The sequence below is a fragment of the Agelaius phoeniceus genome, chromosome W, assembly GCF_051311805.1.
Source record: "Agelaius phoeniceus isolate bAgePho1 chromosome W, bAgePho1.hap1, whole genome shotgun sequence".
In the NCBI taxonomy this organism is placed as follows: domain Eukaryota; kingdom Metazoa; phylum Chordata; class Aves; order Passeriformes; family Icteridae; genus Agelaius; species Agelaius phoeniceus.
In genome coordinates, this window is record NC_135301.1 from 11,312,317 (window position 1) to 11,384,405 (window position 72,089).

Genomic DNA, 72,089 nt, shown 5'->3' on the forward strand with positions numbered 1-72,089 from the left:
ATATTATTTTTATCACACTACTATTTATATACACTATATGGTGCATACATAAATGAACAGATTATACTATATCCAAAAGCAGTTAAAAAGTAAGTATAAATTGTACCATATCAAATATACTTGTGATTAATAACAACATGCAAAAGCTAGCACACGTGTGCGAAAGACAATATTATATTGTCATTTATAACACCTACACCTTGGTCTCAATATGTGGTTTTATTAGGTGTGTTTAAAGCAATTTTTCACTTTTTGGAAGTGTTGGAAATCATATCGTCTGAAGTAAAAATAATTCTATGAAATTACACTGAACGGTACCCATTGAACTAAAGGTTAAATTTTCCATATGCTCCAGTAGCATCAAGATTTCATTCGTGACTTTATAGACAACTTCCTAACAGTTCCATTTGCCTTAATACTGTTTCTAGACTTCTCAATCTGAATTTCATCAATTAAAATATTTTTGTGACTGCTTTTAATGTCATAAAAAGTGAATACCAAAGTATTTTTAGAAGGCACTTTTATTTATTTTCTTAAGCACTGTATCATTCATGTAATGACCAAATTACCCTATTTCTCATTTTCCTCCAACCATTACATTCTGCCATTAAGAACTGACATGCTCAATGATGAGTTGGTGAATAAGGACTTTACAATTAAAATGGTAAAGCGGGTATGTTTTATTCCAGCTGGGATGCATGGGGGATATTTCCACCTGTGGTGATTTCAGTTCGAAACCATGCAGAAACACCAATTTTGTGTAGTGGTTTTGGTTTGCCAATATGAGATTTTGCCAATTCTGAGATTTCCTGGGTGGCGCACCAATGAGTGTGGTGGGTTTCAGTGCTGGCCAATCACCAGTGCATTTACTTCCTGCTGTGAGGTAGTATTAGGAGAAAGGCAAAGCAGGCTCAAAACTTTAAAAGGGTATAACGAAAAATTTATTATCAATAACTAAAAGAAAGAGTAATAAGAATCAGAACAAAACCTTCATAACACTTCTCCCCCTACAACTTTTTTTTTCCCACTGACAATGTAAAGAAACAAAACCTAAAATTTCAGTCAGTTTACCACCTCTAGAATAGTCTTTCTTCAGTTCACTTAGGGAGAGAAGTCCCTGTTGTTAATGTTATGGAGACTTCTCCACAATAAAACAGTTCTCTCATAGCTCTCATGAATAGCAGCTGCCCAGGGAAATCTGTAATCGTGAAGTCCCTCCCATTTTCCACATGCTTTTCCCACAGCTGTGTTTATGGGCCATGTCAACTTATGGGGTATTATTTTAAGTATGAGCTGTTCAAAGACAAAGGTTCTCTTCATCTATCTCTGGAATCATCTTCATCTCTGAGAACAGAGATCACTCTCTGGGGGCATAGGACCACTCCTCTCTCTGTTCAAACTTCTCATAGGATCACAACTACCTTAACATCTGCTTACTTTGGCATAGAGGTCTTTGCTCGATATCAATTTGAACACATCATCTCCCCATGCTCTCATGTGTTACAGGGAAACAGAGTCTGATGTATCAATTACACCTTTCTCCATAGCTTTACAAGAAGATTTCAGCCCTAAGATTAAGGCATCTCCTTATCCCTCCCATCTGGGACTTGACTTCTTCTTCACTGACCTCGATGTCTTCATGTTGCTCCTTTACATGTTTGCATCTTGTTCCTTTCTCTCACTTGAGGGAGGATTGAAGCACTGAAAAGAGTTAACATCTCGCCCCAGACCTGCATATAGTCACCTGACCCTGGCCGGTAGCTGTGGTTTCGACAGCCTGGTCAGAGAGAGAAACAGATAGTTTCCCAGGCATCTTTCTGGGAAAAGCTGTGAGAAGCTCAAAGAAAAGAATTAAAACAATTCTTATCTTAAGGCTTTGCACCTGGTGTTTTGAACAGTTGTTTCTCATAAGGTGTTTACCCAAGGGCACTTTCTTAATTAGCCAGTGGTGACGGTGTGTTGATTAAAGGACCAATCAGGTTCACCTGTATCAGAATAATGTATAAAAAAGAATGGGTGGCAAAATCTTGGCTGAACTGGCTGGGCCTAGGGCTGCTTCTGGGGGCCAGTGGACTTGGCTTGGCCTGAGGCTAAGAGCAGAATGTTAGAAATCACAGCCATAGCCTGGCCTGGCCGAGCCCAACCTCCAGCACTCCCTCCTCTGCCCAGTGGCCAATGAGGGGCTGGTGGGTGCCCTGGGGGGAAGGGGCCCCGCCCCACGGCGGGGGCGGCCTGGCCTGGCTGAGACAGGGGGCCAGGGTGTGTTACCTCTGCTGTGTTTTGCGGAGATAACCAAAAATTCCAAAACTTTGTCAAAGTTGTAAAGCCGGTAAGTTTATTACAGCGCTGGACAAACGTGGAGATTACTCTCCTTAAAAGACATGCATCCTCTGGGAACTTCAGGTCCCTTTTTATCTCCCTCTCAAATACATATGCATACAATTTCACAATAGGTTCATACATATTCGTTTTTACGAATTTCACCTGACATTTGCCGCTAGGTCTTCTTTATCAGAAAGAATTCCTAGGTCAGGCTGACCTGCTCTCATAGCAGTCTCTCTGTCTCTCTTTATCACCCTCTGTCTCCCCGCCCCTTATCTCTGTCCTTCACTGAAGCAGTTTCTCTGAGCCTAGGCTTTGCAGTCAGGCTAAATAGCTATGTTTTCTAACCACAGACTCAACTCAAAAATGTACATTTCACATAAATCAAAATGGCTTTCTACTCTGGAGAATTTCTACTCTGTCTCAGCCAGTCGGAAGAGGAGGAGAGCTTTCCCAGGATTTTTTGTCTTTTTAGTGTGTTTTTCAGAGGCGTGTACAGCTTCCCAGTGGTTCCACAGACTGTCAGTTACACAGAAGCTTTTGCATCACTTTCCTAAATGCCTCCCATGCAAAACCATCACACCACCATACATGCATACCTGGTGAGACAGGTTCTAGGTTTAAGTACACATTGATCCCAGAAGCCCACACCTCCCTGCCCGCCCATTCCCTACCCATACTTCACCTTCTTGCGTTTCATATTATAATTTATCTTTGGTGGTGCCACGCCTCCTGGTGGTCATGGGCAGGGGTCTTCGGTGAAGTAACATCATCTTCCTGGGTGTTTGCTGTTTGACCTCTGCTTCTGGGCAGGTGCTGTGGAGGTTTGGCTTTCTCCCAGGTCAGTTTGCCCTGGCCAAAGCTAGGAGCCTGGTTCTTGCTGGCTCCTTAAGCAAAAGGTTCTGCTTTATGGGTTTCAGCAATACCGGAGTATTGCCTTACTGGGTTTTCTTATCTTTATGGCCTTTACCTAGCAACTAAATTCTTATGTGTTCTAAGTTGTCTCTACCTAGCAAGTTACATTCCTGTTACAAACTGTGTTCTGTACTTTTGCAAACTTGCTAAATAAGCTATTTATATTTCTGTTTTCTTCCACCCACCTAAGTACATTATATGCTTCTAAAATTCTGAGTTTTCATAAACATACATGTTTCCCATATCAATGGTTGCCACCTAGTTTTGAAATACTGTACATTTAGTTCTGTTTCACTCTGGTATCCTGTCAGAGACTGAAATATTATGGTTTATGACTTAAACATTTTCATGAAGGACTTTTAAACTGTATTACAAAAGCTGCAGAGAAGACCATCACACCCTGAATGGGGTTCTGAGAGGCCCTACACTGCTCATTGATGAAGATAAGATAAAGTAGCAACTCAGGGCTGGGGACATTCACAAAGCACAAGCCTAATACCTTCCTGGAGGAGACCACAGCCCCAGGGCTATCAGCAGCCAGGCTCACACAGTCCCTCGACCTAAAGAGTGGGGGGAGAGAGGCTTTGGGTGTGTGTTGGAAGGCCTCTGGTCAGAATGAGAGGGAAGATGTGTGCTGGTGTCCTTACAAACAATTTGCTGTGTGTTACGGTCTTTGAAATGGGCCTTAATGTTCCTGCTGACTTTGGAAAGCAGGTTCGGGTTCCTTATGGAGCCAGACAGCTTGGCGCCTGAAACTGACAAGGATCTGCACAAGCCAGATTTTCTGAACTTTGGGGTTAAGTGACAGGTTCAAGGGGGAATACGGGGTAGGCGGTTCGGGGAGGCTGTACCTTCCTAGTACCTCAGCCAATGGGGAAAGGAAGAGGGCAACATGTGGCCCGGAGTTAGGATAAAACGGAGGCTGCATCCCCTGAAACCTGGAGAAAGAAAACCCCACGGGTGTGTGCCCTGGTGGACTCTCTCCCTTTATTCGAATAAGATTGAAGGACTCCTCTGTCTCCTTTTTGGACATAAACCTCGGGCGTTTGTGGATTTTCTTTAAAAGAGGCAGTGAAGGCCTGTCCTCTGATGTCCAGAGGAGCCCAGCTGAGGGGCCCTTCACCTGCGGGGAAGCTTATTCACAGCAGAAGGGGGTGACACGGCCCGTCAAAGGCCCCTGTGAAAAACACGTTCACTCTCCTGTGAAAATTTAAAATGTTTGTGAAATACAAAGTTGTGTTTCGTGTCAGGTAAATAAAGGTAATAAAAGGTAAATAAAGTATAAAATTGTGACATAAATATAGAAATTTGAAAGGAACCTAGCATCATCATCATAGATTTACAATCATGAAGTATAGAATAGAAACTGCTGAGAAAGCTTATGAATATGCATGAATATGATCAATAAATACCAGAAAGCCCAACAATCAGTGTGCAGTTGGAGGGGAAAACCCCCACTACTGTACCCAGTGCTATTTTTGCTCATACATTACCATGTTAATTAATAAATTGAATTACTGCTTGATATATTGGCTGAGTCAAGCTTCTCATTTCTAAGAAGTTTAATAAAGGACAATAGGAGACAAGGACCATAGAGCAAAGGTTATTATAGCCAGGTGCATCTTGGCATTCAGCCAAGACCACCCCTGCTATTTTGGAAACATCCTTTATATACCATTCCTATTACATCAGTCTGTTGCATATTCATAGACCCTTATGCATAGTAAACTTTCTTCCCAAACTAGTTTACATATTCCAAGAACTGTTTAGCATGGCTCCTCCTTGGATCCGCCTTTTTAGAGCATGCGGATTCCTTGGTTGTAGTTTTTAGTCCATTCTTATCTCCAATTTTTGGGCCTTGGTCCACACTCTTCAGACTGGGATGACTTTTGCTGAATGCACAGGGTTTCCAAGCCAGGGACCCCACGGGCCCACATGGGCGGTAGTGGGCCAGGGGCGTCCAGTGTGGTGACTTTCAGCAGTTCCAACCCAACTGAGGGTGACCACAGCCATCAGACGCACTGGAGCCAGGAGCCGCTGGTGTGGGGCTGCCAGTGACAAAGGCTGCGCTTGTGGACTGGGGGAGTTTGGAGGCGCGGGGCCGCCTGCGGCTCTTGCCGCTGGCGCTGAGTGCCTTTGGGCTCAGTGCTGCCAGGGACTGGGGCGATGGAGCCCGGAGCTGCCAGTCCATCGGTGCGGGCTGCCAGCAGTGGGGGCCACACTCTCGTGGACCAAGAGATTTGGAGGCACACAGGCGTGGGCCAGGGTTGGGGGCAGGCTCGGTTGTGCGAGGACCTTGTGGACCACAGAGGTCACTAGCCCAACGGTGGTGCTGCAGGATGCATTCTGCTTGGAGACCCCTGAGAATCAAAAACTCCTGGTTGTGCAGGGTCTTCTCCGCAACCCACCAGTGTGGAGCTGAGCAGACGCAGAGCGGGGGCATACGAAGGTGCAGTGCCAGATCAGCAGGGAGGGACTAGCAGCTTAGTGTGGAGGATACAGTCGCATGTGGCACAACAAGCAGTAGGTACCTCTTAGAGGGTGACCCCAGCGCCATGGGCTTGCCTGTATGGAGCTGCCCATGGCGACTCAAGAATGCTGGGGGGGCAACTGTGCCTAGCGGGGCTGGCCCGGGGGCACCAGGCTGTGGAGACTCCCCTGCGATGTTCTCCAGCATGGAACTGCACAAACATGAGAACACCACGTGAGTGGCTCAGCAACCGCTTTCACTGGTGTTCCAAGAGTATAAGCTAATGATTTGCTTTTATTTTCCAAGAAGAAAGCCAAGCTTCTTATTTCTTTATCTTTTTTTTTTCCTCTCTTTTCTTTCTTTCTCTCTCCTACTAACTAATCAGGAAGATGGGTTCTGTCGAGAGAGCTTGTAGTTAGAATGAACTGTGAGCAAACCTCCACAATGATAGGGACCTCAAATACCCCCCCCTTTAGTTAAAAGGTAAGAAGTACCCCTTGACAAAACACAACAGTGTAGCTGTGTAAAGGGTGAGGAATACCATAATCTATTTATTTACTCTTTGAACAGTACACTTATGGGGATTACTTAATCACTATCATATATTTGGATGTTGTACATCACTGATAGGTTTTGTATGCAGATCCAATTGTAATTGACATTATCAGATAAGTTAGGAAACCTCTGCTAAGATTCTGCTTTCATTAGTGCATTTAAAATTACTTAATTTGCAAACTTGCAAAGCCTTCCAGAGAAAGCAATTTCCAAATACCTTGTGGAAACTTTGCACAAAAATGCTGTTAACAATTTTGGATTTTATTTATACGTGATATCTTAATGATATCAGAAAGAGCTGAGCTGTTCTTTCTGTGTGGGGGGTTTGATGCACTGCCTGATTGTATTGAATAATTTGGGCAATTCAGAAACTAGTTTAATAAGAATTTTTTTATTGTATTTCTAAATACTGTTCATTATATCAGAAATCCTCTTGAATTTTGCCTAATAAGAGACAAAAGATAGCTTCTTATTTAAGCAGCTGGGGGAAGGGGACTTGAGTTTGGTTTTTGTATTGCCCTCTTCAGAGAAGACACAACAAATCTATACTTGGCCTTAAAGGAATAGAGGTACAGGATGAGACATTAATGTATGCCATGGGAACTCTGAGAGAATTTGAAAATTTGGCACCTCGTCATTTCAAAGCCTTCAGTCTCATCTGCTAGAAAGTGCCTCAGTATTTTCATCATTCTGAGAACAGGTGACAACCAGTGCTATGCCTTGTTTTCGCTCTTTTCTGTGCCTTTCTCTCTAGTTCTAGTTTGTATTCATTTCAAAGGAGAAACCTCTTTTCTTCATAAAGGAGATAGGCCAAATCTTTTTATACTTGTTGTGCTGAAATTGTTCTTTGTAAGAGAAGTACTTGTCCAAATCTCTACAATCTAAATAAATAACCTCTCCTTTGTGCCGATCAAGACTCTAGGAAAGACGGAACAACAATAAGTGCTGAGTTTTGTGCCCTCCTGCCATTGTAGGGTAAGAGGCAGGAGGCAAGAATATAACACAGTCTTTCTTTAACCTTTTTTTTAAAACAACACTGTCTGTTCCCACCCCAAAGACACAGAGGGTAAAATACTGCCAGGAAGTGGTGGGGTGGTAGCAGGCAGTAGATGTCCTACTACTCTCTTTCAAGAAGAGCTCTTGGGAGTGCTTTACACGTATGCACCAGTGTGTGTCTGTTGTAGTGCGTTCTTATATTTTGTAATACTTTGAAGTAGTTTGTTTTGTATTCCCATATTTTTCCCAAATGGTTTATCCCAGACTGTACCCCCCCCCCCTTCCTTCTACTTGTGTTATCCCTTTCCTGGGATGAGATCTCCAAAACCCCCACCCTGGCTCTCTGTCAGTCACCTCGGCATCCCAGCCCCCTATCCAGAAGTTTCAGTCCAAGTTGTCGAGTGATTAGCCAGAGGCTAGGGGTCAGCCCCCCAAGTCCTGCCCCATACGCTGTTTTGTATGTCTGTCCCCCCAGCACCCATCCCCCAGAGATACCTATTGGTCAGTAGGATGTTATCTATGTTGGTTTCCTCCCCCCTTTAAATGTGAACTCCGGACATCCCCCCGGGGCTCTCGGCAGGAGGCTTCCTGAGGTATAGGAGCTCCCTCGGGACTCCTTAATAAAAACCTTGGAATATCCCCTGCTGGGAGTCGGCCCCTTTCTCTTCCACCGATGTCTCTGTCATCTCTGCTGCAGCAAAGGCAACCAGCCTGAATGCCCTCAGCACCCTCGGGGCACAGAGAGTGTCTCCCCGCAGTCAGCCGTGTTGGGGCTGCCCCCCCATTCTCTGCCAACCCAGGTAAGGCCCAGGGACATTGAGAGGCTTGCAGAGAGACTGAGACATGTGTCTATGTGCACGTGTGCCAGAGTGTGTGAGTCTGCACATACAGTACCTGTGTGTGCTGGTGTGCACAGCTCTGGGTGCACATACACAAGTACCAAGGTGTACACGCGTTGTGTGCATTACTATATACATGTGTGTTAAATTACCCCCTCTCAAGTGTGACTAAGTTTGTGTACAGCCCTGTGCTTGTGAGTGTACACAGGCTCTACAAGTGTGAACATAGCCCTGTGTAAGATATGAGTGTTGATGGCATTACACATGTTGTCGCGATGGGCCCTTAGCCAGGTAATAATTAGCATTGACTCCATGATTCACAGAAGGCTGATCAATCTCTTTATTATTCTATCATTATTAAGAAACCCATTGCTTTTATAGACAGTTATGATACATCTGGACCTAATTGGTCTTCCAATCCAAACACCATCACCATTGGCTAATTAAGAAACCACCCTTTGGTAAACAGATCTCCATAAGACATTCCACATGTTCACAACAACAGGTGCAGCAAGTGAAGATAAGAATTTTTTCTCATTCTTTTCTCTGATCTTCTCACAGACTTTTCCCCAGGATAATGCCTGGGAAAGTTGTTTCTCTATGACCAGAGAGCTGCTGCCACAGCTCACCCTTTTGTGTTTAAAAAGGAAGGAGGCATTTGTAATCCTCTGCAGGATCCTTCTGCAGGAAGGAGAACAAACAGCTTAAGAGGTTCCTTTAGTAATTTGCTGATCGTCAATCAGAACCTCAATCAGATGCTGACTTTGAATGGTCAGGGAGATTCTCTACCTGTAGAATATCTATCTCTATCATATCATTGAGACAGGGTTTACAGTATGAGTGAACCAAACAATGTCTAATATCTCTTAGGAGAATGCAATGAATAATCATTGTTTTAAAGTCCAAACAGCTGAGTTTCAGGAGAAGGTCCATTTGCTGGAGATGTTGATCTTTGGCATCCATGAATGTCCTTCTTGGTCCTGAAAGAGAACAGCTGAAGAAGGTTAATAGGGACATCATACTATGATGATGACACAGCTTCCTTGATGGATTGCTTCTATATGTTTCCAGACGCAGGTGTGTCTTGGTTATGAGCATGTGAAAAACGCCAATTACTGGTTTTTAAAATTTTAAAAATTTAATAGTAATAAAATGGTTATAAAAATAGTAATATAACTAGAGTAATAAAAATTTGGACAATTTGGATTTAGGACAATACGAGACAATAAAAACAAAGAGTTACGGACAGTCTGGGTACCTCTTTCTGGGCAAAATATGCCCGAAAAAGGACACACGTTAACAGAGGATTAACCCTTAAAAGCAATAGCCCGTTGCATATTCATACATCTCATACATGATGCATAAATTCCATTCAAACAAAGGATTCTGTCTGGTCAGTGTCAACTTCTTCCTCTCAATCCTGACGGCGTCTTCAGGACTGAGCGAGGCAGGAAGAAGTTAGTTTCTTCTGATAAGAGAGCAATAAATTCTTTTTCTCTGAAAGATTTAGGTATCCTGTGTCTGCAATCTGGTGCGAGTACCTCATTCCTTTCTTTAAAAATATCCCACATACATAGTTTCTATTTTAACTACGAAAGTTACATTTTAACTACAAAGCTACATTTACCATACTATTAAAATGTTAATACAGAACTACTAATCAATACAACATAATACCTATAGTAAATATCTGCGTAGAGCCATATAATATGCACTTTTCACAAGCATGAGGAAGCATCAGAGCAAAATCAATGCATGCAATGAAGGAGAAATTGGCAACAATTAGGAATAAATCAGATAATGCACATAATCAATAACACGTGACATTATATACTTATCAGGCACTATAGCACTGACTGTCATCTCAGAGTCTGCAACAGCTGATAGATCTCAAGCCAGCAGAGAATTGTAATCATGTCTGGATCATGATTTTCCAAACTGCCTTTGAAAGCAAGCTCAGCTGTCATATATATGTGGTCAAATTGCCAAGCCAAAATGACTTGAATCCTTTGGATGCAGAAAACATCTGGGTTGATTGTCAATCATCCCATCCAGGTTGAGTCAGGGCCTGGCCACAGCCCAAGCTCTAATTGGAGGGTTTGCAGGAATGCCTTTTCTGTGTAGAACTGCTATCAAATTCAGAGGCACTTGAGAAAATCTCTGGAATGCCATGGCCACAGCCTTAAATTCAACCAACTGGGCCGAGCCTGACTCGTGGTCTTCCAGCACTTTGAGCTGTCAGTGAAGATGGTGGCTCTTTTCCCCCCGCCTTTTTTTTTTTTTTTTTTTTTTTTTTTTCACGGAAAGCGGCTGGCGGGCCGAGGGACCCAACCCCGGCGGGCGGGGCGGGCTGAGCTCAGATTCATTTGGCTTGTTCCCTTCCCCCAGCTTTGCACTGCTGTCATTTAGGGCCCCTGGGACAGCCCGTGTCCGTCCCAGGACAAGCGAGTCACTCCCACATTCTCCTTCACCACCCAGCCCCACCACGCAGCCAATGTCTCGGCCAGCTCCCCGACATTCCGCCCTTCCCCCTCCCGGGCATGGACCAAGCCACAACCTCTCGGGACCCCGCTCCTTCTTCCCCGTGAATGGGAGAGGGACACACGGGGTGCTCCAAGGCAAGGCAGGGACCCCACAGAGCAAGGCAGGAGGCCCCGTCCTAGGGAAGGTGCTGGTCCCAGAGGAATGTTGATCTTCAGATTTCGCAGCGCGGTCGGACTGGCACCCAGCTACGAGGGCACGTCCCTGCAAAGGGACAGGCTGTTGGTGTTTGCTGCTGTCCCTGTCCGTGTTCCCTGGCAACCTGAGGGAAGCAGCGGGGGGCGGGCCAGCTGGGAGCAACGAGGCGGGCTGAGGAACTTCTGCACCACAGCTCGCGTCCCGGATGGGAGCCGGGCCAGCTGGAGGAGCTGGAGCTGGCGGGGGGACATCCCCGGCCGTCCCTGTGGGCACCGCTGCCAATGAACCAGCTGCAGGCTGCGGGGCAGAGGGGCTGCTTGTGAGTTCCAGCGTGGAGGGGCCAACCGCTGTCGCGGAACCGGCTGCATCCCTTGATGGTGGCGGATGCGGCTCCGCCCCCACCTGCAGTGCAGGGGGGGAGGAAACCCAGCAGCGAGGCCAATCTACACGCCGCCTGGAGGGGAGGAGGAGGAGGTGATTGTTCCGTTCACGTGGGTGAAGGCGAAGGGGCAGGACCGTGGAAACGGAGCCGTTGAAGGCGTCAGTCCTTCCTGTGCATGCGCCAGGAAGCCAGGAGAGAGCTGCTCTGGCTGCACTGGAGCCGATGCCTCTCACCCCCGCGCCGCGGGGGATAAGGAACCAGCGGTGGCTGTCCGTAAACGGATCGTTCCCTGGCTGGCCACGGCGGGGTTGGCATGCAAGGCCAGATGGTTTGTGGAACAGGGAACTCCGGCCCCAGCCATCGGAGCAGTGCCAACCACAGCAAAGGCTCGCCAGCTGCTATGTGCCACTCGTATGGGGGGAGGCGCTCCTCTGTGTCCGATTGAGACATGCCTACGGAGGTGGATTTGCTTTCCCTTGGGGTCCAGCCCCTAATTGCTCAGTAAAGCGCTCCCCAAATCAGTAGTAGTTGAGGCACACTTGCATCTCCCCTCGTGAGTTCCTCACACAGACAGAAACCCAGTGAGGCCCAGGCCCGTGGATCCAGTGAGGTTTGCACATCCACGGGGGAACCATGAATTTTGGCCCAACTTAAAAGCCTGTAAAGAGCATCTTCTGACACAGGAAGTCCCTTATGACGAATCATATGTCCCCACGCTGTAAGGGTTATATGTTCTGGCATAGAAAGTCGGATGCCCGTTTTGCAAGCACCTTTTCCCAACTGCAAGCCCTCCCAGGGTTGCAGGCAGTGCTGTGTTCGGAAATCTGTTCCCCGCCCCAGTTCCTAGGCTATGAGGGCAAAAGCACGGTCCCGAAGGACAGATCTTCTCCAGGAAGATGTGGGGAAAGGTCACTTACCTCTCCGCAGGAACAGAAGGTGTCTGGTTGAAGCAGGCTGCGCGGGGCACTGCGGGGTCCTAGCGGGGGGTCTGACGGAGTCCCGGTGGAGTCCCAGTGAGGTCCCGAGGCATCTCCACCCATCCTGCAACTCCATGAAGCGGTGATCAATGTAACACACGGTGTGGTCACCAATTGTCGTTGCGATGGCCCCCCGGCCATGTAATAATTAGCATTGACTCCATGATTCACAGAAGGCTGATCAATCTCTTTATTATTCTATCATTATTAAGAAACCCATTGCTTTTATAGACAGTTATGATACATCTGGACCTAATTGGTCTTCCAACCCAAACACCATCACCAGTGGCTAATTAGGAAACCACCCTTTGGTAAACAAATCTCCATAAGGCATTTCACATGTTCACAACAACAGGTGCAGCAAGTGAAGATAAGAATTGTTTCTCATTCTTTTCTCTGATCTTCTCACAGACTTTTCCCCAGGATAATGCCTGGGAAAGTTGTTTCTGTGTCTAGAGAGCTGCTGCCACATACACATATTAGTGTGCACAGATTTATATGCTCATGTTAATGTACACAATTTCTACATATGAGCAAAGCTCATGTTTGTGAGCATGTGTGCATTAGTAGAGACTGTACATAAATGAGTGTTTCTGTGGCACACGTGTGCTGGCGTGTGCAGGTAGAGAGTACACAGCTCTCTGTGCGTGTGCGCAAGAGTGTGCTGCTGATAGGTACCACTGTACGCCAAGGTTCTATGCCGGTAAGCAAGTACCTGTGTGTGTTAACTAGGTCTGCACATACCTGTACGTGCAGACATGGGCTGAGCAAGCTCAGAAACATGTCTCTGGATGCACAGCTCCATGTATCTGGCTGTTGTCCCACCTGAGAAAAAAACGTGTATGTTTGTTTGTGTCTATGTGTACGTATTGCTACTGAGCTCTACTGACCAGAGTAGCCCCTAACTCCCCCCTGTGTATACTATGTCACAATATTTAGAGTTCAACTTAGTTTATGTTCTTACCTCATGCCTTAATTTTGCTGTAGACTTGTTAGAACTTATAAATGTACACATTCATTCCTGTATATTGATAGACTAACATTATTCCCCTGTTGCTATACTTTGTGAAAAACAAGTGAAAGTCTCACAGGACCACTCTACAGACTTTAGATAACTGTTTAAGTAACATTTTGAATGGAGAATTTAAATTGTATTAGCCATTAATATAATTGTCCTATGAAAATTACAATTATCTGTTAAGGGGAGGAGCAGCATAATGTGTGAAAAGGATTCACTTAAAACTAAAGTATGGTGGGAACCAAGGGCAAGACCAGATTGGCCCCTGTACTGGCCACCAAGATGACTATAACCCTGCTGCAGGCAGCAACCCTGTAGGCATGGTAGGTAGGGGTAAAAGCCATACAGGACCTCTGTTCACAAATTCCACCAATCATTTTGCTTAAAACCCTTTTCCACTGTCCTCACCCACATCAATAGATACTATTATAACTAATCCAAATTCAAACTTAACTTAAGAAAAACATGAGTAGTTCATCAAAAATCAAAAAACTAGTTCATTGCTCAAGCCAAATAACTTATAAAAAAGAAAAGGGAGGTTTGTTATAGATGGATAATGAGATTATTTGCTCTCGCAACTAAGGGATGAATATTGTGTGAATATTAAGATAAACTTTATTGATGTATAATGTTACTGTTTAAATGTCCTCTGTTCTCCCCATAGTTCCCCTTTCCCCCCCCCCCCCCCACTGTTGCCATCAGACACCCTGAGTTGTCTAGGTCAGGTAGAAAGAAGGCATGTGCATGTACCCCTTACATGGAGCAGTTGGGAATGGAAAAGCTTGTTGCAGGGGGAGGCACAGCATGACAACACCTGACCCTCCAATAAAGTAGCAAGAAAGCAGTCTGCACCAATAAACGGCAGAGAAGAGTTGACTGATAGACTTTGGGAGGGGCCAGGGTTGGCTGATGCAACCCCCAGGTGTATAAAAGGAGAATCACAACTCTTGAAGATGAGCCAGCCATGTGGTAGACAGCTATGAGGGCAGCTTCCAGGCCTGTTTTTCCTTATTTAGTCCTTTTGTTGTATTTTTATTAAGGTTTAATAAAACTTTTGAATTTTTAAAGTGAGCAGATGTTTCTCACATCAGCTATTTCACTAAGCTTAATTAACAACAGAAATAAAAACTATAAAGTTACTTTAACATCACACATATAGAATGCATTTTAATATTTTCAAAAACCCAGTATTATAATATGTATCTGTAACAATACCTCATCTTATTCTTTATAAACCATTCGGCTTGAGCAATATTTCTTGTCCATTTGCGTTCTTTGGACTATGCTGGTAATTAATCAAATAAAACAGGGGATTAAACAAGGAAGAAATATCAAAAGAGTTGTAACACATAAAAGGAAGAAGCCTAATTTCTTCCACCATCCTATCCCAAATACATTGCCCCACCAGCTAGTTTTTAACATTGTTTCCCAATTTTGGACCAGTAACCGGGCTATTTTTCTGTTATCTTTTGCTTTGTCCAGGATGACATCCCCTTTGTCATCTATTTTCAACAATCTGATATATTAAACTTTCCACAAACACCCTCTTCTTTAACCAATAAATAGTCTAAAGCCAACCTATTCTGATACACTACAGTTTTTGTTTGGCTTTGCTGACTTAATATTAATTCCAATGCCTGAGCAGCTTTGTTTGTTATCATCTCTATAACTGTTTAGAGTCTTACAATACAATTCAGCACATGATTTGGGGCCAATACAGAGTTAGATTGCTGTGCTGGTTTTACCTTTTTGTTTACTAATTGTTCCTTTACCGAATCTTGGACTCTATCCCTAAGGTCAAATGTAAAACAAATCCATCTCTCTCCTTTTGGACATTCAATTCCTAGTCTATTACCACTTTGTCCTAAATTTCTTGCAATCCAATATTTTTCCCTGTTTTGCCTGCAGGTACTTAATTTGGATGGGTTATAACAGTGACTGTTGACATGGGTGTGTGTAATAAAAGAGGAACTTTGGTTTCTTTCCATGTAATGCTTTTGGTAGCATTTGTGACACGATCTTGCCAGTATCCCGAAAGGGAAAAGACAACAAATGAGTGACAGAAACAGGAATAACAGAGGTCTGGTATGGCTTATACCCCCACCTTCCCTGCTTATGGGATTGCTACCCATAGCAGGTGTACGTGATCTTCTCGGTGGCGAGTACAGCAGCCAGTCCAGGCTTGCCCTCTTTTTCCCTTGTCACTTCCTTTTGAGAGGAGTGATGGATTTGTCTTTACAAACAAACTGTGGGTCTGCTCGTAGATAAACATAGCACTGAGAGATAAAAGAAACAATGAGAAGGATTCCACTGATTGATGAATGGAAAAAGATATTTACCCTTACAAACAAACTGTAGGTTTGCTGATAAATGAAATTGGATATTGAAAGATGAAAGAAACAATGGGGAAAACCCCTAAATTCCATAAGAATTAAAAATTAAAAGGGAGGGTTATACATTAGAGGGAAATCTTCAGTATCAGATGATCTGGGAAGTCTGTACCTCTCAAGTACCTCAGCCAATGGGGATAGAGAGAAGGGAAATGCGGCCGGGAAATAAGGATAAAAAGGAGGATGCATCCTCCAAAAATTTGAGAGACCCCAGGGGAATGCTCCGGTGGACTCTCTCCCTTTAATTGAAGAAAGTAACAGGACTCCTCTGTCTCCTTTTTGGACATAAACCTCTGATGTTCATGGATTAATTCTCCTGACACTTTTTACTAATTTCCAGGCAAATAGTTTTTGACATTCCTTTAATGTGGCTTCCCACCATTCCTCAGGTATCTCCCATTCAACAGGCACTAATAATTCCCATCCACAAAGCAAAGTTATTATTTCAGTTGTTTTGAGTTCTATCTGGATAAGGGATAGATTTGGTACTCTACACTTGCTGCAACGAGTGTTGATTTTGTGAACTACAATACCAAGTATTCCCACAATTTAAACATCTGCATATAACCCAGCTAGCGTGTCCAGTATTGGGATGAATCAAACAGAGTATACCGTATAGCACTGATGGAAATTGTATATCCCCCTCTTCTTTGTACAAGTCACAGGCTAAGGCCAGAATATGAGAACTCTCTGACCTAAACAGTCCTGATCCTCCTGTTTGAAATGGAAGCATTCCTCCCCAAGGAGGGTATTGGAAGTGTCTCAGGACTTGTCCAGACTTGAAACCACTGATGTAAGCTTGGCCTTATTTCCCAATTAGGTGTGTGTCCTGGTTCAGGGCAAATATTGGAGAGACTCCTCAAAGGGGCTCCTCTAGGAAAGCAGATTCAATCAGCCCCTCCCCCCAAGTGATCCAGGAGAAAAATACCTCCTTGGAGAAAAGTGGAAAAAACCTGTTTATTAAGCAATAAAACCCCTTGCTGCTTCAAAAGAGATTACAAACTCAGAAAGTCCCCTCCCCGGGTTGCAGTTCAGCTCATTCAGGCTCTTATCAGTCCCTCAGGTGCTGGAAATGCCACCGCACAGGCCCGGCCTAGTGGGCCACAGGTGCGAGCTGCTGGTGCTCTTCTGGGTGTTCATTCCAGAGCAGGTTTAAACAGGTCCAAATAAAAGGAAAAAAAAAGGAAAAAAACACAGTCCAGGGAACATCTTTGCCTCAGCTAGCTAAACTAGCTAAAAGCAAAGGAGAGCTCTGTCCCGCTGTCTGTCCATCCGCAGACAACACAATCCAGGAGCAGGAATGTGGAGGAGTGAGTGCAGTGTCTGAAAACAAATTGCGCACTTCTTCTCTCCCCCCTTCAGTTTAAAAGGTGCAATACTTATTATTCAGCATAAACAGAACAAGACGATTGGGGCTAAAAACATCATATAGTCAACCTAGGACAGTGTGATTCTTTGTGCATTCCTTGCTTCACTTGGGTCTTCCCAAACCGTTACCACCCAGTCCCCATTTGAAAGTCAGTTTGGTATCACCTGGTTTAGATGTGATAGTCCATTCCTCAGGTTCCTTCACAAATCCTTTGGTTCTGCTAGCATGAATCCACCCTCTTTCCCTGGTTCAGATTGCTGCTTCAGTACTATCTGAAAATGACTTCTTAATGGCACAGGGACAGTCACAAAATGAAGACAATAATACATCAAGATTTGCCATCAGCATTCCTCAAAACTTTCTGGGTTGAACAAAAAGAGTTTTTCCAGAGCCACCTCTTCATCTTGTATCCAGCTGTGCTAACAGCTGCAGAGGCAAATTCTTCTTTCTGTGAGTCACAATTAGTTAAACAAGAAGAGCCAGGCCGATTTTAACATGAGATGAATCACATCTATTGCTTTTTACCCTCTGGGCAATATTTAACTCTTTTAGCATGACAGATGCATTCATTTAACAGTTTCCAAGAACAAAAAGCTCCCCTCTCCTAACAGAGGAGAAAAAAAAGGAAAGAAAAAAGAAAGGAATCTTGCTTTCAGAATAAGCACCTTTGTGAAGTTTGGAGAATTAGCAAGAGATTAAGGCTATCTCAGCCTCGATCTTATCGCCTATTGCTCCCACTGGCCCCCTCTCTCTCTTTACTCAGGGCAGCACTTTCAACGCTATCCCTCCCCCTTCCCCCTCTGCACCGAAGCAGCCCCGGCAAGGGCAGACCCCCCTCCTAGCAGTTCGCTCTGGGAGCGGGGGCGGGGAACTCACAGACAGCCATCTGCATGGGGACTGGGGGAGTGCCTGTCCTCCTTCTCACCCTCGTGAGAGATGGTACTCACTTCCAAAAATCCAGAAAGGTTTATTAAACCTTATCAAAAATACAACAGAAGACTGAAGAGAGAAAATATTATGGCGCCTGAAGCAAAGGATTTTTCCTACCATGTGCTCATCTACACAGTGGAGGTTTCGCCTTTTAACCCTTTTGCCCCTCCCAAAGTTCTGTTCATTGACTCCTTCTTCGCTGTCCAGTGGTGGAGTTTACTTCCTTAAATCTTGATTGGAGGTCAGATATCACTATAGTGACAAGCCGACCCTCCCAAATTTTCCAAACCCAGGCAGTCCCCTGATAACAATGCAAGGGGATAAAACATAACTATAAATCTATAAAACTTTTCTTAACATATATACATTACATTTGCCTTTTAATTGTGAGGGTCTATCATCGCATTACTCATCCATCACACCCTCTTTCTCTCTCTCTCCCTCGACCCATCTACTGGGGCTGAGGCTACCATCCTGGACACGGGACCCTGGCAGGCTGGGAGCCACCCCCAGTAGCTCCGCCACTGAGCCAGCTGGGTCCTCAGCAGCAAACATGTGCAATACACACCCAGCACAGCCAGCAATCGTGCTTCTTGGGGAAGCCCCAGCGCTGGGCAGGCTGTGGGAACTCGGGGTTGCCAGGGGCGGTGGCGTCCGGCGGGACTGACCCAGGAGCGCCAGACTGCGACTTCTCTGTAGTATCTGCCGGCATAAAAGCCACGGGGCCGGGGGAGCCCACATGTGTGGGAGCTTTTGGCAGCTGCCTCAGCACGCCAAAAAGCACCGGCGTGCGAGACCACGGTGGCGAAAGAGTGGAAGGGCCAACCCAATCACATGGGAGTTCCTGGACTGAAACCGGGGTTTTTATTTGTTCCAGCTTTCCAGGGAGAAAGTATTTTCCTTCTTTGTCTTTTCTATTCTCTTTTTCTACTTTCTTTTTCTTTCTAACCAATCAGGGGGGCAGGCTTTGTTGGGAGAGCCTGTAGTTGGTAAGGGGGTGCTCTGTAAGGGGAAGGCCTGTGATTGGATGGTCGGGATGGGACTATGGACAAGTAGGGAATCCCCAAGGGGAAAGGGGAGAAATTGAGGAGATATAAGCAGGTATACCCCCAGATAGCCCACTGGGAAGAAAATTAGCCCAGTGGAGATATGACTCCAACACCAGAGATAAAAATAAGTTCAAGATGATACAGTATGGCGATGTTGCGCCCCGATCGTGGGAGGGGCCGTGGCGCCGGTCGCCCACGCGCTACGATCCCCTTTCGCTCTTGATGCGCATCAGGAGTGGATGCATCCTGCCTCAGCCGCTGGCAGGCAGGATCGTGGTTCGGCCACTGATTGGGGTCCCGTACCGACAGATGCGGCCGATAAATGTGGACCCACATCTAAGGACCAAGGTAAAGGAAGAAGGAAGGACTCTTTGCTTGCGTCTCCAAGCCGTCTTTATTCTTTCCCGTGACGGGAGCAGCGCGGGTGCTGCAGCGCCGTGGCTCAATGGGGAGCAGCGGCAAAAAAGTGAGAAACAAAGAAAAATGGCAGCTTTTAAAGGGGGGGGGTAGTTTCCCGGGAGCAGACCATCTAACAAATCAAGGACTAGATAGGAGGGGTATGGGGGGATAAATGCAAACATAAAACAAATAAAGAAGGGGAAGGGAAAGGGGCATACCAATGAGTGAAGGGAAATATCCTAACTGACAACAAAGCTTCTGGATAAATGGGTGTAGCAAATTATGACAGACAGGCTGCAGGGGCAGGATTTTGGAGGATAGACAGAGAAGGATCTGGAATTATCATAACAGCCACGGGGAAAAGGCAGGAAGACAGGTGGTAAACAACTTTAGGGAGACACTAAACATATAACCTTCAAAACCCCACTGCCACAGTATGGTATGATAGAGTGGATTAAAGAAGAAATTAGGCCTGATAATGTACTTTAGTCAAAGTATGGGTCAGATGAAGGGTGGATATGTGGAGCTTTAAATATTTATGTAAAGACTAAGAAACCATTTAATCAAGAAGAGAGTGATTATGCTGTTGAGAAACAGAATGTCTACCTTCAGGGGTGAGCGAGTTTAAAGTAACAAAGAGTAAAAAATGGGACCTGTTAAGACTATTTGCCTCCTCCTCCACTGGCACCGACCACATGTCCCTTGCCCTCTGATGGGCCTAGTCAAAATACTAGTAACAGAATAGCACAGCAAAAGGAAAACAAATCAAGGGATAAGAACCAAACAATAGGATTGTGTCCTCTGAAAGAAGTACCACTCAGTAGGACGCAAGGGGGAATTGGGTTTGTAACTGTACCACTCAATTACTCTGATGTGAAGACGTTCAAGAAAGAATTTTAGAAATTACTAAAAAACCCCATCGGATTAGCAGAACACTTAGACCAATTTTTAAGCCTCAGTATTTATACATAGGAAAAAATACATTCAATAATGGCCATATTATTTACAGCAGAAGAAAGACAGATGATCCAGGCTGCTGGGATGCGAATATGGGGAAGGGAACATATGCAAGGACCTCCTGGGGGTCTGAAAATGCCCACAGTACACCCTAATTGGGACCACAACGACCCCAGGGGAAGGCAAAACAGGGAGGAGTATAGAACATTAATTATAAGGGGTATTAAAGAAGTGGCCCCACAAAGCCAAAATGCTCATTAAGGATTTGATGAACAACAAAAGAGGGAAGAAACTCCAACAGAGTGGCTAGAAAGACTGAGGAAAAATATGAGGCAATATTCAGGTATCAACCCTGAAACAGCAGCTGGACAATTCTTGCTAAAACCATATTTTGTCACCCATGTGTGGCTAAATATACGGAGAAAACTGAAGAAATTAGACAGTTAGCAAGAAAGGGGATTGTAGGATCTCTTAAGAGAAGCACAGAAAGTATATGTCAGGAGGAATGAAGAGAAAGCAAAGGAAAAGGCCAGAGTAATGTTAACTGCCATTAGAGAAGGACAAATTTGTTTTTATTGTAAGAAAAATGGACATTTCAAGAGAAATTGCCCCCAGAGCGAAGGGGATCGGAAGGTTTTTAAGAACAAGCAAAGAGGGGAGGTAGAAGACAAGAGATATCAAGAGCTCTCCCTCCTGGCGTCAGAATATCATCAAGAGCCCTTAATAAAATAAGTCCCCAAGAAGAAGAATTTAAATTTTTTGGTGAGCATAGGCATTAAAAAACAAACAACTTATGTTTATAGAATTGAAAGGGGATATGGGAAGAGTTAAAATACCATGTAAGTAGTGGCTGCAAAAGGAGAAGGGTTTAAAGCATTAATTCATAATATTAACCCTAGAGATTAAGTACTGATCAAATAATAGAAAGACCAGCTTCCAACCCCTCAGTGGGGAGGTCCCTTTCAAGTACTGCTAACCACTGAATCGGCTGTGCAACTCTCAAGCAGAGACGGAGAGATAACCAAAAAAAGCACCAATAAGTCTGAAGAAGAAAAAAAATAAAGTCAAGCTCCCACCAGCCAGCTCGAGGACTGTTTTAAGTAATATTTTGGGCAGGGAGTTTGAACGGTACCTGTTATTGATGTAATTGTCCTGTTTTAATAGATGGAGATTGCCAACATCTGTTGAGGGGAGGTACACAGAGAACCTTAAGAGGTGCTGGGGTAGTTTACTTAAGAAGACAAGCAATAGAGGGCAAGACCGGGTTGGCCGCTGTGTTCGCCAACGAGAAGATTCCATATCTCTGCTGCAGGCAGCAATCCCCTAGGCATGGTAAGGTGGGGGCAAGAAGGCCATACCAGACCTCTGTCATTCCTCAGGTGTCTTTTCCCTTCAACACCCCATACAGGTGCAATTAACAGTGACTAGAGGTCAATACCGAGTTGGCCTCTCTACTCGCCACTAAGATACACCTGCTATGGGTAGTAACCCCAAAGGCACGGTAGATGAGGGTAAAAAGCCATACCAGACCTCTACGATTCCTTTTTGTCTGTCCAACAAATTCATCAATAAGTGGGCCTAAGGAAAACCTGAGATTTTTTCTGTTCCCTCTGTCCTCACCCACATCAACAGATGCAAGCATGACTCATTCAAAAAATTTTATTTTGAAAAGAAAGAGTAAATTATCAGAATAAAAAATAAGAGTTAATTGTTCAAGCCAAATGACTTATAAAAAGAAAAAGGAGGGCTTGTTATAGATGAGTAATGAGATAACTGGCTCTCACAATTAAGGGGTGAACATTATATGTATGTTAAGAGAAGTTTTGTATATGTATAGTTATGTTACTGTAACATGCCCTCCCCCCTGCATTGTTATCACAGGATGGCCTCAGTAGTCAGGGCATTTGGGGAGGGTTGGCTTGTTACTATAGTAATACCTGACCTCCAATCAAGATGTAAGAAAGTGATCTCCACCACTAGACAGCAAGGAAGGAGTTGACTGACAAGACTTTAGGAGGCATTAGAGATATAAAAGGCGGAGCATCCATTTTGAAGAGGAGCACATGGCTGATAGTCACTGGGGCTCTCAGCACTGTAATTTTTCCTTATTTAGTACTTTTGTTGTATTTTTTGTTAAAGTTTAATAAACCTTTAAAATTTTAAAAAGTGAGCAGTCATTTCTCACACCACCTGGCCCAAAGTATATATTAATCCACTGGACTCTATACTCTTTGATGTGTGGTGGTGCAGTGTGGTGGCAGCAATGGGGGACCCTCACCACCAAGAAGACCAGATGGAGGGGAGCAACGGGACATCGTTGGGACCCTCAGATGGGTGATATGCTTCCACCTAACCTGTCACCCTCTGTCTGTCCCTCTACCCCCAACACACACTTCTTTCTCTATCTCTTTCTTTCTTTCCTTCTGTGAGAAACGATGCTCACTTTTAAAATTTTAAAGGTTTGTTAAACCTTAACAATATGGATGCTCTGCCTTTTATACCCTTAGCCCCTCCCAAAGTTTTGTCAGTCAACTCCTTCTCTGCCATCCATTGGTGGAGATTACTTTCTTACATCTTGACTGGAAGTCAGGTGTTGTCATGTCGCACGTCCTAATAGTAAGCTGGCCCTCCCCAAATGCCCTGACTACTAAGGCTATTACAAGGGGGAGACGAAAGAGGACTATGGGAGGACATATTACAATAACATCACTATACATCTACAAAACTTCTCTTAACATACATATAATATCTATCTCTTAATTGTGAGAGCCAACTATCACATTGCTCATCTATAACAAACTACCCTTTTCCTTTTCCATAAGTCATTTGGCTCAAACAATTCACTCTCATTTTTTATTCCAATAATCTACTCTTACTTCTCAAAAAAAAAAAAATTAATGAGTCATACTAGCATCTGTTGATGTAGGCGAGGACAGTGGGAACAGAAGAAAAAAAATCCCAGGCTTTCTTTATACACACTTATTTGGAATGGACAAAATGGGATCACAGAGGTCTGGTATGGCTTTTTCTCTTTTTTACCCCCATCTACCGTGCCTATGGGGTTGCTACCCATAGCAGGTGTATCTTAGTGGCGAGTACAGAGGCCAACTTGGTCATGCCCTCTGGTCCCTGTTGTATTAAAAGACAATTGAGGAATAATAGAGGTCTGGTATGGCCTTCTTGCCCCCACCTTACCCACGCCTACAGGGTTGCTGTCCGCAGCAGGGCTATAATCTCGGTGGCAAACACAGGGGTCAACCTGGTCTTGCCCTCTATTTCTTGTCTTACTCCACTTGTTGGTTCCTAAGGAAATTGCCCCAATACCTCTTCTGGTTCCCTGTGTACTTCCCCTCAACAGCTGCTTGTAATTCCCATCTATTAAAACAGGACAATTACATCAATAACCAATATGGTTCAAACTCTCCACCCAAATCGTTAGTTAAAACAGTCCTTGAACTGGCTGGTGTAAGCTCGACTCTACAGACATCTTTGAGCTTCTTTGGTTATCTCTCACCTGGTCTGGATGTTGTAGTCTATTCTTTGGGTTCTTTCACCGGGCCTTTAATTCTGTTGACATGAGTCCACTCTCACTCTGCAGTTCACACAGCAAATTCAGTGGTTAGCAGTACCTCAAAGGGACCTCCCCACTGGCAGATTAAACTGAAAACAATACACATAGCACAGCCTCATATGTTTCGTTATTTGAAACGGCAATTGAGTCTTAAAGTAGTTACCCACCACTACTGACACAAGGGAACTGTGCAGCTTAGGAACCATTACAATCACAGAGAGGCTTAGCACTTGGCCTAGCATCCTGTTTTGATGGCAGCAGTTTCTAAGGAACGTGGGTTAGAACAGCAGTGGATCACAGTGATTGCAGATACCCCTGTTTATAGGGATTTAATAGAAACTTAAACACTTAAACACTATCAAATTTGATGGAAATCACTGTACATAACTTTGCATAAACCTTTTGGCAAACTTATATGTAGAGGCAAATTCCTCTCCCTACAAGAACACAGTGTACACAGAGAGCCAGGGGCCACTCCAACCAGCAGAGCTAGGTAGTGACACACACATAAACACACATATACACACACGTCTCTTTTTCCAGGTGAGACAGCAGCCGGATGCACAGAGCTGTGTATCCAGAGCCATGTCCCTGGGCGTGCCCAACCTGTGTGTGCACACAGGGACATGTGCAGAACTAGTGCACATACACACAGGTACCTGCTCACCTGCACAGAGCTCCTGTGCACCACAGTACTTGCTAGCAGCACACTTGTGTACACCCAACCTGCCACACCAGCACACATGCACTACACAGACACTCACCTATGTACAGTCTCTACCAATGCACATGTGCCCACAAGCATAAGACCTACTTGCATGTAGAGTTTGTGCACACCAATGTGTGCAGTGTCATATACATTAACACACGCATGTCCCACACAGAGCCATGCTCATACTTGCAAAACTTGTGCACACTCACAAGCACAGAGCTGTGCACAGACCCACTCACACCTGAGTGTGCAATTTAACACACATATAAACAGCAGTGCACACATCACATGCACATGTCAGCACATCCATGTGTACAGTGCTGTGCACACCAGCACAGATGTACACTGTGCAAAGCAGGATGTGTACACTCACATCTGGGCACACTAGAAAACGTGCATAGAGACCCATGCACACCGGCACACATGTACAGCACTCTCCCAGAGGTCTTCTAGCCCTGACGCCCCTGTGGGTCTCTCTTCATGGGATCATCACATGGTGAGGATGGGGACATTGTGGCACAGTTTTAAAGAGCACCCTCTGTGCCTTTAGGGTGGGAACAGACAGGTCTGTCTTAAAGGAAAGGTCAAGGAGACACTGCGTTGGATTCTTGCTTTTTGCCTTTCACTCTGCAAAGGCAAAACTGAGCACTTTTTGCTGTCCTATCTTCCCCAGGAGCCTGACCAGCATGAAGGAGAGGATAAGAAGGATTTATTGAAATCACTGCTAGTGCATAGCACACATGGCATTTCTCTGCCCTTACATTATCATGGGCTGTTGGGGTAGGAACTAACAACAGCCTTACCCCACTTCCCTAGAAGCCTGTGTTTTGTCAAGGGGCACCTTTTACTTCTTAACTGAGGGGGGTACTTGTGGCCTCTATTACTGTGGAGGGTACCTCACAGCCCCCTGGGGATACAGTAAGGAAAGCTCCAGGCCTCTCTGCAAGGGTGAAAGTGACTTTGTTTCAAAGTTTTTCATCAAGATTTCATCTTGGACTGAAAGAGGGAAAGGTATCTGTGTTATACATGGAAAAATATCTAAGCTTTTGACACTCACGCTCTTCTTTCACCTTGAGAGAGAAGTAGCACCTGTTAGTATTAATTTTGAGTGGAAAACAACTGTTCGGTGCTACACTTGATCGAAAATTAGCATCCACAGATAAAGAGGCAAGAAGGCAGGAGGTGATAAAAGGGATGAGGAAAACAAAGCACACACTAAGCTAGTGTTTTTCTCGAGTCCAGGATTTTGTTTGGACAGAGTGGGGTGCAGAGAAGTTAAAACTAGATACTCTTCTTTTGACTCACACCATGGCTAGTACATATATTCAATCTCCTTCTTAGCCTATTCTATTACATAATATTGCATACTTTTGATGTTGGGGTCACATCTTTACCAGGTTTGTTTTCTTCTCCTCAGTGGGTTATGGGGGAGTATACCTGTTGACATCTCTCTCTCCTTGGCGACTTCCTACTTGCTCCCAGTCCTATCCTAATCAGTCTAACCACAGGCTCTCCAGACAGACCCTGCCTGCCCAATTAGCCAGGAGGAGAAAGAAGAAAGAAAGAAAGAAAGAAAGAAAGAACGAAAGAAAGAAAGAAAGAAAGAAAGAAAGAAAGAAAGAAAGAAAGAAAGAAAGAAAGAAAGAAAGAAAGAAAGAAAGAAAGAAAGAAAGAAAGATGCATGTATTTTATGATTGGCTTTTCACAAATATTAAAATGAATATTATATGTGTTGTGTTCGAAAGTAATGTGAAAGTATTAATTCTCTTAAGTACTGTGTTCAATATAGTTTTAGGTTATAAAAATTGTTAAAATAGAAAGGATGCTATGTAAGATACTTTTTTTAAAAGAAAGGACTCCCAGCGAGATAGCAGCCACAGGACACCTAAATCTTTCAGAGAAGAAGAATTTATGGCCCTCTTATCAGAAGCAACTAACTTCTTCCCGCCTTGAAGGCACTGTTAGGATTCAGAGGAAGAAGTTGACGATGACCAGACAGAATCCTGTGTTTGAATGGAATTTATGCATCATGTATGAAGTGTATGACTATGCAACAGGCTATTGCTTTTAAGGGTTAATCCTCTGTTAACGGGTGTCCTTTTTCGGGCTCCTGCTGCCCAGAAAAAGGTACCCGGACGTCCGTAACTCTTTGTCTTTATTGTCTCATATTGTCCTAATTCAGTTTGTCCAAATTATTATTACTCTAATTGTATTACTATTTTTATAACCATTTTATTACTATTAAACTTTTAACGTTTTAAAAACAAGTGATTGGCGTTTTTCACAATTTGGTAGCAGAGGATGGTTTACACCTCGCTGCTGGTGCTTTAGGAGTTAGGGTGAGGAAGACGCGCCCTGCCCTATTTGGCAGCCTCGCTCTGTCTCCCCTGGGGTGTCCGACAGACACAGGTTACGATCTGTGGACAAAAGGAGGCAATAAAACAAAGAGAAGGGGAAAAGGCTCCCTACAACCGCGGTAATTGGCCCCCTAAGACTAGTAGTGCGCAGGAAGAACCCGGGAAAGAAAAATGATTGGTAAGTATTTCTCGGGGGGCAGGTACGGGGGGATGAATGTGTGTGAATGAGAGGCGGGCTGGTTGTCCCAGACCTGCCAAGTGAGTGCTGGAATCTCCCATGCTGCATTTCTGTCTTTTCGCGAGAAAAGCGGCCAGTAAAGAGATGAAGCGAGTGATAAGAGAGTGAAAGAATCCCCTGGGGTAACTGGGACTGGGTCTCAGGGAGGGGTTGGACCCCTCGGAGGTAGGGAGCAAGGTTTCCTAGCCCAATCCACTAGGAAACGGGACAGGAGGGGCCCCTAAAAACCTGCTGGGTAGAGGGATTTATATTCCAAGAGCATCCAAGAGCAGGGTTGAGCAGAATTCTGTCGGAGTGAGGATATGCCCGAGAACACTCAGGGTAGAACAACACAGCTAGATTGAGGGATGAAAATTTTGCCCAACAGTATCCGGGGTTGGACAACACAGCCAGATTGAGGGATAAAAAATGCCCAAGAATATCCAGGGTTGGACAACACAGCAAAACAAATTAAATGCCCAAGAGCATCTGTAGTTCTATCACACTGCTGGGTTGAGGGACAGAAAATGACCAAGAGCATCTGGGGTTGAACATCACAGCTAGATTGAGGGAAAAATACCCAAAAGCATCTGGGGTTGGACAACACGGCAGGACTGAGGGAAAATTGCCCACGAGCATCTGGGGTTGGACAACACAGCTGGGTTGAGGGATATCCAATAGCACCGGGACTGGCCAGTAACACCTAAACTTGTAATAGGTGATGTGAAAGTAAAAGGTACCTTATTGTTGTTTTGTGGTGTGTGAGAATGAGACACACACCAAGTCAGCCTCAACTTCCCGGGCGGGTGGGAAGGGGGAGGCAGTGGAAAGAGGAGTGAGTGACCCGCACACCAGGCTGTTGTTCCTGGGTAGGTGAGGACTTTTGGGCCGAAGAGAGTGAGTGACCTGCAAACCAAGCTAGTGTTCCCCGGGCGTGGGAGGGGGCCGTAGCTGAAGAGTGTGAGTGACACGCAGACAGACTCACAGGTGAACGGGCACCGGAGGCAACCAGAGTCGGGGCCCTTCCAGGAGGCCCGGAGATACTGAGACCTAGAGGCCAACCCCAAGGCGAGGGGGGGACCACAGGGACCCGTGATTTTCTGGCGACACGGATCCACTTTGTGTCTTGAAGGTGTGAAGGAATGTGTGAAAGTGAATGAGAAATAGAAATGAGTGAATGTAGACGAATGAAAGTATAGGTAATGTGGATTGTGCATTTTAAGCCTTACCATATCTCCTTGAAGGGAGGTGTATTGTATTGAAAAGCAGCGTGAGAAAAAGGTGGGGTGTTTTTTTGAGTATAAGTAGTTGAAAGAAAAGTGGTATTTAAGTTGTTAGTAAAAAGTGAAAAACAGAAGCCGGGGACAAATAAATAGAATATTGAGAAATGGGGCAGAAATCCAGTAAGGTGGATACAGGGAAGAGAAACGGGAAAAAAATTACCAACAGAAATACCCCCAAGATAGCCCTTTGGGAGTTATGTTAGCAAACAGAAATACAACTCCTTGCAAAATACAGGGTATGTAGATGTTGATGAGAAAAAACATGCAAACTTGTGAATTACATACTCTAAAAAGAGCATTAGAATATTTACCACAAAAGAAAGGAGTTATATATTGATTCAAGGTATGCCTTTAGAGTAGCACATATCTTAAGAAAAATTTAAAAAGGGAGATTACTTAATTCAAGAGGAAAAGGATTAGTACATGAGAAACTTATCTTAGAGGTTTTAGAGGCATTAAAATTACCTAAGAGAGATAGCTATAGTACATATTAAGGGACACCAAAAGGTAAAGACCCCAGAAATAAGGGGAAATAATTTGGCGGATCAAGAAGCTAAAGATGCAGCAGAAAATAGAGCTGAAAGAGTTAATATTAACTCCAAATGAGGAAAAAATTAGAAATTTCAAAGTTTGGGGAAGCAAAAAAAAAAGAAGAATTAAAACAAGACAGGTGGCGAACAAGATAAATTGGGGAAATAGAAACATCTTGATGGAAGACAATTAGATAATAAAATGCTTACTAGGGAATAGCAGAGGACATATATCAAAAAGCCCAGTGGGATACTCAGGCTTTGTGTGATCATTTTTTTAAGGAACTATGGGTGCATTGGGATTTTTGGAGTAGAAAAACAAGTAACTGAAAGATGTATAATTTGCCAAAGGATAAATAAAAGGGTGATGAGAAAAACAACATGAGAAGGTCGTGAATTAGCTCGTCGATCATTTCAAAGTAACCAAGCAGAAGTTTGAATTTGTTAAACTCTGGATTTATTTGTAAAAACCGTTTAATCCAGAAGAAAAAGAGTATACCACATGCTGGGGAGGGGGGAGGTTGTAAGAAAGTATCATTTTTGAAAAGCAGTAAAAGAAAAACAGGGAAAGTATAAAGCTGGGAACAAAATATTACCTCATCCATTCCCGTCTGTTCCCCCACTCGTTCGCAGCTGCACCAGCCCCCCAGCCCCTGTGCCGACTCCGGCACAGTCCGTCTGTTCCAGTCCGTCTGTCCCAGTCCGGCCGCCTGGCCTGCGACCGCTCCGCTGGCCGTGCCGGGGGGGTGGGGGTCTGTCCTGCCGTGTGGACCGTGGTTACCCCGCTGACCGCACCGAGGGGGGGTCCCGTCTGTCCCATCCCCGGCTGCGCTGACTCTGGTCGGCTCCCGCCGCTGCAGCCGGGGTCAGTCGCCTGCTTTGTCTCTGCCGGATCAGCCATGTGGGGGGTATCCACGCTCCAGCTCGGTCTGCACCGAAACACCCCCTCGGGCGATCCCGGCTGCAGACCCCGCCTTTGGAGGACCGAGACCCTGAGCTGTGCCGAGTCCCCTGTCCTGCCCTGAGCTCCGTTCCCTTGGTAACCACAGCTCCGGCTGGTCAGGGGAACTCTCTAAAGGAATCACCTTATCGAAACACTAAAAGTTCAGTTAAAACAAAGCCCTCTCCTGATTCTTCCTAAAAATACGGGAGAAAGACTATAGAAGATAAAAATCAAAAAAGAATGAGATAAAGAGATTGGTCTATTTCCATTAAGAGAGGTTTTCATAGGAGGGGACGGACCAGAGTTTGTAAATGCTCCTTTGACTTCGTCTGAAGTCTGAAATTTTAAGAAATAAATAAAAGGGATATTTGGAGGATTCCACAGGCATAGCTGAACAATTAGACCAATTTTTAAGTCCAAACATTTATACTTGAGAAGAGATGCGGTCTGTAATGAAAATAATATTTTTCTCAGGAAGAAAGGTAATTAATCAGAGCAACTGAAATAAAAGCTTAGGAAAAAGATAATCCACGGGGACCCCCAGAGAAGACAAAATGCCAACTGTACCTCCTGACTGGGGTTAAAATAACGAGGAGGGGAGTAAACACATGAATAATTATTGTAATTACATAACCAAGGGAATAAATGAGCATATCAAAGGTGAAATTCAAAAACAAAAGGTTTTTGAGGGACAGCTTTTAGAGGAGAAAGAAGAAACTCCAACTAAATAGATAAACAAACTTAAGAGAAATAAGAAAATGGTCCTCAGTAAGTGGAAGATCTGAAAATCTTTAAAGAGATGGGCACATAGAAGGAATAGGGACGTCATAAGCTCTAATTTTTTTGGGGGGGACAAATACCATCTGGAGCCTGTGATAACTTTAAAAGTGGGTCCCCAAGAAGAAGAATTAGAATTTGTAATAGACACAGGGGCAGAGAGAACCTGCCTGTTATATGTTCCAAAACGTTATAGTGTGAGCAAACATATAGTGAAAGTAACAGAGGCAAAAAGAGAAAGTTTTACATTTCTGGTCATTAAAGATGTGGTAATTGAGAGAAGAAACTAGAATTTGGATGGGAGATGACTTATTGGTCCCAGAGGCAGGTAGCAATTAATTGGGAAGAGTCTTACAAGTGCAATTAAGACTAGGAGTTATATCAGAAAATGGGAAAATGACAGCTAGAGTTTTAAAATGGGGCCAAGAAGATGAAGGAAAAAAAATCAACAAAGAAGTTTGGGCTGGAGAAGGAAATAGGGGAAGATTAAATATCAACCCCATAAGAGTTACAAGTGAGAGAGAAGATTGTCCCATACGTGTACGTCAGTATCCTGTATCTTTAGAAGGACAGGAAGGTTTGAAGCCAGTAATAGAAGGACTAATAAAGGATGGGGCATTAGAACCTTGTATGTCTCCTCATAATATCCCTATTCCCCCAGTAAAGTCTGATAGGAGTTATAGAATAGTAAAAGATTTAAGGGAGGTTAATAAAAGAACTCAGACTCACTACCCAGTGGTAAAATATCTTAGACACTTAATAAATAAAAGTAGCTAGAAACCCAACCATGAGAAAATTGCAAGAATTTTATTCCTTCTCCCTCCCTCTTCAAAGAGGGAGATCAGAAAATTACGTAGATTATTGAAATATTATAGATTATAGATTGAGGGGTAGACACAGGTAGCAAAATTTGTGTATGAAAAAAATTGACAGAAGGAGATGATATAAAACAGACCAAGGAAGATATTGGTAAATTAAAAGAGTTAAAACTAGCCTAAGTACTAGCTTTAAGCTTACCCTTGTTTGAAAAATCCTTTATCATTTATACATAAATACAGGAAATGGAGTAGACCATAAAAATTTAATTCAGGAGTGAGGAAGAGTAAAAAAGTATCTAGTAGCTTATATATCAAAGATGTTAGACCCAGTAAGCCACAGCTAGCCAGTATGTATTTAAGTTATAACAGCTACTGCAATCCTAGTAAAAGAAAGTTGTAAGCTTACTTTTGGAAGTAAATCAGTTAGGTTCACCTCATACCGTCTGAGGTGTGTTGAATCAAAAAAAAAAAAAGGTAAGAAGAAAAGAAAGAGAGAAGTTGAAGTAGGGGGGTGGTTAGCAAACTCTGAGATGTTAGAATGTGGAGTGATGACATCTTGGTGCTAGAAGAGAGCAGAAGTGTGAATGCGGGTTTTTTGCATGAAAGGCAGGCAAGTGTCTTAACACATGGTTGTTAGGAGGTTATTCAATGCGGAACTGAGGTCCAGAAAGGGTTTAGCAGAACGGGCCCTCCTTGAAAAGAGGATAAGTTGACTAGAGAAAGAAAAAGAATGTGAGGAGAACCTGGGGACACCAAGTTTGGGGTTGTCAAGGTTGGGAGGTGTCTGACCTCTCCCTACGAGTGGCAGGGTCTCGGAGGCTGCGGCAGGGACCAATTCATGGAGGTGACCCGGCGGTGGTGCTGGGAGCAGATGACACAGGTTTGCCGGGCAGGAGCGGGCTGGCTCCGTGGCAGAACTGCCGGGGTGGCTCCCAGACTGTCGGGGTCCTGAGTCCAGGATGGCAGCATCGGCCCCGGAAAGTGGGCCGAGAAAGAGAAGGAAAGAGAAAGAGAGAGAAGAAGAGAGAGAGAGGGGGCAAAAGAGACCCAGGGCATGCCCTCAGGGTCCCCATGCCCGTGGCTGTTCTCCCCTGCTCCGGCCCTGCAGCGAAGTAGCAGCACCAAGGGAAGGGCGAAGAACGGCATTGACAGCAAGGCTGTGAAAAGAGGGGGAGGGGGCTAGCACTAAAAGATAAAATCAAAGCAGACATGGCTGACTCTCCAAACCTCACAAAGTGGTTTGTTTTTCTTAAGTAAGAAGTTTTTTAGTTTTTTTCTTTTGTGTGTTTTGTTTGCTGTTAAAAAGAAGGTTTTTTTCCTGAAGAATGGGTTTGTAAGGCTAAAACAATTAAATGCTGCCCAAAAAGTAAAAAGCAATAGATGTGATACATCTCGTGTTAAAATTGGTCTAGCTTTTCTTATTTAACTAACTGTAACTCACAGAAAGAAGAATTTGCCTCTGCAGCTATTAGCACAGCTGGATAGAAGAAGAAGAGGCTGCTGTGGAGAAAGCTTTTAGCTAAACCCAGAAAGTTTGGAAGAAAAGCGAATGGTAGAAGTTAATGCAGTATTATCTTTCTTTTATTACTATGCTATTAAGAAGTCCTTTCCAGGTACTACTGAAGCAACAATCAGAATCACGGAAAGAGGGTGAATTCATGCCTGCAAAATCAAAAGACTTGTGAAGAAACCTGAGGAATGGACTATCACATTTAAAACGGGTGATACCAAACTGACTTTCCAATGGGGTAATAGTTTAGAAAAACCCAAATGATCCAAGAAATGTACAAAGAATAACACTGAATTAAGAAGTAAGACAACACATATATCACTGGTTTCAAGCATGGCTGAATAAAACATCTCCTTTGGGGAGGAATACTTCAGATAGAAAGATCAGGACTGTTTTTGTATTCTCACCTTAGCCTGAGAATTGTACAGGGGAGAAGGGGAATTACCATTTCCATCAGTAAACTTTATTTGATTCATTACAATACTGGACATGCTAGCTGGGTTATAAGTAAATGCTTGAATTGTGAGAATAATTAGTATTGTAGTTCACAAAATGTAGGCTCTTATTGCAAAAAGTGTTAAAGTAATAACTGAGTTTTGTGGATGGGAATTATTAGTGTCTGTTGAATGAGAGATACCTGAGGAACGGTAAGAGACCACAGTTAAAGGGTGTCAAAACCAATTTGCCAGGAAATTAGTTAAGAGAAAGTGACAAGGAAATAGAGGGCAAGACCAGATTGGCCTCTGTATTTTGCCACCAAGAAGATCAAATATACCTGCTGTGGGTTGCAACCTCACAGGCATGGGAGGTGGGAGTATAAGCCATACTGGACCTCTGTTATTCCTGTTTCTGGCACTCGTCTTTTCCCTTTCGGGATACCAGCAAGATTGTGTCACAAATGCTACAGAAAGCACCATATGGAAAGAAACCAAAGTTCCTCTTTTATTACACACACCTATGTCAACAGCCACTGTTATAACCCATCCAAATTAAGAACCTGTAGGCAAAAGGAAGAAAATTAATGGATTACAAGAAACTTAGGAAAAAGTGGTAATAGATTTGGAATTGAATGTCCAAAAGGAGAGAGATGGATTTTTTTTTACATTTAATCTTGAAGATATGGTTCAAGATTTAGTAAAAAAACAACTAGTAAATGAAAAGGTAAAACCAGCACAGCAATTTAACTCTGTATTGACCCCAAATTATCTATTGAGTCGTATTACAAGACTCCAAGCAGTTATAGAAATGATAGCAAATAAAGCCGCCCAGGCATTAGAGTTAATATCAAGTCAGCTAAGCCAAACAAAACCTGTAGTGTATCAGAATAGGTTGGCTTTAGACTATTTATTGGCAAAAGAAGGGGGTATTTGTGGAAAGTTTAATATATCAGATTGTCGAAGATTGATGACCATAGAAAAGTCATTCTAGCAAAAGCAAAAGAAATCAAAGAAGAAAAATATATATGTGCATACAATAACCCAAGTACCAGTCCAAAAATTAGAAAACAATGTTAAAATCTAGCTGGTGGGGTAATGTATTAGAAGAAATTAAGATCTTTCATTTTATGTGTTACAACTGTTTTTATATTTCCTCCTTGTGTAATCCCGTTTTATTTTGCCAGCATAGTCCAGAAGATGCAAGTAGATAAGAAATATTGCTCAAGCCAAATGATTTACAAAGAATAAGAGTGGGGATTGTGAAAAACGCATGTATTTTATGATTGGCTTTTCGCAAATATTAAAATGAATATTATATGTGTTGTGTTTGAAAGTAATGCGAAAGTATTAATTCTCTTAAGTACTATGTTAAATATAGTTTTAGGTTATAAAAATTGTTAAAATAGAAACGATGCTATGTAAGATACTTTTTTTAAAAGAAAGGACTCGCAGCGAGATAGCAGCCACAAGGACACCTAAATCTTTCAGACGAGAAGAATTTATGGCCCTCTGTGACTGCGGTCACAAGGGTTTTCAGGATGAAGAAGAGACGAGAATGTTGACTCCATGATCAGAAGGCTTGATTTATTATTTTATGATATATGTTACATTAGGACTATACTAAAAAGCAATAGCAAGGAAAAGGTTTCTTCAGAAGCTAGCTAAGCTAAGAATAGAAAAGAATGAATAACAAAGATCTGTGTCTCAGACAGAGCAAGAACCAGCTCTGCCATGAGTGGTCAAGAAATCCAAACACCCACAGGAGACCAATCATGGGTCTACCTGTTGCATTCCACAGCAGCAGATAACCATTGTTTACTTTGGTTGCTGAAACTGCAGCTTCTCACAAGGAAAAATCCTAAGAAAGGATTTTTCATGAAAGATGTCTGCGACAGCCCTCTTATCAGAAGAAACGAACTTCTTCCCGCCTCGAAGGCACTGTTAGGATATGGAGGAAGAAGTTGACGATGACCAGACAGAATCCTGTGTTTGAATAGAATTTATGCATCATGTATGAAGTGTATGACTATACAACAGGCTATTGCTTTTAAGGGTTAATCCTCTGTTAACGGGTGTCCTTTTTCGGGCTCGTGCTGCCCAGAAAAAGGTACCTGGACGTCCGTAACTCTTTGTCTTTATTGTCTCATATTGTCCTAATTCAGTTTGTCCAAATTATTATTACTCTAATTTTATTACTATTTTTATAACCATTTTATTACTATTAAACTTTTAACGTTTTAAAAACAAGTGATTGGCGTTTTTCACGGAAGGAAGGAAGGAAGGAAGGAAGGAAGGAAGGAAGGAAGGAAGGAAGGAAGGAAGGAAGGAAGGAAGGAAGGAAGGAAGGAAGGAAGGAAGGAAGGAAGGAAGGAGCGAGCTTTACCTTCTTGGAAAACAAAAGCAAAGAAACAACCTGCTTATGGTCCGGGGACCCCTGTACCACTGGGTCCTTTCTGCCACTCCTCTCCTGCCTTGGCTTGGTGCCCCGGCACCCTCGGCACGCCAGCGCAAGCAGCCGCCGAGCCACTCACGTGGTCCCACGCTCATGCGGCTTTATGCTAATGAGAAAGCGAGGAAGCTTCCGTGCCTCAGCGTTTTGGGCCCCCCCTTCCCGGCATACTAGCTCAAGCAACTGCTGAGCTGCCATGTGGTCCCCCGTGTTCGCACGGCTCCACGCCAGCGGACACTGCAGAGAAGTCTCCACAGCCCGGCACTCCCAGGCCAGCCCTGCTGGGTGCCACTGCTCCTGGCACCCCCAAGTCGCCGTGGGCAGCCCTGTATAGGCGAGCCTACGGCGCCAGGAACCACCGCTAAGAGGTACCGATTGCAACCGTGCCCTGTGCCCCCGAGCCGCCACCCCGTCCCTGCCGAACTGGAGGCACTGGGGACAACAGCGCCGGGCTTTGGCGCCCTGATCCCACGGCTTTATGCCGGCAGGTGTTACAGGGGAGGTGCCGCGTTTTCGTGTGCCCCCCCCCCCCCCAAACCCTCCTTCGTGGGTCCCCCTGATGGGGAGACCCCTAAAAAGTTCTGTGCCAGGAATGAGAGATGGACGGGACTCTTGGTTTTTGGGTCTTAAGGTTATTGTTTATTTTTCTCTTATCAGAAGTTCTGCACGCCGTCTTCATGCCAGACTTAGCAAACAAAGAGAAGGCACCAACAGTCACAAGACATACAGATTCAAGGTATTTTAAAGCTGTTTTGTCCAATTAACTCTTAGAACATACTTTATTTCTACCTTTCTACCAAGAACTAATTATTTTTCTGTCCACGCAACATCTGCATTGTGGTTCTTTCTAACCAATCACCCTGTGCTCCCAACACTGCAGAAAATGGAGTAGATGAAGAACAAGAAGGAGATCACACCCAAAATCCTCCATCTTGTCTCCTATCCACCTCCATACTAAAAACCCAAAACTTTAAGTTTTTCACCCTGTGATAAACTATGCTACTATCTAATTCACATACTCGTAGATTCCAATTCATCCCAAAGTCTTGGAAGCGTTCTCCATGGACGAAGGTCAAAAACAGTGTTCTCTTGAGGATCAGGACATCTTAGGACAGGCAGAGAAATATTCCCCGTGCCCTGGGTTCCAACACCCCCTCTTCCCGGTGCCTTTTGGCTTGCTAGTGTGGGGCCACGTGGAGCCCTGGTGCTTTATGCTGCGATATACCACAAGGAAGCCGGTATGGCCCGGTGCCCCCCCCCCCTTGCCGCATCCACTCGGCTTTATGCTGGTGGGTCGCAGACAAGCCCCCGCACAACCAGGAGTTCCTGACCTTCAGCAGCTTTTTACACAGACTGCATCTCACACCACCGCCGGACTAGCAACTTCCACGGTTTCCAAGACCCCGGTACAACTAAGTCAGCTCCCAAGCCCAGCAGCCGTGCTGCCGCCACTGAGGTAGTGAACCCTGCGGTTTATAAGACCCTCGCACAACCAGAAGTTCCCGACCCTCAGACTGGGTCGGCGAAAACTGAAAGTTACTGTGCTGGATCCCCACTGGCCGCCACTCAAACAGACCAGGTCCCGCTGGCATTTCTCCGCTCAGGAAACACCATAACTGCGGCACCCTCTGAGCAATGGCTTTCCCGCCACCAGGTCAGCCCCGCTGGGCTCTACTGCTCGGCATCCCTGAATCATCGCAGGCAGGTGAGTCCGAGCTTTACTGCACTTAGCGCTACTGAACACTGTTTACATAAATCTGCCTCCACTTGTGGTTCCCGCTGTCAACGACCCCACCCACAGTATTTTCCTACCCCTCTTTCATTCATGTCCTGCTGGCCACGGGTCTCCCACCTCCCTCGCCCAGGAGACCCCGTACAGCCCTTTGTTCACGGCCCCCCCTGCCTGGGAAATCCCACACCACTAGGCCAGCACTGGATGCTTCTGCACTCGGCATCTTTCAGTCTCCACTACCAGCAGCAGCATCCCCTCTTAGCTTGGGGTTGGCAAGCTCTGGAAATTATCATGCCGAGTGTGCACCAGAAGCCCACTGTGCTGAGAGCTGTGCGCACAGCCACACCACGTGGAGTGGTTCCCTAGCTTCTTTTGTGCTGGTGGGTTGGGAAAGCTGCCACAACTCCTCGCCCTGATATGAATGCAGTCCCCACCAATCAGCGATTCTCGCCATCACTCCAACACCCTCTAAATCTGGTGACCCTTAATCTGGCGTTTCCAGGTGCTCTTGGGTCCCCTTAAATCTAATATCCCTCTATCACACGCGTCCTGCCAGCCACAGGGTCCCCGCTTTCCTCTTCCATGCATCCCACCTTATATGTCCGACCGTCCAATATCCAGAAGCTCCAACAGACCATGATGGGTCCCATGTACTACTTTCCTGAAGCTGATGTTTGTACACCCAGATTATGGACGATCAATCTGGCCAAAACAATCATGAGGATGGTACTTACCTTCCCCCTCTTCTTTTTCGTTATTCAGTCCTTTGCTGTCTTCAGGGTGTTAACCTGCTAATCCCTGGTGACCTGAAAAGAAGTCAATCAAGCGGCTGAACTTGGCGGGGTGTGCCTCCCTCTTGAAATATTCCAGGGTCAGAGAGACAAGGTTTTTATCCTGGACGAGTCCCCATTTGTGAGAAACGATGCTCACTTTTAAAATTTCAAAGGTTTATTAAACCTTAATAAAAATACAACAAAGGACTGAATAAGGAAAAATTACAGCACTGGGAGCCTCTCTGACCAGCAGCCACGTGCTCATCTACAAAATGGATGCTCTGCCTTTTATACCCTTAGCCACTCCCAAAGTTTTGTCAGTCAACTCCTTCTTTGCCATCCATTGGTGGAGATTACTTTCTTATATCTTGTCATGGTTTGATGCTGGTGCAATGCCAGTGCCCCCATGAAAATATATTCTCCCCAGTGGCTGCTGTGAGATGTGATCAGAAATAGAGCAAAGCAGGCTCCAGCTTAGGAATAAAGGAAAAACCTTATTAACTTACAATATGTAAAAAGAAACACTCACAGAACTCAGAATAAAAACCTTCCAAAACATTCCTCCTCCTCCCTCCTCCCGCCAATTTCCACCACAGCACAATGAGATAAAACCTTAGATTCTCAATCCAGTTACCACTCCTCAGATAATCAACTCTCAGTTCATCAAGGAGAGAGTCCCTCTTGTACCATAGACTTCCTCAGGAAACACAGTTGAAACCTCTTGTGTTTCCATGTCACACGTGGCACCACCTGGAGAAAATTTGCTCTCATGACCTCTTCCTTCCATGTCCAGTGCTCTCACCACTGCACATCGACCAGAACTGCTTCTAGGGTTCCCCTTTTAAGGATGCTTTGCCCAGTTCCAAAAAAGCAACAGTCTCTCACTTTTGGGACACCTGTCCTCCTCAAATTCACCCCCTGAGGCCGAGGAGTCTCGAGAACAGAGATCTTCACTGAAGACAGAGGGCACCACCACACCCTCCCCACCTGCCTCTGTTCACGCCACTCTGTCACATAACATCACCGCACTCTCTTGGCTCCAAGCCATTGCCTCCCCTTAAATGCAGTCTCTGTGTTGTTAGAGGAAAAAATGGTTCCGTCCATGGCTATACACGAAAAGAGTCCAGCCAAAGGCCACTCCATCATATCCTCCCACCTAGGATTCTTCTCAACTTCTTCTGACATCTTTCACTTGCTCAGACCTTCACCACACTTGCCCATTTCCTTCTATTTCACGTCTGTCTCTCTTCTAGGAGGGTTTAATGTTCTGCAAAGTTTTCATTGTCCAAGAAAAGGGTTAAAATCTCAGGCTCTGCCCGCCCAGAACTCCCATGGCTGGGCACCTTCTCGCCGCACCCCCCCCCTCCCCCCCCTTCCTTCTCCTTCACTCCTCCAGCAGTGCTGCCGGCACACGATATCAAGTTTCAAGGTGGCACAGTCTCTCTCTCCCGGGACTGGAGGGGGGGGGGGGCTGCCCGATGCCTCTCAGTGTTCCTCCACCCCTCCGTCCTGCCTACCTCACCCCAGGCCACATGACTTCCCCTCCCCCGCCCAGCCCGCGGCTGGGCAGGGGAAGGTCTGACTTCTTTCACCAACCAGAACAAAGAGAAAGTTCCCCTGGGAGCTCTCTGCTTTTTAACCCCCTGTGTTCTCAGAGGCGATCCATGTCTTCAGTGGCCACACCAGGTGCCAATATTCAAATCTGACCACTGATAGGTTTAGACCACAACTTCCCAAAAAACACACTTCCTTATCAACCCAAGACACATCTTGATTTGAAGTCAGGTGTCATCATGTTGCACGTCCTAGTAGTAAGCCAGCCCTCCCCAAATGCCCTGACTACCAAGGCTATTACAAGGGGGAAGGGAATAAGGACTATGGGAGGCCATATTACAATAACATCCCTATATATCCACAACTCTTCTCTTCACATACACATAATATCTATCTCTTAATTGTGAGAGCCAACTATCACATTGCTCATCTATAACACTTCTCTTTCTTTCTCTTTGCCTCTTTTACTGTTAAATAAAAATTATCAATTTTTTGGCACCCACATCTAACCTCGTTTGGTTTTAATCTCATTTTTGGGTATATTTTGAACTTTCAAATTTCTTTCCATTTTATACACAGAGACTCAGTTTCTTTGCTCCACCGGGTTTAAACTGGATCACAACATATCTTTAACTACTTTCAGTGTTACCTACACAAATTAATACATACCTATACCCATTTTATTAGAATGGCAAAACACAAAGCAAAGATTGTAACTTGCATTTTTCAAGGGAGTGGAAAAAACAATCCATCAAAGAAAAACAAGCACTTTAAAACTGTAAATAAAGTATTTTTCCCTCCAGTGCAATGATTTATCTAATCACTGATCTCGTAGAGTGCTCTAGAATGTTAAAATCTTCTGCCTTTTTTTTTTCAGAGATGCCATAAATATGCAGAACTTCCCACTCACTGGAACAAGTAGTGTACTGGATCTGGCTGGGATGGAGTCACCTTTCTTCATAGCATCCCATATGGTAACTGGTTTGGATTTAACTAAACCAATACTGATAACACATGAATGTTTTAGTTATTGCTGAACAGTGCTTGCATAGTGTCAAGACCTTTGCTCTTTCTCACTCTGCCACTGTTAATGAGTAAACTAGGGGTCAACAGGAGGTTGAGAGGGGACACAGCTGAGAGAGCTGACCTCAATTGAGATAAAAAGAGATATTCCATGGCATATAATGTCATGCTCTGCAATGCAACTGAAGGAGGGAGGGGGGAAGTTTTTCCAGGGTAGCTGTTGCTCCAAGACTGGCTGGGCATTAGTCTGCCTGTGGGAGGTGGTAACTGACTGCCTTAGTATAACTTTTTTTTTTCTTCACTTATTAACCTGCCTTTATCTCAACCCATGAGTTTTTCTCATTTATGTTTTTTTGATTCTTTCCCCCATATTTTTGTGGGGACAGTGAGAAAGAAGATGATGGATATTTAGGTGCTGACTGTGATCAACCCACCACAAGTAGGTTCCTGTATCTTTTCTATCATAGCTGAATTTATCAGTAAGTCACAGTGTAGATCAGGTTTCTAGAAACATTATGGAACCGGCAGGATGGACTGCCTCACTGAAGCAATTAGACATTTTATACCTTCTCCCTGGATCAAGCACTTAAAACACCCTTGGCTGATAAAAACAAGTAAGTAATTAAAGAACAGAACCAGTGTACTTCCACTGCACATTTAATTCAACCAAAGTAGCCTATTATCTGATCAAAAAAGAGGGGGTCTACAAATGAAATGAGTTTTTCTGTGAATTACAGGGACTTCATCTCTTCCAGACACTTCAGGTAACTTCCAATGCTGCCAGGATAACTGTCCTGGTTTAGGGCAAATTTGGGAGGAAACTTCAAAGGGGTCCCTCTAGAAAGCAGATTCAAGCGGCCCCTCCCCCAACTGATTTGGGAAAAGATTTCCTTAGAGAAAAGTAGAAAAAACAGGTTTATTTAACAAGCAAAGTATTCACAAGCATTAAAAATGAATAATATTAAACAATAAAACCTCTCGCTGTTCTGAAGAGATGGCAAATTCAGAAAGTCCTTTTCATGGGGTGTAGTTTGGCTCACTCAGTCTCTCATCAGTCCCTCCTACACTGGAAAATGTCACGTCCCGGGCCCTGGTGGGCAACAGGTGTGAGCTCCCAGTGTTTTTCTGGGTTTTCATTCCAGAGCAGGGCTGATCAGTTCCCAGAAAAAGAAAAGACAGGGTCCAGGGAACTTCTCTGCCTCAGCTAGCTAAAAAAACTAACTAAAAAGCAAAGGAGAGCTCTCTCCCACTGTCTGTGCTGCAGACAACACCGTCCAGGAGAAGAGTGCAGGGGAGCAAGTGCAGTTTCTGAAAACAAAATGCATGCTTCTTCTCTCCTCCCTTTCACTCTCCAAACCAGTCTTAAAGGTGCAGATCTTAATATCCAGCATAAACAGAACAGATGACTGGGGATACAAGAACCATAAAGTTGCTCTAGGATATTCCATACCTTATCCCCATATTGTCACCTTACTTCCAAAACTAATATATATTCTAACTCTACAAGCACACACATTTACACATACATATATATCGAATTCCCAGGGAACCTGACAAGGGGTGAGAGAATGATGCATCTGACTCCATTGATATCAGAAGGCTAATTAATTACTTTATTATACTATAGTATTCTATACATCTAAAACTGAACCTGCCAAGCACTCAACTCTGCACACAACTGCTCTGAATCCCGTGACTGTCAGCCGACAGTCCCGACACACACACACTTTTCCCTGATAGGCCAAGGAAACAAAACACCATGACTATAATCTCCATATTGCATTCTACTTTTGCACAAACACAGGCACAGCAAATGATGAGAATTGTTTTCTTTCTCTGAGGTTCAGAGAATGTGAAACCCAGAAATATTGTTGAGAAGAATTGTGCCTTGCATTTCTCTGTGAAGAGAAATGTGGGGCTACACATATATATATATAAACATATTTCCAGTATATGGCTATATACAGACAAACAGTGATATTTACATATGGTTCTCACCCAACAATCAGATCTCCCTGAGGTACACATTGTGTTGTTCCATCTTTATGCATTATCCACCATGTGCAACCTGGTCCTTGAGCAAGGAAAACCCCACGGATGAGTTTGTCTGTATTTGAGGCAGAATTGATTCAAACTGTCTTCCCTTACAAACCTCTGACATGCACCACTAAGACTTTGTCTCCATCTACTGTATGCAGGGGCACAGGTTGGGCAGGGCCTGCTCGGTTGGTGGAACCTTAGGTGTTAAGTAACCAGGTGGCCTTTGCTAGATGCAATTTTTGAAAGATCCCCCACCTAATGCTTTCAAGGTGGTTTTCAACAGTCCACTGTACCTCTCCACTATGCCTGCAGCTGGTGCATGGTAGGGGATATAGCACACCCACTCAATGCCATGTTCCCTAGCCCAAGTGTTGATATTCTTGAAATGTGTCCCGTTGCCTGACTCAATCGTCTCAGGGGTACCATGAGTCCAAAGGACTTGCTTTTCCAGGCCTAGGATGGTGTTATGGGCTGTAGTGTGAGGCAAAGGCTAGGTCTCCAGCCATCCAGTGGTGGCTTCTACCATTGTGAGCACATAGAGCTTGCCTTGGCATGTCTGGGGCAGTGTGATGTAGTCAATCTGCCAGGCCTTGCCATACTTATATTTGGACCACCGCCCACCATACCATAGGGGCTTCAACCCGCTTGGCCTGCTTGATGGCAGCACATGTCTCACAGTCATGGATAACCTGAGAAATATTGTCTGTGGTTAAATACACTCCTTGATCTTGTGTCCACTTATAGGTGGCATCTCTACCCTGATGACCTGAGGCATCATGGGCCCATTGAGCTAGGAATAACTCTCTCTTATGTTGCCAATCTAAGTCTATCTTTGACACATCTATCTTTGCAGCCTGATCAACTTGCTTGTTGTTTTGGTGCTCCTCATTAGCTCTACTGTTGGGGACATGGGCATCCAAATGACGGACTTTCACAGGTAGTTTCTCTGCCCTGTTAACAATGTCTTTCCACTCTTCAGCAGTCCAGATTGGATTTCCCCTACACTGCCAATTAGCTTCTTTCCACCTTTCCAGCCATCCCCACCGAGCATTGGCTACCATCCATGAATCAGTGTAGAGGAAGAGCTTTGGCCACTTCTCTCTTTCAGCAATATCCAGGGCCAGTTGAATGACTTTGAGTTAAGCGGATTGACTCGATCCACCTTCTCCTTCAGTAGCCTCTCCAACTTGTCATGTTGGCCTCCATACAGCTGCTTTCCAATTTCGTTTCATCCCTACAATGTGACAAGAACCATCAGTAAAAAAAGCACAATGTCTTGCTTCTGCTGGCAGTTGGTTGTATGATGGAGCTTCTTCAGCATGTGTTATCTTGTTCTTGTTCCTCTTTGTCAGTAAGACCAAAGATTTCACCTTCAGGCCAATTTGTAATTATCTCAAAAATCCCAGGGTGATTCAGTTTGCCAATACAGATGTACTGTGCGATGAGAGCAATCCACTTGCTCCATGTGGCATTGGTGGCATGGTGGGAAGAGGGAACCTTTCCTCTGAACATCCACCCTAGCACCAGTAGTCGGGGTGCCAGGAGCAGTTGTGCTTCTCTACCAATCAACTCTGAGGTGGCTTGGACTCCTTCATAGGCAGCCAAGATTTCCTTCTCTGTGGGAGTGTAGTTGGTTTCAGACCCTCTGTAGCTTCGACTCCAAAATCTTAGTGTTCGGCATCGAGTCTCACCAGGCACCTTCTGCCAAAGGCTCCAAGACAAACCATGGCTCCCAGCTGCAGATTAGAGCACGTTCTTCACATCTGGTCCCATCCTGACTGTGCCAAGGGCTACTGCATGAGCAATCTCCTGCTTAATCTGGGCGAAGGCTTGTTGCTGCGCAGGGCCTCAATGGAACTCGTTCTTCTTGCAGGTGATCAGGTAAAGAGGGCTCACAATCTGACTGTACTCAGGAATATGCACTCTCCAAAAGCCTATGGCGCCTTGGAAAGCTTGTATCTCCTTCTTATTAGTTGGTGGAGACATAGCTGTGATCTTGTTGATGACACCCGTAGGAATCTGAGGCAGTCCATCTTACCACTTCATTCCCAGGAACTGGATTTCACAAGCTGGTCCCTTTACTTTGCTCTTTTTGATGGTGAAACCAGCTCCCAGGAGGATTTGGATGATTTTGTCTCCTTTCTCAAACACCTCTGTGTTGCAGTGTGATGTAATAGCCTGTTTCAGTCATCCCGGTTCTTTCCCCAGGTGTGCCAATACCCTCTCCCCCTCCCCTTGGCTCCTGCTGAGAGCTATGAGTCAATCTTGGTATTCCAGAAGTCGTGTGATTGGCAAAGTTCAAAAGATGCCTCTCAGTCCTGGGGACATTGGGCCATACAGGTCTCATTTGTCCCCTGAGACTTCCCCCCCCTTACCTGGTTGGTGGGGTCCCTACCCCTTCCCTCCCCCTCTCCCTGGGGTTAAAAGACACGGCAACCACGCGGTTTTGGCGTTCTGTTGGAGCTGTTGCTGCATTCAGAGGCCTGTGTGCCAGGAATAAAGCTCTGGATCGAAACCTTCCGGCAGAACCTGACTCCTTTTTCCTTCACCTCGCCTAAAGCCTTTCCACCAGAGGTAATCCTGAGTTCCTGCATGCCTGGACTTGTCCCAAGCACCTGGCTGCAGCATCCAGCCAGCCAAAGGTCTCTCTGAGGTGAAACCACCACAGCTGCCGCCCTTGGTCAAGCAGCAAGGTTCAGACGAGCCCAGGCAGGTTCCATCCGGCAATATTGGTACTTAATTCCAATACTTTGGCACCCAACATCGGGCAGCTCGACCCTGCAGCCCAGAGAAGACATCCCGGAACCACAGAACCTCGGAAAGACTTTAAGGCAGCTTAGCGTCCACTGGAAGAGCTTTGACTGCATAGCTCTTCAGCAGAGAATTTGGGACTGATACTACAGAACTCTCGCGGAACGCTCTGCGCCTCTGCAAAGTGCAGCTCCTTTCTGGTGAGCAAATTTTCCAGAAGAGAATAGGGTTGCCCCTCCTGCCCGGGAGGAGTCCTATTCAGGTGAAGAGACGATCCTGCCAGACCACGCCACCAACAGCATTGATTTTGGGTGAGTATATCTGCTCCTTAGGGGGCTAGAAGCTCGAATTACAGTCTCTGCCGTGAGATCTGTTCTTTTTCGCTCTTATTCAGACCACATAAAAGGCTGCGCAGCCCTGCGGAGCAGGAGCGATATCGTGTTACGCTTTGCCCACAGCGGCGTGGTTCTGCAGCTTTTAGAATTCGTGCGCGCGGGTTCGCACCCCGGTGCCAGCTCAGCGGCGCGGGGAGGCTCTCCCTGCCCCTCCCCTCTGCGGCGGCGCGGCTTGCGCGGCTCGAGTTTGCAGCGTGGCACGGGGGGGCTTACTCGGCGCGGCGCGGGCCGGCTCCGGTTTCGGGTTTGCCGCGTGGTGTGGTGGGGGAGTCTTTGTCTATCCCCCAGTGCGGCGTGGCAAGTTCCGATTCCGTGCCGCTGTTGGTGGCACTTTTAAAAGCAGTATAAGCAGCTTCATTGTGAAGGGCTAACGTCTGCATGTTTTCGTTTCTTAACCGTGGTTTTTTGGTAATCGGTAGCTGATTTGGCTTTGTTTTCGGTCGGCGGGAGATTGTACTGTGCCTTTTACATCTAAAATGGGCTCTAAGTTAAGCACAGCACAAAAAGGAGTGTATTATCAGATTGTTGGAATTTTAGTTAGTGGAACTGTATCATTCTCTAAAGGAAAATTGAAACAGTTCATAAGGTGGCTTTTTCTACACTTCCCACAAAATTCTCCTGAAGAAGTCCACAATATACAATTTTGGGACAAAGTAGGGCATGAATTGATAACCTTGGGAAAGTCTGGGAATACATCTTCAGCTAAAGTCGTGTTCTGGAATTTACAAGTTCGAGCAGCCTTGCTCAAACAAAGGGAAATGGAGAAAAAGCCAAATAACAAAGAATGTACCTCTGCTCTTCCTGTTTCTCCCCCCCCCCCCCCCCCCCAGCTCTGAACCCTGTACCCCAAAACTTGGTATTTTAAAGAGAGCAGACTCTGCTCATGCCCAGGGAAGCCGGCTCCCTGAGCACCTTAAAATGCCTGAGCTCCTTTGTCCACCACGTCCTGGCCAGACCGCGTGGAACCTTTCCCAAAACCCTATGTCCCCTGCTCTGAAACCCAAAGTAGGTGTTAGATTTCAAAGAGCAGTGAACCCCAAAATGGCCCCCAGTCCCCAGGGGGTCAACAAGATGGAGGATGCCACGTGGCACCATGCCATACCTGGTCTCCTTCTTCCCAAGATTCCCCTAAGCATCCCAAAATTCCTTCCCCATCCCCCTCCCCTCCTGATCCTCGTGACACCTTCCTTCCCCCCACCTTACCTGCCATACCCTCAGCTCCGCCCCCCTATCCCTCCCAGGGGGCATCTGCCGACGTGATGTCACCAGGCATACCGGCCCCCTGCCTACCCCCTGTCCCCGCCCTCTGTTTCCATGGTGTCCCCACCCCCTCCCCGGGTTTTCACGGTGGGGGCATGCCCACTGCTCATCCCCACAGCTGTACCTGTGATCCCAATTCTTCTGATTCAAAGGATACAGGGCAGGGAACCTCAGACCCAATACAGGGTCCCACTTTGTCATTCGCCCCTGTTATGTATCAGCATGCAGGACAAGGGGGAGGAGCCCCAACTGCTAATTGGAAAGTTTTTTCCCAGCAAATATTGAAAGAGGTTTATAAAGCACTCAGGGAGTATGGCCCACACAGCCCATACTTCCGTGGCCTTTTAAATGCTGAACTGAGTAGGACTGTAGAAGTCCCACATGATTTAAAACAGCTTTTCTCATGCCTCATGACCTCAACAGAATTCAAATTATGGTAATTAGCCTGGAAAAACTGCTAAAAGAAGTTCTCCCAGACTTGCATGCTGATCCAAACACAGCAAAAGATGCCAATGGCATGCCAATTACCATTGAGCATCTCTCAGGTGAGGGCCAATGGTCCTTAGCCCCAATCCAAACTGCAGTAATTCCTGTAGAAGAACTTGAGAGAGTCAAAGAAGCAGCTGAAAAGGCCTTCTTTTCCCTCCAACCTGAAGGCCCATTTGAGCCTTATAGTAAGATCAAGCAGCTGCCATCAGAGCCTTTTTTGAAATTTCTAGAAAGGTTAACTAGAGCTATTGAAATCCAAGTTAAAAAAGAGAATGCAAGGGAAGAGGTTTTAGAGGAAATGGCATTTACAAATGCAAATGAATAGTGTCCAGCGGCAATTTTAAGCTTACCTCTAGAACCCCTCCCCTACACTAAAAGATATGCTTCTAGTTTGTAACAGGAAAGTGCCTCTGATGAGTGTTGCTGATGACACCAGACCAAGGCTGCTGCCAAGACTCCCTCAGTGTGTCGCCGTTGCCAGGCCTGCTCCCATTCCCTCAGAACAGCAGCACATTGGGCAGCAGCGATGACCAGTAATGGTTGACCCCACAAAGCCATGCCTGCTTTGCAACAACCTTGGGCACTGGAGTAACCAGTGCCCCCTGAAAAAGCAATTTGATGAATTTAGAAATAGCAGGGGAGGAGAACTACAACCGCTCCCGGGGGTCAACAACAACAAAAAAAATGAATGGGGAGCGCCGGCCTGCCAGGCGCTCAGACACAAAAAGAGCAGGCCAAGGGAATAAGGGAAGCAAAAAAGACCAAGTGCGAGGTAACATTACTATTTCTGTAAGTGAAGCAGATGCTTCAAAGACCATGTCTGCTGGTCCACTGTTGAAAGTTTAACAAAATAACCTTTACTATGACTTAGGTGAAGCTATGTTAACCACAACTTCTGTCCATGACCCTTACAGGTTGCAGCTGACAGAATCACTCCACCTGAAAGACACGGACTGGCATTTTGTCTCCGTCAACCCACAACAGCAGGGTACTTGGCACCGAATCCACTGTGAGTACATTGTCATTGGGGACACCAAACACACACCACAAGAGATCAAAATTGCTCCAGGAATGACAACATCAGATCCTGAGCAATTCGTTCTCGGGCTGCACTGTTTCCACCCACCCCTGTTTCTTCCCAAAGGACAAATTGTTGCACTGGCTATCCCAGTGTTGTGTTTACCTGAAGGCACCCAAAAACAAGGGCCCACAGTTGCCCGGGTCCAAGCTATTGGGAAGGACAAACCCAAAATCTGGTGTAATGTCAGTGGAGGTGGGGAGTCAAAACGCATTGAGATGCTTGTAGACACGGGTGCAGACTGCACAGTGATCCCAGTACAAGACTGGCCTGCACATTGGCCTTTGCAAAATGTTGCTGGTCACATTCGAGGTGTAGGGGGCATGCAATTGGCGAGACAATCCAAGAGCATCGTCCAAATCGAGGGACCAAATGGACAGTTGGCAAATATCCGTCCATTTGTGTTGGATTATTCAGAACCATTGTTAGGGAGAGATTTAATGGCCCAGTGGGGAGTCACAATTGATATTCCAGACTCTACACAGCATTTTTGCACAGCGGTCAGTGAACAGCACCGCACCCAAAAACTGAATTGGAAGACAGATACACCAGTTCTGGTGAAACAGTGGCCGCTCAGTAAACAAAAAAATAAAGGCGCTTGAGGAGCTAGTGGAAGAGCAACTGAAAAAGGGTCACATTGTGGAGACCACGTCCCTGTGGAACTCTCCAGTGTTTGTCATCTAGAAGGCTGACAAAAAGAGATGGCGGCTCTTCCACGACTTCCGACAAATTAATAATGTCATTGAAGATATGGGCTCTCTCCAACCTGGTATGCCATCCCCAGCGATGCTTCTCCAGGATTGGAAATTAGCTGTTATTGATATAAAAGATTGTTTTTTCCAAATTCCCCTACACCCCGATGATGCACTGCGCTTCGCATTTTCAGTCCCCACCATCAACATGGAAGCCCCTATGAAAAGGTACCATTGGAAAGTTCTTCCTCAGGGACTAAAGGTCTCGCCAGCGATCTGCCAGTGGTATGTCTCTTCCCTGCTGTCCCCAGTGCGTGCAGCCGCAGAAAAGGCCATCATCTATCATTATATGGATGATATCCTTGTGTGTGCCCCCAATGATGATTTACTCACACATGTGCTTGACCTAACGATCCATGCATTGATTGTTGCAGGGTTCGAGCTCCAGGAAAAGAAAATTCAAAAGATGCCACCCTGGAAGTATTTGGGCTTAGAAATTGGAATTAGGACCATTGTTCCTCAAAAATTAGAAATCAATACAAAGATCAAGACCCTTGCGGATGTCCACAAGTTGTGTGGGTCTTTGAATTGGGTAAGGCCATGGCTCGGTCTGACTAACGAAGACCTTGCCCCTCTTTTCAATTTATTGAAAAGGGGAGAGGACCTGGGTTCTCCTAGGTCTATTACCCCAGAGGCACAGAAAGCGCTAGAAAAAGTTCATACGGCAGTGTCCACAAGACAGGCCAACCGATGTTGGCCTGACCTGCCATTCAAATTTATCATCTCAGGTAAGTTGCCACACCTCCATGGAATCATTTTCCAGTAGGAGGAAAAACAAACGCCTAAGGCAAAGGAAACACCTAAAAAGGGCCAGGACAAGAGGGACCCCCTCTTGATCATAGAATGGGTTTTCCTCAGTCACAAAAGGTCCAAGAGAATGACAAAGCCTCAGGAGCTGGTAGCAGAACTGATCCGGAAAGCAAGGACCCGGATCAGGGAGTTAGCAGGATGTGACTTTGAGTGCATTCACATTCCAATTGAGTTAAAATCAGGCCAAAATACTAAGAAAATATTGGAACAATTGCTTTGAGAAAATGAAGTGTTGCAGTTTGCTCTAGATTCCTACTCAGGACAAATTTCTATCCATCGGCCTGCCCACAAAATTTTCCAACAAGATGTTAAATTTACTCTGAAATTGAAAAGTGCTCAAAGTAGGAGACCTTTAAAAAAGGCTCTGACCATCTTTACAGATGCGTCCGGGAGGTCCCACAAGTCCGTTATGACTTGGAAGGATCCTGAAACCCAGCAATGGGAGACGGACATTGCTGAGGTAGAAGGTTCACCTCAGGTTGCTGAGTTGGCTGCAGTTGTTAGGGCCTTTGAAAGGTTCTCAGAACCATTCAATCTGATTACAGATTCTGCATATGTGGCAGGAGTAGTATCCAGGGCAGATCAAGTGATACTGCAAGAAGTGTCTAACATCGCACTTTTCGAATTGCTCTCCAAACTCATAAATTTGGTCTCCCGCCGAGAGCAACCATTTTATGTGATGCATGTCAGGTCAACACCGACTTGCCAGGGTTTATCGCTGAAGGCAACAGAAGAGCAGATGCTCTTGCTGCACCTGCAGTGATGGCCACTCTTCCAAATGTTTTTGAACAGGCAAAAATCAGCCACCAGCTTTTCCACCAAAATGCACCTGGCCTAGTTAGTCAGTTTCACATCACTCGAGAACAGACCAAAGCGATTGTGGCCACATGCCCCAATTGCCAACAACATGCACTCCCTACAATGAGTACAGGAGCAAACCCTAGGGGATTGAACAGCTGTGAACTGTGGCAAACAGATGTTACACACATACAGTCATTTGGACGGCAGAAATACGTTCATGTTAGTGTAGATACCTTTTCTGGAGCGGTCTATGCTTCTGCCCACACAGGAGAGTCATCTAATGATGCCATTAAGCACCTCTTACAGGCTTTTTCTTTCATGGGCATCCCCAAGGAATTGAAAACTGATAATGGGCCTGCCTATAAATCCAAGGAGTTCGGGAGCTTCCTGCAGCAATGGGGAGTAGAGCACAAAACTGGCATCCCCTACTCTCCTACAGGTCAAGCCGTAGTAGAAAGGACTCACCGTGATATCAAAAGAGTCCTGGACCAGCAACATCAGGTTCTGAAGGTGGAACCTCCCCACATCCGGTTATCCAGGGCACTGTTCACAATCAATTTTCAGAACTGTTCTTTTGACAGCCTGAATCCACCCATCCTACGCCACTGTGGGGGAAGCAGTCATATGTTGATGAAAGAAAGGCCTCCAGTCTTAGTAAAGGACTCTGAGACTTGGAAGACGGTGGGACCTTACAAATTGGTTACTTGGGGACATGGATATGCCTGTGTGTCCACCCCCTCTGGTTTAAAGTGGGTTCCCTCCAAATGGGTAAGGCCCTATGTCCCCAAGGTCTCAGGGAAATCTACAGAAGCGCCCCAGGTGGCTAATGCTGCCTGGAGAAGGAAACGCCACAGGCGTTCTCTGGAGGAAATTCCATTTAAGCCTCCTTTCTGGAATAGTTTGTAATATATGTTTGTCTTAAGTTTCTTGTACCAGCTTGATTCCCGCTGTTCGGGTGCAGTCTCGAGATGCCATGAGACCGAGCCTGCTCCTCATCCTACTCGCGATCATCCCACCAGCGATCTCCTGCATAGTCCCTCAGCCCAAAGCAACATATGGACTACCTTAGCAAAGGCCTTTGGACAAGTTCACATCTGTCTCTCCACAGACAAGATAAAAACCATGGTGAACGACATCAAGAGGGAAACTGACGACTGGCTGAGAGGACAGTTCAAAGGCTGGGGACTCTCGGGCTGGTTGGGATCTATTCTGAAAACTGTAATTTTAGTATTGTTGATTTTAGTTATTGTTATTGTAGTTGTTAGCATTGTTTTCGGACTAATCAAATACATGGTTCTTAAGTTAATTTCAAGCTCATTTCCCCCTCCTGAAGTTTACCATTTGGAAGACCTTAGTGCTCCAATGGATGACATGGAAGCTTCAGTGGAAAACACTGACCCTCCTGAAGAGAAGGAACCAATTTACCAACCATGGTCTGGCAAGCATTCTGCGCTTCAAACCCAGTCCTCTTCATTTTAAACAAAACAAGGGGGAGATGTTGCAGTGTGAAGTAATAGCCTGTTTCAGTCATCCCGGTTCTTTCCCCAGGTGTGCCAATACCCTCTCCCTTCCCCTCCCCTTGCCTCCTGCTGAGAGCTATGAGTCAATCTTGGTATTCCAGAAGTCGTGTGATTGGCAAAGTTCAAAAGATGCCTCTCAGTCCTGGGGACATTGGGCCATACAGGTCTCATTTGTCCCCTGAGACTTCCCCCCCCTTACCTGGTTGGTGGGGTCCCTACCCCTTCCCTCCCCCTCTCCCTGGGGTTAAAAGACACGGCAACCACGCGGTTTTGGCGTTCTGTTGGAGCTGTTGCTGCATTCAGAGGCCTGTGTGCCAGGAATAAAGCTCTGGATCGAAACCTTCCGGCAGAACCTGACTCCTTTTTCCTTCACCTCGCCTAAAGCCTTTCCACCAGAGGTAATCCTGAGTTCCTGCATGCCTGGACTTGTCCCAAGCACCTGGCTGCAGCATCCAGCCAGCCAAAGGTCTCTCTGAGGTGAAACCACCACAGCTGCCGCCCTTGGTCAAGCAGCAAGGTTCAGACGAGCCCAGGCAGGTTCCATCCGGCGATATTGGTACTTAATTCCAATACCTCTGCTGCCACGTTCCCCCACACAATGATGTCATCAATATACTGCCGATGTTCTGGAGCCTCACCCTTTTCCAGTGCAGTCTGGATCAGTCCATGGCAGATGGTAGGACTGTGCTTCCACCCCTGGGGCAATTGGTTCCAGGTATACTGCACTCCCTTCCACATGAAGGCAAACTGAGGCCTGCACTCTGCTGCCAGAGGAATGGAGAAAAATGCATTGGCAATATCAATAGTGGCATTCCACTTCACTGCCATGGACTCAAGCTCGTACTGGAGCTCTAATACGTCTGGCACAGCAGCGATCAGTGGTGCAGTCCATTCAATGCGCAGTAGTCCACTGGCAATATCCATTCTCCTTCAGATTTACGCACAGGCCAAATGCGGCTGCTGAAGGGTGAGTGGGTTTTGCTGACCACCCCTTGTCTCTCCAGCTCACAGAATATCTTATGGATGGGAACCACAGCATCTCGATTTGTTCTATACTGTCGTTGATGCACTGTGGAAGTGGCAATTGGTACCTGATGCTCTTCTCCCTTCAGAAGTCCTACTGTAGATGGATTCTGGAACAGTCCAGGCAAGTTATTCAATTGCTGGACGCCCTCTGTCACTACAGCTGCTATCCCAACTGCCCACCTGAGTCCTTTTGGGTCTTTGAAATACCCACTTCAGAGGTAATCTATGCCCAAAATACATGGGGCCTCTGGGCCAGTCAAAATAGGGTGTTTCTTCCACTCATTTCCAGTCAGGCTCACATCAGCTTCCACCAAAGTAAAATCCTGTGATCCCCCAGTCACACCAGCAAGAGAGACAGATTCTGTCCCCACATGTCTTGATGGGATTAATGTGCACTGCGCACCAGTATCAACTAAAGCTTTATATTCTTGTGATTCAGATGTGCCCGGTCACCAAATCCACACAGTCCAGAAAACACGATTTTCCCTAGCCTCTACCTGGCTAGAGGCAGGGCCCCTCTAAGCTTGGTTATCCTTCTTTCCTTGGACATATGTCTTGGAGGTTCCTTCAAGGGGATTGGACATGTCATCATCATCATCATACCTGGCAGTTTGGCTATGGGCAAGTGGAGGTGCTTTCCTTTTGGTGGAACTTCCTCTCTGAGCCTTGCCTTCCTTCAATTCACACACCCATTGGCCTAGAGCAGTAGTAGATTTTCCATCCCATCTCCTCATGTTTTCTCTGCAATCACGTAGGAAGAACCACAGCTCAGCTCGTGGGGGTGTACCTTCTCTCCCCATCTGGGGTACATCTGTTTTTGGTACCAGAACCTCTGCTCTGTACTGCTGAGATTTGGAGAAGGCCTTCTTCAATCTTCTCCCTGAGTTTCTTATGATTCTCCTCTATCTTGTCCTCTAATTTCTGCAGATGTGTTTCCACAGCTGTGATTCTTGCATGTGTTAGGCCATGCACAACATCTGCATGTGCTTGGAGCTTCTTTGACATATCAAGCATGGTCTCCTCCCTGTCATCCTGCTTCATTATTGCTAAAGTAGAAGCGTATTCTTGTGGCCCAAGTTGTACAGTTTTTCGCCACATTACAGATGTACCCGGTACCAAGTCTGAATTCCTAATTGTTAGATCATCTGAGAAGACAATCTCTGCCACTGCCATTTCTCTCAAGCATTGGATCCCTTGTTCTATGGTCTTCCACTGGGTTTGCTGCATATAGAGATCAGCTGCACACAGATATCTTTGTGCCACACTTCCCATGATCTGTGCCTAGAGACTGTGAGGGTTAGTCCCCCTCATCATTCCTTGGTTGATGACAGGATCATGTGACAGGGATCCCAAATGCCTCGCTTCAGTACAGTCCAGAATTGTAGCCTCGCCTGCAGCATCCCAAAGACGGACTAACCAACTAATTATAGATTCATCAGGTCATCGAGTGCAACCCTTTCTTATGGCACTAAAGTTCTTCAGGGAAAAGGACTCAATAGTGACTTCTGATTTTTTGTCAGATGTTGGAGCTGGCTTTGAGGGTCCTTCCCCCAGATCATCATTGTCCACTGGTTGATCGGATTTGGTTTTGTGCTTCTTTTCCGCAGTAGCGGCTGCCAGTGTCTTAGGCTCACTGATTTAGCTGCTGGGTTAGGCTCACTGTCTGGTTTAGCTACAACCTGAGTAACTGGGGTGTTGGCTGCAGCCTGAGTGCCTGGGGTAACTGCTGATTTATCTCCTTGCCCCCCTGCCTCTGTCTGCTGCCCTACAGTATCTAGCAGCATGTGATAAGCATATGCCAAGGCCCAGCTTGTTGCAATCAGCTTTTTCTCCTTAGAGTCATCATGGCAGTTCTCTTCCAGATATTTCCCCACGTCATCTGGGTTCTGAATTTGTTCATGTGAAAATTCCCAGGCTTGGGGATCAGAAAATTCCTTCAGGGTTCAGCCCATTCTCTCCCATTCTCCACACCACACAGGATTTTCCATGCCTGGGTCCCTTCCTGGGTCAGGGGTCTCATCAGCTCCTCTGGACATACCAGCCCTTACACACTGCTGACCAGATTAAATACCAGGAAAGTGGTATCTAATGTTCAGGTGAAACTGAACATTTTCAAAAAGTGACCTAACAGATGGAAAGGAAAGGAAAGGAAAGGAAAGGAAAGGAAAGGAAAGGAAAGGAAAGGAAAGGAAAGGAAAGGAAAGGAAAGGAAAGGAAAGGAAAGGAAAGGAAAGGAAAGGAAAGGAAAGGAAAGGAAAGGAAAGGAAAGGAAAGGAAAGGAAAGGAAAGGCTCATTCCCTGCTCCTCCTCTAACAAACTGGGTACAGTTACCAATAAACCCCCAACACATGCTACTGGAACTAGGACGAAGGGTAGGACAAAGAAATCATAAACCATACATATTTTGAACAGACTCCAGTACCTTTGTAAACTCTCTATAAATCATTATCACTGAGCCCAGCACAATAGCTGTTCTAATCCGTGCCCCTCCGCTGTAAAAACTATGTGTTAGGGACAGTACTGGAGCTATGTCCAGATAAGAAAATAAGCCTATGGACCAGAAAGGTATTAAAACCTCAAAAAAGGCTAGGGACCAGAGACACATGAAGGCCTCCACCCAGAGAGACATTATGAATTCAAGCAACATGGCTACTGGCAGCGTTATCCCAACACAGAGTCAGTGAAACCAAAATGCTATCAGTACAGGTTTTTTCTAATTTTTTGCGCCATGCCCAAAAAATATATTTGTCCTGGTTTAGGGCAAATTTGGGAGGAAACTTGCAAAGGGATCCCTCTAGAAAGCAGATTCAAGAGGCCCCTCCCCCAAATGGCTTGGGAAAAAATATTTCCTTGGAGAAAAGTAGAAAATAAACAAGTTTATTTAACAAGCAAATATTTACAAGCATAAAAAATGAAAAATATTAAACAATAAAACCTCTCGCTGTTCTGAAGACATGGCAAATTGTCCTGGTTTGGAATGGGAGGAAATGCAGGGAAGTGATGCAAAGCTTTTTGTGTAACTGACAATCTGTTGAACCACTGAGAAGCTGGACAGGCCTCTGTGAAACACACATGTTAGGGACGAAAAACCTGGGAACTTTCTCTTTCCTTTCTGGTCTGCGAGGAGGTGGTGGGTCCCTTCCCCCCTCCACAGGCCTCCCGTTTCTCCCCTCCCCCCCGCTATTGTCTCCGGCCTGGCCCAGCTGGCCCCGGCAGCTGCCAGGCAGGAAGGCAGGGGAGGCTGCAGAGCCCAGGCAAGAGCAGGTCTGGCCATGGCTGTGAGGATCTTATCATCAAATCCCCTTCCCCCAGCGCGGCTGAGACCAGAGACCCCTGCAGCCCGTGCAGAAAACCAAAGACCAACCATGAGGCCGATCTTGACACAGCCCAGCCACTGCTCCCCACCACAAGTTACTGGTAGGTTGGCCTCAGGCGTGATGTTAACCCTTTCAGTGCTTCAATCCTCCCTCAAGTGAGAGAAAGGAACAAGATGCAAGTATGTAAAGGAACAACATGAAGACATCAAGGTCAGTGAGGAAGAAGTTAAATCCCAGATGGGAGGGGTGAGGAGATGCCTTGTTTTTTGGAGCTGAAATCCTCTTGTAAGCTATGGAGAAAAGACTCTTTTTCCTTATAATGCATAAAACTATGGGGAGATGAAAGTGTTCAAATTGATATCGAGCAAAAGCCTCCATGCTAAGATAAGCAGATGTTGAAATAGCTGTGATCCCATGAGAAGTTTGAACAGAGGAAGAGAGAAGAGTAGTCCTGTGCTTCCAGGAGAAGAAGATCTCTGTTCCCAGGGATTAAGATGATTTTAGAAATAGATAATGAGAACTTTCGCCTTTGAACAGCTCATCTTTAAAACAATACCCCATAAGTTGACATAGCCCATTGACAAGCTGTGGGAAGGCTTGTGGAAATGGGAAGGATTTCACAATGGCAGGGTTCCCCAGGCGGCTGCTACTTGTGACGAAATTGAGAACCACGAGAGAATTTGTTTTTTCCCTCTTGCGGAGAAGTCTCCATAACCTTAACAAGAGGCACTCCTCTCCCAAAGTGAACTGAAGAAAGACTATTTTAGAGGTGGTAAACTGACTGGAAATCTTGGGTGTGGTTTCTTTACACTGTCAGTGGGAAAGAAAAGGTTGTGTGGGGAGGAGAAGTGTTCTGGAGGGTTTTTTTTATTCTTACTACTTTTTTTTTTCTTTTAGCTACTTTTAATAAAATTTCCTTTATACCCTTTTAAAGTTTTGAGCCTGCTTTGCCTTTCTTCTAATCCTATTTCACAGCAGGAAGTGAGTGTATTGGTGATTGGCCAGCACCAAACCCGCCACATTCTTTGGTGCACTGGCTGGGGAAATCTCAAAATTGGGGAAATCTTAAATTGGCAAACAAAAACCACTACGTGAAATTGGTGTTTCTGCCCAGTTTCAAACTGAAACTGCCCCACAAATTCAGAAAGTCCTTTTTGTGGGGTGTAGCTTGGCTCACTCAGTCTCTTATCAGTCCCTCCTCTGCTGGAAAATGTCATGTCCTGGGCCCTGGTGGGCCACAGGTGTGAGCTGCTGGTGTGTGGGAATTGGAAAGATAGAAATCATCACAGACACAAGAGGGTTTGATTTACAGCCTTAGAAGAAGCCTAGATTGATGTGAAAGCAAGGTACACAGACATTGAACAGAAAAATCATAAACTTATGTTTCTATAGTTGTAAGTAAGAATATGCCTTAAGTAAATAAGAAACTGTATTAGATAAGACTGTAATATATGGTAGGGATAATTCATGCTATTAATGTATGGTATAAAAGATTGTAAAAATCCAAAACTACGTCTCTGACCACTCCGGCCGGAGCAGCTGTCTATTCAGATTACAACGAATTCCCGGATGCAAGTTAAGATAACGATCGACACCTTAACGTAAGAATAGAAGCTTCCAGGGCGATGATCACCGGTATCCCAAGTCTTCCGGAACCACCTAGGAGTGATTATCGCCTTGCCGATTGCATCAATCAAGATAGTCAGCAGCGCCAAACTGATACATCTGAATACATGGCTTCCCCGGAGCCCATTAACGCTGACTGCACACCTGGAACCAGCTTTTGTCCAGCTCTGCACATTGAAAGAAACAGCGATGCATGTGAAGAGTTACAAAGGAAATTTGGACATCTTTGCCTTGGGCACAATAAACTGTATAAAACCTCACTGCAAGAAGCAGCATTCGTGAATGGGGGAGACTGACACTCTAGGGGTTGGGTCCAGGTTCACCCAGCGCCGATCCCAGGCTTGACGCTGTCTCTTTGGCTGTGGTGGTCTCAGAGACCGAAATTTGGTCGCGCAGATAGATTAATAAATATTTTTGAAATTTTTGATAATTTTGGCTCACGACTTGATCATTTATAACAAGACGATGAAGGGTTTTATAGTACAGTAATGTAGCAATGTGATTGTAGCAATGTGATTGTAACAGAATAAGCTAAGAGTTTAGATATTATAATAGAGACATATATGTGTACATGTAATAAGACCTTATTGGACAAAAGTATCCGCATTGCAGTAGAAAGAAGTAAAGGTGATAGGTTAGAAAAGCAAAAGATACTCTGTGACGACTGTCCATTGTATTAGAAAGTTATATACTGTCTTGCAACAAAGAACTGGTGACCATCTTAGACTATGGCTGACTGCTTGCTGTCTTATAAATCTCATGGCCTTTGAGACTGGTGTTATCTTAGCAATAAATCAGTCTGATTGTGGTCCGTCCCTTTGACTAATGCGACGACAGCGACACAGGTGTTTTTCTGGGTTTTCAGTCCAGAGCAGGGCTGATCAGTTCCAAGAAAAAGAAAACCCACAGTCTAGAGTGTTGCTCTGCCTCAGCTAGAAAAAAAAAAAAACCAAAAAACTAAAAAGCAAAGGAGAGCTCTCTCCCACTGTCTGTGCTGCAGACAACACCGTCCAGGAGAAGGGTGTGGGGGAGAAAGTGCAGTTTCAGAAAACAAACTGCATGCTTCTTCTCTCCCCTCCTTCACTCTCCGAACCAGTCTTAAAGGTGCAGATCTTAATATCCAGCATAAACAGAACAGACAACTGGGGATACAAGCACCATAAAGTCACCCTAGGAGACTAACTCAATCAAAATATACCCCATATCCCTGCACTGGTGTCTAATTCTGTATTGGATTTCCTGAGCAGGTTTGCTGGCAAGGGACCCACACTGAAGCAGTCTGTTCCTGAAAGACTGCACCCCATGAAGGGACTCATGCTGGAGCAGTTCGTCCTACTCGGATTTGATTGGTAATACTTCCCCAAGTTGAGTCTGTTTTGCCCATGATGGTATTGTTATAGATGAGTAGTGCCAAAGTTTAGTCTCACAATTAAGGGGTGAATATTAAGTATATGTTAAGAGAAGTTTTGTAGATGTATAGTTATGCTTCCTCTCCCCCTTGCATTGTTATCAAGGGATAGCCTTAGTAGTGGGGGCATTTGGGAGGGTCAGCTTACTATGGCAGCACCTGACCTCCAGTCAGGATGTAAGAAAGTTATTTCCACCACTGGACAGCGAAGAAGAAGTCAATTGACAAGACTTTGGGAGGGGTTAGAGGTATAAAACACAGAAGATCCATTTTGCTGATGAGCATATGGTGACTGAATCTTTTGCTCCCAGTGCTGTATTCTTTTCTTTATTCAGTCTTCTGCTATATTTTTTTTTTATAAGGTTTTAATAAACTTTTTTAATTCTTGGAAAGTGAGTATCATTTCTCACAAATGGGAGCTCTTTCTGGGATATACACCTTGCCTCCGTGGCCCTAGGAGTTTTAGAAAGAGACACGCGGAGACACAAGTTCAGCAGGTCTATCAGACTCTCCCGGGACTACCGGTGGTCACAGGTCAAAACCCTGAGGACACCAGGAGACTGAATAATGAAAATAAAAGGAAGGGGAAGGTGAGCACCATCCTCATAATTATTTTGGCCAGATTGTAATTCCATAATCCGGGTTTATAAACATCAGCTTCAGACAAGTTATACATGGGACCCGTCCTGGTCTGTTGAAGTTTCAGGATAGTGGACGGTCAGAATAAAAAAAAGGGGGGAGAATGCATGGAGGGAGGAAAGTGGGGACTCCATGGAAAGCGAGGACCCCGTGAATAATTGAATAATTTTGCGGGGACTTGGGAGCATCAGGGAGCGCCGTGTTGAGAGTCCCCAGGTTTGCAGCAGTGGCTGCCCATCAGTGGAGGCTGCGCTTGTGTCGGGGGAAGGAGTTGTGGTGGTTTTCCCAGCCTGCCAGCACAAGGGGAGCGGGCGGCTGCACCATGTGGTGCGGTGGCTCACGCAGCACTCAGAGCCGGGGGGGGGCTTCTGATGCGCAGTCAGTGTGATAATTTCCAGATTATGCTGCACTGAGCTGGGACCCGGGCAGAGTCGCCAACAAGCTGAGCCGGGAGCGGGGCGGATATGCTGCTCGCCCAGCTGGGAGCCGGGTGGACCCGCTGCTGGGCTGGGCGGGGAGTGGAGCAGACGCCAGACGGTTCCGGCTCCCTGTAATACCCACTGGCATAAGGCCGTGGGACCAGAGCATCAAGCCGAGGAAGAGACGAACGGCAGGGACCAATCCAGTGATACGGGAGTCCCTGGATCAAGGTTTTTTTTAACTTTTCGGAAGAAAGGTAAAGGGTTTTTTCCCCTTTCTTTCTCTTTCCTCCTTTCCTTGTTTCCTTTTCCCCTCCTTTCCTTTTCCCTTCTTAGGAAGGGGGGCTTTGTTAGGAGGTCCTGTGGTTATCTGTCGAGATAGGATTGGGAACAAGTAGGGAATCCCCCAAGGAGGAGGGAGTGAGGAGGTACCAACAGGTATACCCCCAGATAGCCCACTGGGAAGAAAATTAGCCCAGTGGAAATATGACCCCAATACCAGAGATAAGGACAAGCTCAAAATTATACTGTACTGCATGGTAGAATGGACTAAAAGGGAAATTAGGAGTGATCATGTACACTGACTGAGATATGGATCAGATAAAGGATGGATATGTTGGTTATTAAACATCTATGTAAGAGCTAAGAAACCATTCAATCAGGAAGACAGTAACTATGCTGCCTGCTGGGAAGGGGAGACTTCACCCTCGAAAATGAGTGTGTTTAATGTATCAGAAAATTAAGAATAGGACCCGCTAGACCACTTGCCCCCTCCACCTCCGTTAGCCCCAACTGCACCTCCCTTGCCCTCAATAGGCCTAGCCAAAACACTAGAAACAGAGTGGCATAATGTGGTGTTGAATTTTATTTAAATGGTATGCTCTATCTCACCCCTTGAAAATGTATGGTTTATTCCAAGCCTGTGATCCTCCTCCGAAGAATCATGTATCTGTAATCACATTGGCCCAAGTCTTATTCCGCACCCACTTTGAATCTCCCTGTTAAGCTGTGCAAGGGAGATCAGACCCTCTCTTGGCCCTTTTCCCCCTAGGTTGTCCCTCTCTCCCCTTCCCTCCCCCTTCCTCCCTTCTCCCTCAGAAACCATGCTGCTCCTGGGGGTGGGACCCCCAATAAACCCTCATCTAATTAGCACCCTCAGAAGCCATGTGGAGTCTCCTTGCCTGCCTGCTGCTACCAGCGAACATACAGTTTAGGGGGTCCCCCGGAGACTCCCCAGCATAACGAGAGGAAAGTAGATCAGGGGATGGGAGCCAGGCAATAGGATTATATCCTCTGAGAGAAGTACCACTGGGTGGGGTGTAGGGAGGAATTGGATTCCTAACCGTATCACTCAATTCCTCTGATGTGAGAATGTTCAAGAAAGAATTAAAAGGATTACTAAAGGACCCCATTGGGTTAGCAGAACAGTTAGACCAGTTTCTGGGGCCCAATATTTATACATGGGAAGAGATGCAATCAGTAATGACTGTGTTGTTCACACCAGAGGAAAGACACATGATCCATGCAGCTGGGATACAGATATGGGAAAGGGAGCATAGGCAGGGACCTCCTGGGGATCTGAAAATGCTCATAGTGCTCCCTATTTGGGATCATAAAAGCACCAGGGGAAGGCAAAACATGGAGAAGTATAGAACATTAATTATAAGAGGTATCAAAGAAGCAGCTCCACATAATCAAAATACTCATAAGGCGTTTGATGAGCAGCAAAAGAGGGAAGAAACCCCAACAGAATGGTTAGAAAGATAGAGTAAAAATATGAGGCTATATTCAGGGGTTGACCCTGATACAGTGGCCAGACAGATCTTGCTAAAGACAAATTTAGTCACTCACTCTTGGCCAGATATACGGAGAAAGTTAGAAAAGTTAGACAGTTAGCAAGAAAAGAGATTAGAAGATCTGTTAAGAGAGGCACAGAAGGTGTATGCAAAGACAAATAAAAAGAAGGCCAAGGCGAAGGCCAAGGTAATGGTAACGGCCATTAGGGAAGGAAACCAGCAGGTAAAGAACTACCCAGGTAAGGCAAGGGGACCTCGAATGCGAGAAGATAGACGGAGAGGGGATGCAGCTCCTTGGGACCAGACACAAAAAGGAGAGTTTGGGAAACAAGGGAACCTGGGACTAGTTTGCTTTTACTGTAAAGAAAATGGACATATCAGAAAAAATTGCCCCCAAAAAGAAAAGGACCTGAGGGTCTAAGAGACTAAGCAGAAAGGAGAAGCAGAAGACTAGGGGTGTCAGGGGCTCTACCTCCTGGGAACAGAATACCAGCAGGAGCCCTTGATAACTTTAAAAATAGGTCCCCATGAGGAAGAATTTGAATTCTTAGTAGACACAGGAGCTGAAAGAACTTGTCTTTGTAAAATTCCAAAGGAGTGTAGAAAGGATCAAGATACTGTGCAAGTAGCAGAGTGCAAAAAGGGAAGGGTTCAGAGACTCAGTTATAAAGCAAGTAAAGTTTGAAGGGACAAATAAAATAAGAATTGGAAATATTTTATTAGCTGTAGTAAACCCCATAGATTTAGGAAAAGCACCATGGAGAATATGAACAATAGGAATGCTGAAACAGCAAAAGAAAATTCCTGTTTCCCTGTCCTCCACCCTTAACCTATCTCTGTAACCCTATAAGGCAATGTCATGTTAACCCCTTACCCATTGGTCAAGCTTGGATCCTTTCCAACCCTATAAAAGAAGCATACTGTACCCCATTAAGGGAGAAAGAAGAAGAGCAGAGACCCTTCATAGACCTCCCCAAATAAAGCCATCTCCCTGGAACAGCCTGCACCTTCTCCTTCTCCTCTCTCTCCGTCTGCTGCAGCCTCAAGCCCGGGGCACCACTACCTAGCAAGCAGAGCTGAAATCCTAAGAGCTTGCGATCACTATAGAGCTGATAATCACCATGCTTGCTAGATGGTAGCCCCGCGGCGTTGGCATGAGCGAGCTAGCTTCGGGCACCCGGTCCCTACTCAGGGACTGAGCTCCTGAGCCCTATTGCTCTGCTTTATAATAAGACCAAATCAGAGAGGCTTTATTAATTAGCTGCAGAAGCAGGGTGCAATTTATTAGGATGAGATTTACAGGTGCAGTTGGACATCAGAGTACTCCCAGAGGAAGGAAAAATAGTAGTTAAGCTTCTCCAATTAAGGGAAGAAGATGAGGAAAAAATTCATGAGATGGTATGGGAAAAACCAAGGTAAATTAAACATGAAACCTATAGTAATAAAAATAGTTAATGAAATCATCCAGTTTGGGTACGACAATACCCACTCTCCCTGGAAGGGAGATGAGGACTGTAGCTGGTGATCCAAGACCTACTTGAGGACAGGACCTTAGAACTATGAATGTTCCCCCATAATACACCCATATTACCAGTAAAGAAGTCAGATGGGACTTACAGGCTGGTCCAAGACTTGAGAGAAGTGAATAAAAGAACAGTGAATCGGTACCCAGTAGTGTCTAACCCCTATACACTACTGAGTAATATCCCCCCATCACACCAAGGGTTTAGTGTGATAGACCTAAAAGATGCTTTTTGGGCATGCCCACTAGTAGCAGAAAGTAGAGATATATTTGCCTTTGAATGGGGGGACCCTGATTCAGAGACAAAGCAAGAGCTTCAGAGGACTAGGTTACCCCAAGGGTTCTCTGAATCCCCAAACCTATTCAGTCAAGCACTAGGAGTGCTACAAGTTTTCTCCATCAAACCTGAGATAAAACTTTTCAAATATGTAGATGATTTGCTTCTCTCAGGATGGGAAGAAAAACAAGTTTCAGAATCCACCACTGCATTGTTAAATTTTCTGGGGGACCAAGGACTTTGAGTATCAAATAGGAAACTCTAATTTGTAGAGCGTGAAGTAAAATACCTTGGACATGATTTGTGAAGGGAGCCCGTGACTGAACCCTGAGAGAATTACGGGGATAGTCTCACTTCCATGGTCAAAAACTAAGAGGGAGGTTAGAAGGTTTTTAGGCTTGTTAAGATATTGTAGGCTATGGATTGAAGGATACACACAGGCCGTCAGGTTCTTGTATGAAAAGTTAGTGGGAAAAGAGATTAGGTGGGAAGAAGACGATGAGCTAAAGTTCGAAGCTTTAAAGCAAAAATTGGTCAGTGCACTGGCACTGAGTATTCTTGCCTTGGACAAACCTTTCTATCTGTTTGTAGATACAGAAAAAGGGGTAGCACATGGAGTATTAGCCCAGGACTGTGGTAGATTGTTTTTCTGTTGTAATTTTAAGGTGTTCCTTATTGTGAGTTTATAATGGTTTGTTCCATGTACCCCATTCGGTTTCCCCAATGGTTTTGCCCTGAAGTTGTTTACTACTATTTTCCCGCCTAATCTTATGTCAGTCCCCATGTCAATCTCCCTTGCACCTCCCTGATTTCCAGACCCTTCCCTGCCAATCCTGGAAGTACCGCTCTCTTCCCTTGTTCATCAAATGTAACCCCACCCCTTTCTCTAGAACCTTCCTTGTCTATCACCCTTCCCTCAAAGTTCCATTGGTGTGCCAAGCCTGATCCCCTCCCATGTTATCCCCTATTGGTTATTGGCCTGATCCCCACCCTACGTTCCTCCTCTGCTGTTCTACTATTGGTCATCCTCCCCTAGTACCTTCCTCTGTAATTAAGTTGCTGTTACCCTGTTGGAGCTTTGTCACTTGTCCCCAGACCCACTCAGAGATTAAACTCTCTTGAGAACTTATACAAGTGGCCCCTCTCGTCTCCTTTGTTCTGGCTTCCTTGACTCGGGATTCCTATCAGCAGCCGCACAGAGCAGCTTTGCTGCCTCTGGGAATTAGGCAGCCCTGCTCTACTGCCACCCAGACCGACCCGAGGGGCAGCCACTCTTGGCACCGGCCAGGAGGTGAGGGCTAGCCAGAGGATCACCAAGTGACTGCCCGTGTCACAGGACTGGGGAGGATCCAGGAAACCAGTGGCCTTTTTATCAAAACTGCTAGACCCTGTCAGCCGGGGATGGCCAACTTGCATTCAGGTGGTGGCAGTGGCTGCCCTACTCATAGAAGAAAGCAAGAAATTACCCTTTGCGGGAAAATTGAAAATATATACCCCACACTCAGTTAGAAGTATCCTAAGCCAAAAGGCTGAGCAAGGGCTCGCCAATTCCTGAGTGTTAAAGTATGAAGCTATCTTAATAGATAATGATTTAGAGCTAATCATGGGCAACCAACTCAACCCTGCCTAGTTTTTGTATGGAAAACCAGATGAGAAACTAGTACATAATTGCCTAGAGGTTATAAACTATCAAACTAAAGTAAGAGAAGACCTAACAGATCAACCACTCCAAGGAGGGAAACGATTGTACATCAATGGATCTTCAAGGGTAATGCAGGGGCACACTATAGTAGATGAAGAGTTAGTAGCCATAGAAAAGAGAAAATTACCTTCCAACTGGTCAGCCCAAGCATGTGAGTTATATGCCCTAAAACAAGCTCTAGAAATATTAACACAGAAAAGAGGAAAAATATATACAGACTCAAAATATGTTTTTGGAGTAGTGCATACCTTTGGAAAAATTTGGGAAGAGAAGGGGCTATTAAATTCAAAGGGAAAGGGACTGATTCACAAAAACCTTGTTTTAGAGGTACTAGAAACCTTACAATTACTAGAAGAAGTGACAGTAGTACATTCACAGAATGCACAGAATGACTAGGCTGGAAGAGACCCATGCCCTGACACCTCAACTAAACCATGGCACCGAGTGCCACATCCAGTCTTTTTTTAAACACATCCAGGGATGATGACTCCACCCTGGGCAGGCCATTCCAGTACTTTATCACTCTTTCCATGAAAAACTTTTTCCTAATATCCAACCTATATTTCCCTTGACACAGCTTGAGACTGTGTCCTCTGGTTCTGTCAGTTGTTGCTTGGAGAAACAGACCATCCCCCACCTGACTACAACCACCTTTCAGGTAGTTGTAGAGAGTGATAAGGTCACCCCTGAGTCTTTTCTCCAGGCTAAAAAACCCCAGCTCCCTCAGTCGTTCTTCATAGGGCTGGTGTTCCAAGCCCCTCACCAGCCTTGTTGCCCTCCTCTGGACACACTCAAGCATCTCAACGTCCTTACTAAACTGAGGGGCCCAGAACTGGACACAGTACTCAAGGTACAGCCTCACCAGTGCTGAGTACAGGGGAGGAATGACCTCCCTGGTCCTGCTGGCCACACTATTCCTGATGCAGGCCAGGATGCTGTTGGCCTTCTTGGCCACCAGTGCACACTGCTGGCTCATGTTCAGCTGGCTGTCAACCAGTACCCCAGGTCCCTTTCCGCCTGGACACTGTCCAGCCATACCATCCCCAGCCTATAAAGTTGCAGGCGGTTATTGTGGCCAAAATGCAGGACTCGGCACTTGGACTTATTAAACGTCATCTTATTGGACTCTGCCCATCCATCCAACCATTCCAAGTCTCTCTGCAGAGCCCTCCTACCTTCCAGTAGATCAACACATGCTCCCAGCTTAGTGTTGTCTGCAAATTTACTAATGAAAGACTTAATACCCTCATCCATGTCATCAATAAAAATATTGAACAGAACTGGCCCCAGCACAGACCTCTGAGGGACACCACTGGTGACTGGCTGCCAGCTGGATGCAGCACCATTCACCATCACTCTCTGGGCCTGCCCATCCAGCCAGTTCTTAACCCAGCAAAGAGTGCTCCTATCCAGGCCGTGGGCTGCCAGCTTTTCCAGGAGTATGCTGTGGGAGACAGTGTCAAAGCCCTTGCTGAAGTCCAGGTACACAATATCCACAGCCTTTCCTGCATCCACCAGGCGGGTCACCTGGTCATAAAAGGAGATCAGGTTGGTCAAACATGACTGACCCCTCCTAAATCCATGCTGGTCGGGTCTGATACCTTGGCCATCCTCTAAGTTCTGTATGATGATACTGAGTATAAACTGTTCCATAACCTTACTGGGTACTGAGGTCAGGCTGACTGGTCTATAATTACTAGCATCCTCATTCCCACCCTTTTTGTGAATTGGTGTCACATTGGCCAGCTTCCAGTCATCTGGAACCTCACCAGTGAGCCAGGACTGTTGGCAAATGATGGAGAGCGGCTTCGCAAGTTCATCTGCCAGCTCCCTCATCACCCTGGGAGGGATCCCATCTGGTCCCACGGATTTATGAATATCCAAGCATCTCAGCAGTTCTGACTATCTTCTCTTAGATAACGGGGGGATCATTCTGCTCCCTGATACTTATCAACCAACTCAAGAGGACAGTTATCCTGAAGGCAAGTCGTCTTCCCACTAAAAACTGAGGCAAAGAAGGCGTTAAGCACCTCTGCCTTCTCCTCATCTGCAGTTACTAAGTTCCCTCCCACATCTAATAAAGAACAAAGGTTGGTCTTACCCTTCCTTTTGCTATTAATATAGTTGTAAAAACATTTTTTATTATCCTTCACAAAAGTCACCATTTTAAGTTCAAACTGAGCTTTGGTATCCCTAATTATTTCTTACATGCTCTAGCAGCCCCCTTAAATACTTCCTGAGCGACCTGACCCTCCTTCCAAAGATGATACATTCTCTTTTTATTCCTAAGTTCCTCCAAAACCTTGTTGCCCATCCAGGCTGGACGCTTGCCTCATCGACTCGTCTTTGGCACACAGGGACAGTCTGTTCCTGTGCCCTCAAGATCTCTGTTTTGAAGCATGCCCACCTTTCCTGGACTCCTTTGTTTTTAAGGGCTGCTTCCCAATGAACTCTCTGAATAAGTCTCCTAAATAAGCCAAAGTCTGCCCTCCGGAAGTCCAATGTAAAAGTTTTATTGATGTTCCTCCTGATTTCACCAAATATTGAGAACTCTATAATTTCATGATCACTGTGCCCCAAGTGGCCTCAAACCACCGCATCTCCCACCAGCCCATCTGAATTTGCAAGCAACAGCTCTAACATAGTCCCTCCCCTGGTGGGCTCACACACCAGCTGCAACAAAAAGTTGTCCTCCACACACTCTAAAAACTTCCTGGACTGCTTTTTTTTCTGTTGTATTAAGTTCTCCGCAGATGTCTGGCAAGTTGAAGTCACCTACAAGAACAAGGACTGATGATCCTGAAACATTCTCTAGCTGTTTATAGAATAAGTTTTCCACCTCTTCTTCCTGGTTGGGTGGATGATGACAGACTCCCAATAGGATGTCAGCCTTGTTGGCTTCCCCTTAATTCTTACCCATAGGCATTCAACTTCATCATCATTACTTTCAATACCCATGGCATCATAAGCCTCCCTAATATAAAAGGCCACCCCTCCACCTCTTCTCCCTTTCCTGCCTTTTCTGAAGAGCTTGTAGCCATCCAGTGGAGTGTTCCAACTATGTGAGTTATCCCACCACGTTTCTGTGATGGCAATTACATCATAGCTTTGCTGTTGCACCATGGCTTCCAGCTCTTCTTGTTTGTTACCCACACTGCGTGCATTGGTATACATGCACCTCAGCTGGGCTACTGATTTCATCCCTAACTCAGGCTTATTACCCTTGGGCCTGTTTCCAGAAAGCCCAGCTGCATCCCCTATCCCCTTCAAACCTATTTTAAAGCCCTCTCAACAAGTTCTGCCAGTTCATGAGCCAAAAACCTTCTGCCCTTAACAGAGATGGAGCCCATCCAGTTCCAGCAGGCCAGGTGCCATAAAAGGTGCCCCATGATCAAAGAATCTGAAATTCTGCCAAATATGTTAAAGGACATCAAAAAGATGTGACTCAAGAGGCATGAGGGAACAATTTAGCAGATTTAGAAACTAAGAATGTAGCCGAATCAGGGACAGAAAAATTAATGGTGGTATTAACCCCCATAAGAGAAATACAAGAAGTCCCCATATTCAGTGAGACAGAAGAGAAAGAACTCCTTAAAATAGAAGCCAAGAAAGATAATGAAGGGAAGTGGAGATTAGCAGATGGGAGGCAAATGTTGAATAAACCTTTGCCAAGAAAATGGTATAAGGCTGTAGTGGTTTGGATTAGCCAATTTAAGATTTCCTGGCCAATGCACCAAAGAGTGTGGTGGGTTTTGGTGCTGGCCAATCACCAATACACTCACTTCCTGCTGTGAAATAGGATTAGAAGAAAGGCAAAGCAGGCTCAAAACTTTAAAAGGGTATAAAGGAAATTTTATTAAAAGTAGCTAAAAGAAAAAAAAAAAGTAGTAAGAATAAAAAAACCCCTCCAGAACACTTCTCCTCCCCACACAACCTTTTCTTTCCCACTGACAGTGTAAAGAAACCACACCCAAGATTTCCAGTCAGTTTACCACCTCTAAAATAGTCTTTCTTCAGTTCACTTTGGGAGAGGAGTGCCTCTTGTTAAGGTTATGGGGACTTCTCCGCAAGAGGGAAAAAACAAATTCTCTCGTGGTTCTCAATTTCGTCACGAATAGCAGCCGCCTGGGGAACCCTGCCATTGTGAAATCCTTCCCATTTCCACAAGCCTTCCCACAGCTTGTCAATGGGCTATGTCAACTTATGGGGTATTGTTCTAAAGATGAGCTGTTCAAAGGCAAAAGTTCTCATTATCTATTTCTAAAATAATTTTCATTCCTGGGAACAGAGATTTTCTCCTGGGGGCACCGGACTACTCTCCTTCTCTGTTCAAACTTCTTGTGGGATCACAGCTACTTTAACATCTGCTTACTTTAACATGGAGGCTTTTGCTCGATATCAATTTGAACTTTTCATCTCCCCATGGTTTCATGCTTTATAGGGAAAAAAAAGTCTTTTCTCCATAGCTTACAAGAGGATTTCAGCCCAAGACCAAGGTATCTCCTCACCCCTCCCATCTGGAACTTAACTTCTTCCTCACTGACCTCGATGTTTTCATGTTGTTCCTTTACACGCTTGCATCTTGTTCTTTTCTCCCATTCAAGGGAGGATTGAAGCACTGAAAAGGTTAACGCATTGCCTGGGCTCTTCAAATGGTAACCTGACCCCCGGGTCGAGCTGGGTGCAGCTGGGGGCGACAGCCGGGATCTAATCAGCCAGGCCAGAACTCAGGAGCAGCACGTCAGGATGGGGGGGAGTGGCCTTCTCCTTCCCCCTCCCCGATGGTTGCAGGCAACTCCCACGGGGTAAAATCTCAGCACCGACCCTGGACGGCTCCCGAGGTTCGGCGGGTGCGGCTCGGCCCTGGGCTGGGGAGTTGTAGTAAGCAGCTAGATGTTAGTAAGGCCGGCTCCATCAGGCCCCGCGGCACCCCCTCTCCCTGCCCGGGAGTAGATGGGGGAAGTGGGGGGGGGAACAGGCAGGCAGCCCGGGGAAAGGGGGCCGGGCCCGCGGCAGGGCTGTCCAGCCCGGCCCGGGACGGGCCCGCCCAGCCGGGTTGCCTTCCTCCTGACCGGAAGGGAAAGAGAAAGTTCCCGGGTTTTTTCGTCTTTAACATGTGTCTTTCACAGAGACGTGTCCAGCTGCTCAGTGGTTCAACAGACTGTCAGTTACACAAAAAGCTTTGCATCACTTCCCCAAATTCCTCCCATGTCAAACTACGACAAAGGCATACATGGTACAACACTTTGGGGTACTCAAGGGCTAGATGATCCATTTCTCAGGGACTGGGACTGCATAACAATTTTCAAAATAGCTAAGCAAGTTGAAATAGAGATTTTTGGAGTTCACTTGAGTTAGCAATATAAATTAAGCATTTAAATTTTAGCTTGTAGAATTGTGTGTTGAATTTTAACCTTTTACTTAAGAAACCTCTGCCATAGTACAAAGGGCATAGCAAAATGCAAATTTCTGAAGCTTCTTGCATAAAGAACAATACTGGGAGAAGACCAAGGGATGCAAGAAACTCA

At 45.4% G+C, this 72,089-nt stretch overlaps 1 long non-coding RNA gene across 1 annotated transcript; it reads right to left on the reverse strand.

The window, feature by feature from the left end:
- Positions 1-8,413: 8,413 nt before the first annotated feature.
- LOC129133645 (uncharacterized) lies at positions 8,414-38,642 on the reverse strand. The gene is made up of 3 exons (XR_008536032.1): positions 38,318-38,642; positions 12,076-12,205; positions 8,414-9,077 (listed from the first exon to the last, which is right to left on the reverse strand). It is a non-coding gene; the product is annotated as an uncharacterized LOC129133645 (long non-coding RNA).
- Between the last annotated feature and the right edge of the window lie 33,447 nt (positions 38,643-72,089).